Source organism: Schistocerca americana, unplaced genomic scaffold, assembly GCF_021461395.2.
Source record: "Schistocerca americana isolate TAMUIC-IGC-003095 unplaced genomic scaffold, iqSchAmer2.1 HiC_scaffold_23, whole genome shotgun sequence".
Classification (NCBI taxonomy): Eukaryota; Metazoa; Arthropoda; class Insecta; order Orthoptera; family Acrididae; genus Schistocerca; species Schistocerca americana.
In genome coordinates, this window is record NW_025725939.1 from 5,003,461 (window position 1) to 5,075,549 (window position 72,089).

Sequence of the window (72,089 nt, forward strand, 5' to 3'; positions counted from 1 at the left end):
ATGAACCTCTCCTGTGAGTCCAGTTTTAGATTCCGATGCTTCGCTTCAGGTTTACTTAATCCCTTGGACCTTCTTATTGACGATAAAACACAGAGTTTGCATCCGAATTTAATACAAAAGGCACAATGCCGACTGAAGTACAAGAGGGCAGACACTCTAACTTTCTATGATTTGAACCTCTCCTAAGAGTCTAGTTTTAGATTCCGATGCTTCATTTCAGGTTTACTGTATCCCTAGGACCTTCTTATTGACGATGAAACACAGAAATTGCATCCGAATTGAATACAATAGGCACAATGCCGACGTAAGTACATGGGGACTGACACTCACACTTTCTATGATTTGAACCTCTCCTGTGAGGTCGGTTTTAGATTCCGATGCCTCACTTCAGGTTTACTGTATCCATTGGACCTTCTTATTGACGATGAAACACAGTAATTGCATCCGAATTTAGTACAAAAGGCAGAATGCCGACTTAAGTAAAAGAGGACTGACACTCTCACTTTCTATGATTTGAACATCTCCTGTGAGTCCAGGTTTAGATTCCGATGCTCTACTTCTGGTTTACTGTATTCCTTGCTCCTTCTTATTGACGATGAGACACAGAAATTGCATCGTAATTAAATTCAAAAGACAGAATGCCGACTTAAGTACAAGAGGACTGACACTGTCCCTTTCTATGATTTGAACCTCTCCTGTGAGTCCAGTTTTAGATTCCGATTCTTCACTTCAGGTTTACTGTATCCCTTGGACCTTCTTATTGACGATGAAACACAGAAATTGCATCGGAATTAAATACAAAAGACACTATTCCGACTTAAGTACAAGAGGACTGACACTCTAACTAACTATGATTTGAACCTCTGCTGTGAGTCCAGTTTTAGATTCCGATGCTTCACTTCAGGTTTATTGTATCCCTTGGACCTCCTTATTGACGATGAAATACAGAAATTGCATCCGAATTTAATACAAAAGGCACAATGCCGACTTAAGTAAAAGAGGACTGAAACTCTCTCTTTCTATGATTTGAACCTCTCCTGTGACCCCAGTTTTAGATTCCGATGCTTCACTTCAGGTTTACTGTATACCTTGCACCTTCTTATTGGCGATGAAACACAGAAATTGCATCGGAATTAAATTCAAGAGTCACAATGCCGACTTAAGTACATGAAGACTGACACTCTCACTTTCTATGATTTGAACATCTCCTGTGAGTCCAGTTTTAGATTCCGATGCTTCACTTCAGGTTTACTGTATCCCTTGGACCTTCTTATTGACGATGACACACAGAGTTTGCATCCGAATTTAATACAAACGGCACAATGCCGAATGAAGAACAAGAGGGCAGACACTCAAACTTTCTATGATTTGAACCTCTCCTAAGAGTCCAGTTTTACATTCCGATGCTTCATTTCAGGTTTACTGTATCCCTAGGAACTTCTTATTGACGATGAAACACAGAAATTGCATCCGAATTTAATACAATAGGCACAATGCCGACTTAAGTACATGAGGACTGACACTCTCACTCTCTATGATTTGAACCTCTCCTGTGAGTCCAGTTTTAGATTCCGATGCTTCACTTCAGGTTTACTGTATCCATTGGACCTTCTTATTGACGATGAAACACAGAAATTGCATCCGAATTTAGTACAAAAGGCAAAATGCCGACTTATGAAAAAGAGGACTGACACTCTCACTTTCTATGATTTGAACTTCTCCTGTGAGTCCAGTTTTAGATTCCGATGCTCCACCTCAGGATTACTGTATCCCTTGGACCTTCTTATTGACGATAAAATACAGAAATAGCATCCGAATTAAATACAAAAGGCACAATGCCGACTTAAGTAAAAGAGGACTGACACTAACTCTTTCTATGATTTGAACCTCTCCTGTGACCCCAGTTTTAGATTCCGATGCTTCACTTCAGGTTTACTGTATACCTTGCACCTTCTTATTGGCGATGAAACACAGAAATTGCATCGGAATTAAATTCAAGAGTCACAATGCCGACTTAAGTACATGAATACTGACACTCTCACTTTCTATGATTTGAACGTCTCCTGTGAGTCCAGCTTTAGTTTCCGATGCTTCACTTCAGGTTTACTGTATCCCTTGCACCTTCTTATTGACGATGATACACAGAGTTTGCATCCGAATTTAATACAAAAGGCACAATGCCGAATGAAGTACAAGAGGGCAGACACTCAAACTTTCTATGAATTGAACCTCTCCTAAGAGTCCAGTTTTAGATTCCGATGCTTCATTTCAGGTTTAATGTATCCCTAGGAACTTCTTATTGACAATGAAACACAGATATTGCATCCGAATTTAATACAATAGGCACAATGCCGACTTAAGTACATGAGGACTGACACTCTCACTCTCTATGATTTGAACCTCTCTTGTGAGTCCAGTTTTAGATTCCGATGCTTCACTTCAGGTTTACTGTATCCATTGGACCTTCTTATTGACGATGAAACACAGAAATTGCATCCGAATTTAGTACAAAAGGCAAAATGCCGACTTAAGTAAAAGAGGACTGACCCTCTCACTTTCTATGATTTGAACTTCTCCTGTGAGTCCAGTTTTAGATTCCGATGCTCCACCTCAGGATTACTGTATCCCTTGGACCTTCTTATTGACGATAAACTACAGAAATAGCATCCGAATTAAATACAAAAGGCACAATGCCGACTTAAGTAAAAGAGGACTTACACTAACTCTTTCTATGATTTGAACCTCTCCTGTGAGTCCAGTTTTAGATTCCGTTGCTTCACTTCAGGTTTACTGGATACCTTGCACCTTCTTATTGACGATGCAACACAGAAATTGCATCGCAATTAAATTCAAATGACACAATGCAGACTTAAGTACAAGAGGACTGACACTCTAACTCTTTACAATTTGAACATCTCCTACGAGTCCAGGTTTAGATTCCGATGCTTTACTTGTGGTTTACTGTATACCTTGCTCCTTCTTATTGACGATGAGACACAGAAATTGCATCGGAATTAAATTCAAAAGACAGAATGCCGACCTAAGTACAAGAGGACTGACACTCTAACTCTCTACAATTTGAACCTCTCCTGTGAGTCCAGTTTTAGATTCCGATGCTTCACGTCTGGTTTACTGTATACCTTGCACCTTCTTATTGACGTTGAAACACAAAAATTGCATCGGAATGAAATTCTAAAGGCACAATGACGACTTAAGTACAAGAGGACTGACACTCTAACTCTCTACAATTTGAACCTCTCCTGTGAGGTTAGTTTCAGATTCCGATGCTTCACTTCAGCTTTACTGTATACCTTGCACCTTCTTATTGACGATGAAACACAGAAATAGCATCGGAATTAAATTCAAAAGGCACAATGCCGACTTAAGTACAAGATGACTGATACTCTAACTATCTACGATTTGAACCTCTCCTGAGAGTCCAGTTTTAGATTCCGATGCTTCACTTCTGGTTTACTGTATACCTTGCACCTTCTTATTGACGACGAAACACAGAAATGGCATCGGAATTTAATACAAAAGGCACAATGCCGACTTAAGTACAAAAGGACTGAAACTCTAACTATCTATGATATGAACCTCTCCTGGAGTCCAGTTTTAGATTCCGATGCTTCACTTCAGGTTTACTGTATTCCTTGGACCTTCTTATTGACGATGAAACACAGAAATTGCATCCGAATTTAATACAATAGTCACAATGCCGACTTAAGTAAACGAGGATTGACACTCTCACTTCCTATGATTTGAACCTCACCTGTGAGTCCAGGTTTAGATTCCGATGCTTCACTTCAGGTTTACTGTATACCTTGCACCTTCTTATTGACGATGAATCACAGAATTTGCATCCGAATTTAGTACTAAAGGCACAAGGCCGACTTAAGTTCAAGAGGACTGACACTCTCCCTTTCTATGATTTGAACCTCTCCTGTGAGTCCAGTTTTAGATTCCGATTCTTCACTTAAGGTTTACTGTATCCCATGGACCTTCTTATTGACGATGAAACACAGAAATTGCATCGGAATTAAATACAAAAGACACTATGCCGACTTAAGTACACGAGGACTGACACTCTAACTTTCTATGATTTGAACCTCTCCTGTGAGTCCAGTTTTAGATTCCGATGCTTCCCTTCAGGTTTACTGTATCCCTTGGACATTCTTATTGACGATGAAATACAGAAATTGCATCCGAATTTAATACAAAAGGCACAATGCCGACTTAAGTAAAAGAGGACTGACACTCTCTCTTTCTATGATTTGAACCTCTCCTGTGACCCCAGTTTTAGATTCCGATGCTTCACTTCAGGTTTACTGTATCCATTGGACCTTCTTATTGACGATGAAACACAGAAATTGCATCCGAATTTAGTACAAAAGGCAAAATGCCGACTTAAGTAAAAGAGGACTGACATTCTCACTTTCTATGATTTGAACTTCTCCTGTGAGTCCAGTTGTGGATTCCGATGCTCCACCTCAGGATTACTGTATCCCTTGGACCTTCTTATTGACGATAAAATACAGAAATAGCATCCGAATTAAATACAAAAGGCACAATGCCGACTTAAATAAAAGAGGACTGACTCTAACTCTTTCTATGATTTGAACCTCTCCTGTGAGTCCAGTTTTAGATTCCGTTGCTTCACTTCAGGTTTACTGGATACCTTGCACCTTCTTATTGACGATGCAACACAGAAATTGCATCACAATTAAATTCAAAAGACACAATGCAGATTTAAGTACAAGAGGACTGACACTCTAACTCTTTACAATTTGAACATCTCCTATGAGTCCAGGTTTAGATTCCGATGCTCTACTTGTGGTTTACTGTATACCTTGCTCCTTCTTATTGACGATGAGACACAGAAATTGCATCGGAATTAAATTCAAAAGACAGAATGCCGACTTAAGTACAAGTGGACTGACACTCTAACTCTCTACAATTTGAACCTCTCCTGTGAGTCCAGTTTTAGATTCCGATGCTTCACGTCTGGTTAACTGTATACCTTGCACCTTCTTATTGACGTTGAAACACAAAAATTGCATCGGAATGAAATTCTAAAGGTACAATGACGGCTTAAGTACAAGAGGACTGACACTCTAACTCTCTACAATTTGAACCACTCCTGTGAGGTTAGTTTCAGATTCCGATGCTTCACTTCAGCTTTACTGTATACCTTGCACCTTCTTATTGACGATGAAACACAGAAATTGCATCGGAATTAAATTCAAAAGGCACAATGTCGACTTAAGTACAAGAGGACTGACACTCTAACTCTCTACAATTTGAACTTCTCCTGTGAGTCCAGTTTAGATTCCAATGCTTCACTTCAGGTTTACTGTATCGATTGCACCTTCTTATTCACGATGAACCACAGAAATTGCATCGGAGTTAAATTCAAAAGGCACAATGCCGACTTAAGTACAAGATGACTGATACTCTAACTATCTACGATTTTAACCTCTCCTGAGAGTCCAGTTTTAGATACCGATGCTTCACTTCTGGTTTACTGTATACCTTGCACCTTCTTATTGACGACGAAACACAGAAATTGCATCGGAATTTAATACAAAAGGCACAATGCCGACTTAAGTACAAAAGGACTGAAACTCTAACTATCTATGATATGAACCTCTCCTGGAGTCCAGTTTTAGATTCCGATGCTTCACTTCAGGTTTACTGTATTCCTTGGACCTTCTTATTGACGATGAAACACAGAAATTGCATCCGAATTTAATACAATAGTCACAATGCCGACTTAGGTAAACGAGGATTGACACTCTCACTTCCTATGATTTGAACCTCACCTGTGAGTCCAGGTTTAGATTCCGATGCTTCACTTCAGGTTTACTGTATACCTTGCACCTTCTTATTGACGATGAAACACAGAATTTGCATCCGAATTTAGTACTAAAGGCACAAGGCCGACTTAAGTACAAGAGGACTGACACTCTCCCTTTCTATGATTTCAACCTCTCCTGAGAGTCCAGTTTTAGATTCCGATTCTTCACTTCAGGTTTACTGTATCCCATGGACCTTCTTATTGACGATGAAACACAGAAATTGCATCGGAATTACATACAAAAGACACTATGCCGACATAAGTACACGAGGACTGACACTCTAACTTTCTATGATTTGAACCTCTCCTGTGAGTCCAGTTTTAGATTCCGTGTTTCACTTCAGGTTTACTGTAAACCTTGGACCTTCTTATTGACGAAGAAATACAGAAATTGCATCCGAATCTAATACAGAAGGCACAATGCCGACTTAAGTAAAAGAGGACTGACACTCTCTCTTTGTATGATTTGAACCTCTCCTGTGAACCAAGTTTTAGATTCCGATGCATCACTTCAGGTTTACTGTATATCTTGCAGCTTCTTCTTGACGATGAAACACAGATATTGCATCGGAATTAAATTCAAGGGTCACAATGCCGACCTAAGTACATGAGGACTGACACTCTCACTTTCTATGATTTGAACCTCTCCTGTGAGTCCAGTTTTAGATTCCGATGCTTCACTTCGGGTTTACTGTATCCATTGGACCTTCTTATTGACGATGAAACACAGAAATTGCATCCGAATTTAGTACAAAAGGCAGAATGCCGACTTAAGTAAAAGAGGACTGACACTCTCTCTTTCTATGATTTGAACCTATCCTGTGAGTCCAGTTTTCGATTCCGATGCTTCACTTCAGGTTTACTGTATACCTTGCACCTTCTTATTGACGTTGAAACACAGAAATTGCATCGGAATTAAATTCAAAAGGCACAAAGACGACTTAAGTACAAGAGGACTGACACTCTAACTCTCTACAATTTGAACCTCTCCTGTGAGGTTAGTTTCAGATTCCGATGCTTCACTTCTGCTCTACTGTATACCTTGCACCTCCTTATTGACGATAAAACACAGAAATTGCATCGGAATTAAATTCAAAAGGCACAATGCCGACTTAAGTACAAGACTACTGACACTCTAACTCTCTACAATTTGAACCTCTCCTGTTAGTCCAGTTAAGATTCCAATGCTTCACTTCAGGTTTACTGTATCCCTTGCACCTTCTTATTGACGATGAACCACAGAAATTGCATCGGAATTAAATTCAAAAGGCACAATGCCGACTTAAGTACAAGATGACTGACACTCTAACTCTCTACTATTTGAACATCTCCTGTCAGTCCAGGTTTAGATTCCGATGCTCTACTTCTGGTTTACTGTATACCTTGCGCCTTCTTATTGACGATGAGACACAGAAATTGCATCGGAATTAAATTCAAATGACAGAATGCCGACTTAAGTACAAGAGGACTGACACTCCAACTCTCTACAATTTGAACCTCTCCTGTGAGTCTAGTTTTAGATTCCGATGCTTCACTTCTGGTTTACTGTATACCTTGCACCTTCTTATTGACGTTGAAACAGAGAAATTGCATCGGAATTAAATTCAAAAGGCACAAAGACGACTTAAGTACAAGAGGACTGACACTCTAACTCTCTACAGTTTGAACCTCTCCTGTGAGGTTAGTTTCAGATTCCGATGCTTCACTTCTGCTTTACTGTATACCTTGCACCTTCTTATTGACGATAAAACTAGGAAATTGCATCGGAATTAAATTCAAAAGGCACAATGCCGACTTAAGTACAAGACTACTGACACTCTAACTCTCTACAATTTGAAACTCTCCTGTGAGTCCAGTTTAGATTCCAATGCTTCACTTCAGGTTTACTGTATCCCTTGCACCTTCTTATTGACGATGAACCACAGAAATTGCATCGGAATTAAATTCAAAAGGCACAATGCCGACTTGAGTACAATATGACTGACACTCTAACTCTCTACTATTTGAACCTCTCCTGTGAGTCCAGTTTCAGATTCCGATGCTTCACTTCTGGTTTACTGTATACCTTGCACCTTCTTATTGACGACGAAACACAGAAATTGCATCGGAATTTAATACAAAAGGCACAATGTCGACTTAAGTACAAAAGGACTGAGACTCTAACTATCTATGATTTGAACTTCTCCTGAGAGTCCAGTTTTAGACTCCGATGCTTCACGTCTGGTTTACTGTATTCCTTGGACCTTCTTATTGACGATGAAACACAGAAATTGCATCCGAATGTAATACAATAGGCACAATGCCGACTTAAGTAAAAGAGAACTGACACTCTCTTTTTCTATGATTTGAACCTCCCCTGTGATCCCAGTTTTTGATTCCGATGCTTCACTTCAGGTTTACTGTATCCCTTGGACCTTCTTATTGACGATGAAATACAGAAATTGCATCCGAATTTAATACAAAAGGCACAATGCCGACTTAAGTAAAAGAGGACTGACACTCTCTCTTTCTATGATTTGAACCTCCCCTGTGATCCCAGTTTTTGATTCCGATGCTTCACTTCAGGTTTACTGTATACCTTGCACCTTCTAATTGACGATAAAAACACAGAAATTGCATCGGAATTAAATTCAAGAGTCACAATGCCGACTTAAGTACATGAGGACTGACACTCTCACTTTCTATGATTTGAACCTCTCCTGTGAGTCCAGGTTTAGATTCCGATGCTTCACTTCAGGTTTACTGTATACCTTGCACCTTCTTATTGACGATGAACCACAGAATTTGCATCCGAATTTAGTACTAAAGGCACAAGGCCGACTTAAGTTCAAGAGGACTGACACTCTCCCTTTCTATGATTTGAACCTCTCCTGTGAGTCCAGTTTTAGATTCCGATTCTTCACTTAAGGTTTACTGTATCCCATGGACCTTCTTATTGACGATGAAACACAGAAATTGCATCGGAATTAAATACAAAAGACACTATGCCGACTTAAGTACACGAGGACTGACACTCTAACTTTCTATGATTTGAACCTCTCCTGTGAGTCCAGTTTTAGATTCCGATGCTTCCCTTCAGGTTTACTGTATCCCTTGGACATTCTTATTGACGATGAAATACAGAAATTGCATCCGAATTTAATACAAAAGGCACAATGCCGACTTAAGTAAAAGAGGACTGACACTCTCTCTTTCTATGATTTGAACCTCTCCTGTGACCCCAGTTTTAGATTCCGATGCTTCACTTCAGGTTTACTGTATCCATTGGACCTTCTTATTGACGATGAAACACAGAAATTGCATCCGAATTTAGTACAAAAGGCAAAATGCCGACTTAAGTAAAAGAGGACTGACATTCTCACTTTCTATGATTTGAACTTCTCCTGTGAGTCCAGTTGTGGATTCTGATGCTCCACCTCAGGATTACTGTATCCCTTGGACCTTCTTATTGACGATAAAATACAGAAATAGCATCCGAATTAAATACAAAAGGCACAATGCCGACTTAAATAAAAGAGGACTGACTCTAACTCTTTCTATGATTTGAACCTCTCCTGTGAGTCCAGTTTTAGATTCCGTTGCTTCACTTCAGGTTTACTGGATACCTTGCACCTTCTTATTGACGATGCAACACAGAAATTGCATCACAATTAAATTCAAAAGACACAATGCAGATTTAAGTACAAGAGGACTGACACTCTAATTCTTTACAATTTGAACATCTCCTATGAGTCCAGGTTTAGATTCCGATGCTCTACTTGTGGTTTACTGTATACCTTGCTCCTTCTTATTGACGATGAGACACAGAAATTGCATCGGAATTAAATTCAAAAGACAGAATGCCGACTTAAGTACAAGTGGACTGACACTCTAACTCTCTACAATTTGAACCTCTCCTGTGAGTCCAGTTTTAGATTCCGATGCTTCACGTCTGGTTAACTGTATACCTTGCACCTTCTTATTGACGTTGAAACACAAAAATTGCATCGGAATGAAATTCTAAAGGTACAATGACGGCTTAAGTACAAGAGGACTGACACTCTAACTCTCTACAATTTGAACCACTCCTGTGAGGTTAGTTTCAGATTCCGATGCTTCACTTCAGCTTTACTGTATACCTTGCACCTTCTTATTGACGATGAAACACAGAAATTGCATCGGAATTAAATTCAAAAGGCACAATGCCGACTTAAGTACAAGAGGACTGACACTCTAACTCTCTACAATTTGAACTTCTCCTGTGAGTCCAGTTTAGATTCCAATGCTTCACTTCAGGTTTACTGTATCGATTGCACCTTCTTATTCACGATGAACCACAGAAATTGCATCGGAGTTAAATTCAAAAGGCACAATGCCGACTTAAGTACAAGATGACTGATACTCTAACTATCTACGATTTTAACCTCTCCTGAGAGTCCAGTTTTAGATTCCGATGCTTCACTTCTGGTTTACTGTATACCTTGCACCTTCTTATTGACGACGAAACACAGAAATTGCATCGGAATTTAATACAAAAGGCACAATGCCGACTTAAGTACAAAAGGACTGAAACTCTAACTATCTATGATATGAACCTCTCCTGGAGTCCAGTTTTAGATTCCGATGCTTCACTTCAGGTTTACTGTATTCCTTGGACCTTCTTATTGACGATGAAACACAGAAATTGCATCCGAATTTAATACAATAGTCACAATGCCGACTTAGGTAAACGAGGATTGACACTCTCACTTCCTATGATTTGAACCTCACCTGTGAGTCCAGGTTTAGATTCCGATGCTTCACTTCAGGTTTACTGTATACCTTGCACCTTCTTATTGACGATGAAACACAGAATTTGCATCCGAATTTAGTACTAAAGGCACAAGGCCGACTTAAGTACAAGAGGACTGACACTCTCCCTTTCTATGATTTCAACCTCTCCTGTGAGTCCAGTTTTAGATTCCGATTCTTCACTTCAGGTTTACTGTATCCCATGGACCTTCTTATTGACGATGAAACACAGAAATTGCATCGGAATTACATACAAAAGACACTATGCCGACATAAGTACACGAGGACTGACACTCTAACTTTCTATGATTTGAACCTCTCCTGTGAGTCCAGTTTTAGATTCCGATGTTTCACTTCAGGTTTACTGTATCCCTTGGACCTTCTTATTGACGAAGAAATACAGAAATTGCATCCGAATCTAATACAGAAGGCACAATGCCGACTTAAGTAAAAGAGGACTGACACTCTCTCTTTGTATGATTTGAACCTCTCCTGTGAACCAAGTTTTAGATTCCGATGCATCACTTCAGGTTTACTGTATATCTTGCAGCTTCTTCTTGACGATGAAACACAGATATTGCATCGGAATTAAATTCAAGGGTCACAATGCCGACCTAAGTACATGAGGACTGACATTCTCACTTTCTATGATTTGAACCTCTCCTGTGAGTCCAGTTTTAGATTCCGATGCTTCACTTCGGGTTTACTGTATCCATTGGACCTTCTTATTGACGATGAAACACAGAAATTGCATCCGAATTTAGTACAAAAGGCAGAATGCCGACTTAAGTAAAAGAGGACTGACACTCTCTCTTTCTATGATTTGAACCTCTCCTGTGAGTCCAGTTTTCGATTCCGATGCTTCACTTCAGGTTTACTGTATACCTTGCACCTTCTTATTGACGTTGAAACACTGAAATTGCATCGGAATTAAATTCAAAAGGCACAAAGACGACTTAAGTACAAGAGGACTGACACTCTAACTCTCTACAATTTGAACCTCTCCTGTGAGGTTAGTTTCAGATTCCGATGCTTCACTTCTGCTCTACTGTATACCTTGCACCTCCTTATTGACGATAAAACACAGAAATTGCATCGGAATTAAATTCAAAAGGCACAATGCCGACTTAAGTACAAGACTACTGACACTCTAACTCTCTACAATTTGAACCTCTCCTGTTAGTCCAGTTTAGATTCCAATGCTTCACTTCAGGTTTACTGTATCCCTTGCACCTTCTTATTGACGATGAACCACAGAAATTGCATCGGAATTAAATTCAAAAGGCACAATGCCGACTTAAGTACAAGATGACTGACACTCTAACTCTCTACTATTTGAACATCTCCTGTCAGTCCAGGTTTAGATTCCGATGCTCTACTTCTGGTTTACTGTATACCTTGCGCCTTCTTATTGACGATGAGACACAGAAATTGCATCGGAATTAAATTCAAATGACAGAATGCCGACTTAAGTACAAGAGGACTGACACTCCAACTCTCTACAATTTGAACCTCTCCTGTGAGTCTAGTTTTAGATTCCGATGCTTCACTTCTGGTTTACTGTATACCTTGCACCTTCTTATTGACGTTGAAACAGAGAAATTGCATCGGAATTAAATTCAAAAGGCACAAAGACGACTTAAGTACAAGAGGACTGACACTCTAACTCTCTACAGTTTGAACCTCTCCTGTGAGGTTAGTTTCAGATTCCGATGCTTCACTTCTGCTTTACTGTATACCTTGCACCTTCTTATTGACGATAAAACTAGGAAATTGCATCGGAATTAAATTCAAAAGGCACAATGCCGACTTAAGTACAAGACTACTGACACTCTAACTCTCTACAATTTGAAACTCTCCTGTGAGTCCAGTTTAGATTCCAATGCTTCACTTCAGGTTTACTGTATCCCTTGCACCTTCTTATTGACGATGAACCACAGAAATTGCATCGGAATTAAATTCAAAAGGCACAATGCCGACTTAAGTACAATATGACTGACACTCTAACTCTCTACTATTTGAACCTCTCCTGTGAGTCCAGTTTCAGATTCCGATGCTTCACTTCTGGTTTACTGTATACCTTGCACCTTCTTATTGACGACGAAACACAGAAATTGCATCGGAATTTAATACAAAAGGCACAATGTCGACTTAAGTACAAAAGGACTGAGACTCTAACTATCTATGATTTGAACTTCTCCTGAGAGTCCAGTTTTAGACTCCGATGCTTCACGTCTGGTTTACTGTATTCCTTGGACCTTCTTATTGACGATGAAACACAGAAATTGCATCCGAATGTAATACAATAGGCACAATGCCGACTTAAGTAAAAGAGAACTGACACTCTCTTTTTCTATGATTTGAACCTCCCCTGTGATCCCAGTTTTTGATTCCGATGCTTCACTTCAGGTTTACTGTATCCCTTGGACCTTCTTATTGACGATGAAATACAGAAATTGCATCCGAATTTAATACAAAAGGCACAATGCCGACTTAAATAAAAGAGGACTGACTCTAACTCTTTCTATGATTTGAACCTCTCCTGTGAGTCCAGTTTTAGATTCCGTTGCTTCACTTCAGGTTTACTGGATACCTTGCACCTTCTTATTGACGATGCAACACAGAAATTGCATCACAATTAAATTCAAAAGACACAATGCAGATTTAAGTACAAGAGGACTGACACTCTAACTCTTTACAATTTGAACATCTCCTATGAGTCCAGGTTTAGATTCCGATGCTTCACTTCAGGTTTACTGTATCCCTTGGACCTTCTTATTGACGATGACACACATAGAGTTTGTATCCGAATTTAATATAAAAGGCACAATGCCGACTGAAGTACAAGAGGGCAGACACTCAAACTTTCTATGATTTGAACCTCTCCTAAGAGTCAAGTTTCAGATTCCGATGCTTCATTTCAGGTTTACTGTATCCCTAGGAACTTCTTATTGACGATGAAACACAGAAATTGCATCCGAATTTAATACAATAGGCACAATGCCGACTTAAGTACACGAGGACTGACACTCTCACTTTCTATGATTTGAACCTCTCCTGTGAGTCCAGTTTTAGATTCCGATGCTTCACTTCAGGTTTACTGTATCCATTGGACCTTCTTATTGACGATGAAACACAGAAATTGCATCCGAATTTAGTACAAAAGGCAGAATACCGACTTAAGTAAAAGTAGACTGACACTCTCACTTTCTATGATTTGAAACTCTCCTGTAAGTTCAGTTTTAGATTCGAATGCTTCACTTCAGGTTTACTGTATTCCTTGGACCTTCTTATTGACGATGAAACACAGAAATTGCATCGGAAGTGAATACAAAAGACACTATGCCGACTTAAGTACAAGAGGACTGACACTCTAACTATCTATGTTTTGAACCTCTCCTGTGAGTCCAGTTTCAAATTCCGATGCTTCACTTCAGGTTTACTGTACCCCTTGCACCTGCTAATTGACGATGAAATACAGAAATTGCATCGGAAATAAATTCAAAACACACAATGCCGACTTAAGTACAAGAGGACTGACACTCTAACTATCTACGATTTGAACCTCTCCTGTGAGTCCAGGTTTAGATTCCGATGCTTCACGTCAGGTTTACTGTATCCCTTGGACCTTCTTATTGACGATGAAATACAGAAATTGCATCCGAATTTAATACAAAATGCACAATGCCGACTTAAGTAAAAGAGGACTGACACTCTCCCTTTCAATGATTTGAACTTCTCCTGTGAGTCCAGTTTTAGATTCCGATGCTTCACTTCAAGTTTACGGTATACCTTGCACCTTCTTATTGACGACGAAACACAGAAATTGCATCGGTATTAAATTCAAAGGGCACAATGCCGACCTATGTACAAGAGGACTGGCACTGTAACTCTCTATGATTTGAACCTCTCCTGTGAGTCCAGTTTTAGATTCCGATGCTTCACTTCATGTTTACTGTATACCTTGCACCTTCTTATTGACGATGAAACACAGTAATAGCATCGGAATTAAATTCAAAAGACACAATGCCGACTTAAGTATAAGAGGACTGACACTCAAACTATCTATGATTTGAATCACTCCTGTGAGTTCAGTTTTAGATTCCGATGGTTCACTTCAGGTTTACTGTATACCTTGCACCTTCTTATTGACGATGAAACACAGTAATAGCATCGGAATTCAATTCAAAAGCCACAATGCCGACTTCAGTACAAGAGGACTGACACTCTAACTCTCTACAATTTGAACCTCTCCTGTGAGACCAGTTTTAGATTCCGATGCTTCACTTCAGGTTTACTGTATACCTTGTACCTTCTTATTGACGATGAAACACAGAAATTGCATCCGAATTTAATACAAAAGGCTCAATGCCGACTTAAGTAAAAGAGGACTGACACTCTCACTTTCTATAATTTGAACCTCTCTTGTGAGTCCAGTTTTAGATTCCGAAGCTCCACTTCAGGTTTACTGTTTACCTTGCACCTTCTTATTGACGATGAAACACAGAAATTGCATCGGAATTAAATTCAAAAGACACGATGCAGACATAAGTACAAGAGGACTGACACTCTAACTCTCTACAATTTGAACCTCTCCTGTTAGTCCAGGTTTAGATTCCGATGCTTTACTTCTGGTTTACTGTATACCTTGCACCTTCTTATTGACGATGGGACACAGAAATTGCATCGGAATTAAATTCAAGAGACAGAATGCCTACTTAAGTACAAGAGGACTGACACACTAACTCCCTACAATTTGAACCTCTCCTGTGAGTCCTGTTTTAGATTCCGATGCTTCACTTCTGGTTTACTGTATACCTTGCACCTTCTTATTGACGTTGAAACACAGAAATTTTATAGGAATTAATTTCAAAAGGCACAATGACGACTTAAGTACAAGAGGACTGACACTCTAACTCTCTACAATTTGAACCTCTCCTGTGAGGCCAGTTTCAGATTCCGATGCCTCACTTCAGGTTTACTGTATACCTTGCACCTTCTTATTGACGATGAAACACAGAAATTGCATCCGAATTTATTACAAAAGGCACAATGCCGACGTAAGTAAAAGAGGACTGACGCTCTCACTTTCTATGATTTGAACCTCTCCTGTGAGTCCAGTTTTAGATTCCGATGCTACACTTCAGTTTTACTGTATCCCTTGGACCTTATTATTGACGATGAATCACGTAAATTGCATCCGAATTATATACAAAAGGCACATTGCCAACTGAAGTACAAGAGGGCAGACACTCTAACTTTCTATGATTTGAACCTCTCCTGTGAGTCCAGGTTTAGATACCGATGCTTCACTTCAGGTTTACTGTATCCCTGGGACCTTCTTATTGACGAAGAAAAAATACAGAAATTGCATCGGAATTTAATACAAAAGGCACAGTGCCGACTTAAGTAAAGGGGACTGACACTCTCTCTTTCTATGATTTGAACCTCTCCTGTGAGTCCAGCTTTAGATTCCGATGCTTCACTTCAGGTTTACTGTATACCTTGCACCTTCTTATTGACGATGAAACACAGAAATTGCATCGGAATTAAATTCAAAAGACACAATGCAGACTTAAGTACAAGCGGACTGACACACTAACTCCCTACAATTTGAACCTCTCCTGTGAGTCCTGATTTAGATTCCGATGCTTCACTTCGGGTTTACTGTATACCTTGCACCTTCTTATTGTCGTTGAAACACAGAAATTGCACAGGAATGATTTTTAAAGGCACAATGCCGACTTAAGTAAAAGAGGACTGACACTCTCACTTACTATGATTTGAACCTCTACTGTGAGTCCAGTTTTAGATTCCGATGCTTCACTTCAGGTTTACTGTATCCATTGGACATTCTTATTGACGGTGAAACACAGAAATTGCATCCGAATTTAATACAAAAGGCAGAATGCCGACTTAAGTAAAAGAGGACTGACACTCTCACTTTCTATGATTTGAAGCTCTCCTGTGAGTCCAGTTTTAGATTCCGATGCTTCATTTCAGGTTTACTGTATCCCTTGGACCTTCTTATTGACGATGAAATACAGAAATTGAATCCGAATATAATACAAAAGGCACAGTGCCAACTTAAGTAAAGGGGACTGACACTCTCTCTTTCTATGATTTGAACCTCTCCTGTGAGTCCAGTTTTAGATTCCGATGCTTCACTTCAGGTTTACTGTATACCTTGCAGCTTCTTATTGACGATGAAACACAGAAATTGCATCGGAATTAAATTCAAAAGACAGAATGCCGACTTAAGTACAAGAGGACTGACACACTAACTCTCATCGTTTTGAACCTCTCCTGTGAGTCCTGTTTTAGATTCCGAAGCTTCACTTCTGGTTTACTGTTTACCTTGCACCTTCTTATTGACGTTGAAACACAGAAATTGCATAGGAATTAATTTCAAAAGGCACAATGACGACTTAAGTACAAGAGGACTGACACTCTAACTCTCTACAATTTGAACCTCTCCTGTGAGGCCAGTTCTAGATTCCGATGCTTCACTTCTGGTTTACTGTATACCTTGCACCTTCTTATTGACGACGAAACACAGAAATTCCAATCGGAATTTAAGACAAAAGGCACAATGCCGACTTAAGTACAAAAGGACTGACACTCTAACTATCTATGATTTGAACCTCTCCTGAGAGTCCAGTTTTAGATTCCGATGCTTCACTTCAGATTTACTGTATTCCATGGACCTTCGTATTGACGATGAAACACAGAAATTGAATCCGACTTTAATACAAAAGGCACAATGCCGACTGAAGTACAGGAGGGCAGACACTCTAGCTTTCTATGATTTGAACCTCTCCTATGAGTCCAGTTTTAGATTCCGATGCTTCATTTCAGGTTTACTGTATCCCTAGGACCTTCTTATTGACGATGAAACACAGAAATTGCATCTGAATTTAATACAAAAGGCACAATGCCGACTTAAGTACATGAGGACTGACACTCTCACTTTCTATGATTTGAATCCCTCCTGTGAGTCCAGTTTTAGATTCCGATGCTTCACTTCAGGTTTACCGTATACCTTGCACCTTCTTATTGACGATGAAACACAGAAATAGCATCGGAATTAAATTCAAAAGCCACAATGCCGACTTAAGTACAAGAGGACTGACACTCTAACTCTTTACAATTTGAACCTCTCCAGTGGGACCAGTTTTAGATTCCGATGCTTCACTTCAGGTTTACTGTATACCTTGCACCTTCTTACTGACGTTGAAACACAGAAATTGCATCCGAATTTAATACAAAAGGCACAATGCCGACTTAAGTACATGAGGACTGACACTCTCACTTTCTATGATTTGAACCTCTCCTGTGAGTCCAGCTTTAGATTCCGATGCTTCACTTCAGGTTTACTGTATACCTTGCACCTTCTTATTGACGATGAAACACAGAAATTGCATCCGAATTTAATACAAAAGGCACAATGCCGACTTAAGTACATGAGGACTGACACTCTCACTTTCTATGATTTGAACCTCTCCTGTGAGTCCAGTTTTAGATTCCGATGCTTCACTTCAGGTTTACTGTATACCTTGCACCTTCTTATTGACGATGAAACACAGAAATTGCATCCGAATTTAATACAAAAGGCAGAATGCCGACTTAAGTAAAGGAGGACTGACACTCTCACTTTCTATGATTTGAGCCTCTCCTGTGAGTCCAGTTTTAGATTCCGATGCTTCACTTCAGGTTTACTGTATCCCTTGGACCTTCTTATTGACGATGAAATACAGAAATTGCATCCAAATTTAATACAAAAGTCACTATGCCGACTTAAGTACATGAGGAGTGACACTCTCACTTTCTATGATTTGAACCTCTCCTGTGAGTCCAGTTTTAGATTCCAATGCTTCACTTAAGGTTTACTGTATCCATTGGACATTCTTATTGACGATGAAACACAGAAATTGCATCCGAATTTAATACAAAAGGCAGAATGCCGACTTAAGTAAAAGAGGACTGACACTCTCACTTTCTATGATTTGAACCTCTCCTGTGAGTCCAGTTTTAGATTCCGATGTTTCATTTCAGGTTTACTGTATCCCTTGGACCTTCTTATTGACGATGAAATACAAAAATTGCATCCGAATTTAATACAAAAGGCGCAGTGCCGACATAAGTAAAGGGGACTGACACTCTCTCTTTCTATGATTTGAACCTCTCCTGTGAGTCCAGTTTTAGATTCCGATGCTTCACTTCAGGTTTACTGTATACCTTGCACCTACTTATTGACGATGAAACACAGAAATAGCATCGGAATTAAATTCAAAAGCCACAATGCCGACTTAAGTACAAGAGGACTGACACTACAACCCTTTACAATTTGAACCTCTTCAGTGAGACCAGTTTTAGATTCCGATGCTTCACTTCAGGTTTACTGTATACCTTGCACCTTCTTATTGACGATGAAACACAGAAATTGCATCCGAATTTAATACAAAAGGCACAATGCCGACTTAAGTAAAAGAGGACTGACACTCTCACTTTCTATGATTTGAACCTCTCCTGTGAGTCCAGTTTTAGATTCCGATGCTTCACTTCAGTTTTACTGTATCCCTTGGACATTCTTATTGGCGATGAAACACAGAGTTTGCATCCGAATTTAATACAAAAGGCACAATGCCGACAGAAGTACAAGAGATCAGACACTCTAACTTTCTATGATATGAACCTCTCCTGTGAGTCCAGTTTTAGATTCCGATGCTACATTTCAGGTTTACTGTATCCCTAGGACCTTCTGATTGACGATGAAACACAGAAATTGCTTCCGAATTTAATACAAAAGGCACAATGCCAACTTAAGTACATGAGTACTGACACTCTCACTTTCTATGATATGAACCTCTCCTGTGAGTCCAGTTTTAGATTCCGATGCTTCACTTCAGGTTTACTGTATCCATTGGACCTTCTTATTGACGATGACAAACAGAAATTGCATCCGAATTTAATACAAAAGGCACAATGCCGACTTAAGTAAAAGAGGACTGACACTCTCTCTTTCTATGATTTGATACTCTCCTGTGAGTCCAGTTTTAGATTCCGATGCTTCACTTCAGGTTTACTGTATACCTTGCACCTACTTATTGACGATTAAACACAGAAATTGCATCGGAATTAAATTCAAAAGGCACAATGATGACTTAAGTAAAAGAGGACTGTCACTCTCTCTTTCTATGATTTGAACCTCTCATGTGAGTCCAGTTTTAGATTCCGATGCTTCACTTCAAGTTTACGGTATACCTTGACCTTCTTATTGACGATGAAACACAGAAATTGCATCGGTATTAAATTCAAAGGGCACAATGCCGACTTAAGTACAAGAGGACTGACACTGTAGCTCTCTATGATTTGAACCTCTCCTGTGAGTCCAGTTTTAGATTCCGATGCTTCACTTCAGGTTTACTGTATACCTTGCACCTTCTTATTGGCGATGAAACACAGAAATTGCATCGGAATTAAATTCAAACGACACAATGCCGACTTAAGTATGAGAGGACTGACACTCAAACTATCTATGATTTGAACCACTCCTGTGAGTCCAGTTTTAGATTCCGATGCTTCACTTCAGGTTTACTGTATACCTTGAACCTTCTTACTGACGATGAAACACAGAAATAGCATCGGAATTAAATTCAAAAGCCACAATGCCGACTTAAGTACAAGAGGACTGACACTCTAACTCTATACAATTTGAACCTCTCATGTGAGGCCAGTTTCAAATTCCGATGCTTCACTTCAGTTTTACTGTATACCTTGCACCTTCTTATTGACGATGAAACACAGAAATTGCATCCGAATTTAATACAAAAGGCACAATGCCGACTTAAGTAAAAGAGGACTGACACTCTCACTTTCTATGATTTGAACCTCTCCTGTGAGTCCAGTTTTAGATTCCGATGCTTCACTTCAGATTTACTGTATCCCTTGGACCATCTTATTGACGATAAAACACAGAGTTTGCTTCCGAATTTAATACAAAAGGCACAATGCCGATTGAAGTACATGAGGAGTGGCACTCTCACTTTCTATGATTTGAACCTCTCCTGTGAGTCCAGTTTTAGATTCCGATGCTTCACTTCAGGTTTACTGTATCCCTTGGACCTTCTTATTGACGATGAAATACAGAAATTGCATCCGAATCTAATACAAAAAGCACAGTGCCGACTTAAGTAAAGGGGACTGACACTCGCTCTCTGTATAATTTGAACCTCTCCTGTGAGACCAGTTTTAGATTCAGATGCTTCAATTCAGGTTTACTGTATACCTTGCACCTTCTTATTGACGATGAAACACAGAAATTGCATCGGAATTAAATTCTAAAGACGCAATGCAGACTTAAGTACAAGAGGACAGACACTCTAACTCTCTACAATTTGAACCTCTCCTGTGAGTCCTGTTTTAGATTCCGATGCTTCACTTCTGGTTTACTGTATACCTTGCACCTTCTTATTGACGTTGAAACACAGAAAGTGCATAGGAATTAATTTCAAAAGGCACAATGACGACTTAAGTACAAGAGGACTGACACTCTATTTCTCTACAATTTGAACCTCTCCTGTGAGGCCAGTTTCAGATTCCGATGCTTCACTTCGGGTTTGCTGTATACCTTGCACCTTCTTATAGACGATGAAACACAGAAATTGCATCCGAATTTAATACAAAAGGCACAATGCCGACTTAAGTAAAAGAGGACTGACACTCTCACTTTCTATGATTTGAACCTCTCCTGTGAGTCCAGTTTTAGATTCCGATGCTTCACTTCAGGTTTACTGTATCCCTTGGACCTTCTTATTGACGATGAAACACAGAGTTTGCATCCGAATTTAATACAAAAGGCACAATGCCGACTGAAGTACAAGAGGGCAGACACTCTAACTTTCTATGATTTGAAACTCTCCTGTGAGTCCAGTTTCAGATTCCGATGCTTCATTTCAGGTTTACTGTATCCCTAGGACCTTCTTATTGACGATGAAACACAGAAATTGCATCCAAATTTAATACAAAAGGCACTATGCCGACTTAAGTACATGAGGAGTGACACTCTCACTTTCTATGATTTTAACCTCTCCTGTGAGTCCAGTTTTAGATTCCGATGCTTCACTTCAGGTTTACTGTATCCATTGGACATTCTTATTGACGATGAAACACAGAAATTGCATCCGAATTTAATACAAAAGGCAGAATGCCGACTTAAGTAAAAGAGGACTGACACTCTCACTTTCTATGATTTGAACCTCTCCTGTGAGTCCAGTTTTAGATTCCGATGCTTCATTTCAGGTTTACTGTATCCCTTGGACCTTCTTATTGACGATGAAATACAGAAATTGCATCCGAATTTAATACAAAAGGCACAGTGCCGACTTAAGTAAAGGGGACTGACACTCTCTCTTTCTATGATTTGAACCTCTCTTGTGAGTCCAGTTTTAGATTCCGATGCTTCACTTCAGGTTTACTGTATACCTTGCACCTTCTTATTGACGATGAAACACAGAAATAGCATCGGAATTAAATTCAAAAGCCACAATGCCGACTTAAGTGCAAGAGGACTGACACTCTAACTCTTTACAATTTGAACCTCTTCAGTGAGACCAGTTTTAGATTCCGATGCTTCACTTCAGGTTTACTGTATACCTTGCACCTTCTTATTGACGATGAAACACAGAAATTGCATCCGAATTTAATACAAAAGGCACAATGCCGACTTAAGTAAAAGAGGACTGACACTCTCACTTTCTATGATTTGAACCTGTCCTGTGAGTTCAGCTTTAGATTCCGACGCTTCACTTCAGGTTTACTGTATCCCTTGGACCTTCTTATTGGCGATGAAACACAGAGTTTGCATCCGAATTTAATACACAAGGCACAATGCCGACTGAAGTACAAGAGGGCAGACACTCTAACTTTCTATGATTTGAACCTCTCCTGTGAGTCCAGTTTTAGATTCCGATGCTACATTTCAGGTTTACTGTATCCCTAGGACCTTCTGATTGACGATGAAACACAGAAATTGCTTCCGAATTTAATACAAAAGGCACAATGCCGACTTAAGTACATGAGTACTGACACTCTCACTTTCTATGATATGAACCTCTCCTGTGAGTCCAGTTTTAGATTCCGGTGCTTCACTTCAGGTTTACTGTATCCATTGGACCTTCTTATTGACGATGAAACACAGAAATTGCATCCGAATTAATTACAAAAAGGCAGAATGCCGACTTAAGTACAGGAGGACTGACACTCTCACTTTCTATGATTTGAACCTCTCCTGTGAGTCCAGTTTTAGATTCCGATGCTTCACTTCAGGTTTACTGTATCCCTTGGACCTTCTAATTGACGATGAAATACAGAAATTGCATCCGAATTTAATACAAAAGGCACAATGCCGACTTAAATAAAAGAGGAATGACACTCTCTCTTTCTATGATTTGATACTCTCCTGTGAGTCCAGTTTTAGATTCCGATGCTTCACTTCAGGTTTACTGTATACCTTGCACCTACTTATTGACGATGAAACACAGAAATAGCATCGGAATTAAATTCAAAAGGCACAATGATGACTTAAGTAAAAGAGGACTGTCACTCTCTCTTTCTATGATTTGTACCTCTCCTGTGAGTCAAGTTTTAGATTCCGATGCTACACTTCAGGTTTACTGTATAACTTGCACCTTCTTATTGACGATGAAACACAGGCTTTGCATCCGAATTTAATAAAAAACGCACAATGCCGACTTAAGTAAAAGAGGACAGACACTCTCCATTTCTATGATTTGAACCTCTCCTGTGATTCCAGTTTTAGATTCCGATGCTTCACTTCAGGACTTCTGTATACCTTGCACCTTCTTATTGACGATGAAACACAGAAATTGCATCGGAATTAATTTCAAAAGGCATAATGCCGACTTAAGTACAAGAGGCCTGACACTCTGACCCTCTATGATTTGAAACTCTCCTGTGAGTCCAGTCTTGGATTCCGATGCTTTACTTCAGGTTTACTGTATACCTTGCACCTTATTATTGACGATGAAACACAGATATTGCATCGGAATTAAATACAAAAGACACTATGCTGACTTAAGTACAAGAGGACTGACACTCTAATTATCTATGATTTGAACTTCTCCTGTGATTCCAGTATTAGATTCCGATGCTTCACTTCAGGTGTACTGTATCCCTTGGACCTTCTTAGTGACGATGAAATACAGAAATCGCATCCGAATTTAATACAAAAGGCACAATGCCGACATAATTAAAAGAGGACTGACACTCTCTCTTTCTATGATTTGAACCTCTCCTCTGAGTCTAGTTTTAGATTCCGATGCTTCACTTCAAGTTTACGGTATACCTTGCACCTTCATATTGACGATGAAACACAGAAATTGCATCGGAATTAAATTCAAACGACACAATGCCGACTTAAGTATAAGAGGACTGACACTCAAACTATCTATGATTCGAACCACTCCTGTGAGACCAGTTTTAGATTCCGATGCTTCACTTCAGGTTTACTGTATACCTTGCACCTTCTTGTTGACGATGAAATACAGAAATTGCATCGGAATTAAATTCAAAAGGCACAATGCCGACGTAAGTACAAGAGGACTGACACTCTAACCCTCTACAATTTGAACCTCCCCTGTGAGTCCAGTTTTAGATTCCGATGCTTCACTTCAGGCTTACTGTATCCCTTGGACCTTCTTGTTGACGATGCAACACAGAAATTGCATCCGAATTTAATGCAAAAGGCACAATGCCGACTTAAGTACAAGAGGACTGACACTCTCCCTTTCTATGATTTGAACCTCTCCTGAGAGTCCAGTTTTAGATTCCGATGCTTCAATTCAGGTTTACTGTATCCCTTGGACCTTCTTGTTGACGATGCAACACAGAAATTGCATCCGAATTTAATGCAAAAGGCACAATGCCGACTTAAGTACAAGAGGACTGACACTCTCCCTTTCTATGATTTGAACCTCTCCTGTGAGTCCAGTTTTAGATTCCGATGCTTCACTTCAGTTTTACTGTATACCTTGCGCCGTCTTATTGACGATGGAACACAGAAATTGCATTGGAAATAAATTCGAAAGGCACAATGCCGACTTAAGTACAAGAGGACTGACACTCTAGCTCTCTATAATTGGAACCTCTCCTGAGAGTCCAGTTTTAGATTCCGATGCTTCAATTCAGGTTTACTGTATCCCTTGGACCTTCTTGTTGACGATGCAACACAGAAATTGCATCGGAATTAAATTCAAAAGACACAATGCCGACTTAAGTACACGAGGACTGACATTCTAACTATCTACGATTTGAACCTCTCCTATGAGTCCAGTTTAAGATTCCGATACTTCACTTCAGGTTTACTCTATACCTAGGACCTTCTTATTGACGATGAAATACAGAAATTGCATCCGAATGTAATACAAAAGGCACAATGCCGACATAAGTACAAGAGGATTGACACTCTTACTTTCTCTGATTTGAACCTCTCCTGTGAGTCCAGTTTTCGATTCCGATGCTTCATTTCAGGTTTACTGTGTACCTTGCACCTTCTTATTGACGATGAAACACAGATATTGTATCCGAATTTAATACAAAGGGCACAATGCCGACTTAAGTAAAAGAGGACTGTCACGCCCGCTTTCTATGATCTGAACCTCTCCTGTGAGTCTAGTTTTAGATTCCGATGCTTCACTTCCAGTTTACGGTATACCTTGCACCTTCTTATTGACGATAAAACACAGAAATTGCATCGGAATTAATTTCAAAAGGCACAATGCCGACGTAAGTACAAGAGGACTGACACTCTAACACTCTACAATTTGTACCTCTCCTGTGAGTCCAGTTTTAGATTCCGATGCTTCACTTCTTGTTTACTGTATACCTTGCACCTTCTTATTGACGATGAAACACAGAAATTGGATCGGAATTTAATACAAAAGGCACAATGAAAATTTAAGTACAAGAGGACTGACATTCTAACTATCTATGATTTGAACCTCTCCTGTGAGTCCAGTTTTAGATTCCGTTGCTTCACTTCAGGCTTACTGTATTCCTTGCACCTTCTTGTTGACGATGAAACACAGAAATTGCATCCGAATTTAATACAAAAGGCACAATGCCGACTTAAGTACAAGAGGACTGACACTCTCGCTTTCTATGATTTGAACCTCACCTGAGAGTCCAGTTTTAGATTCCGATGCTTCAATTCAGGTTTACTGTATCCGTTGGACCTTCTTGTTGACGATGCAACACAGAAATTGCACCCGAATTTAATGCAAAAGGCACAATGCCGACTTAAGTACAAGAAGACTGACACTCTCCCTTTCTATGATTTGAACCTCTCCTGTGAGTCCAGTTTTAGATTCCGATGCTTCACTTCAGGTTTATTGTATACCTTGCGCCGTCTTATTGACGATGAAATACAGAAATTGCATCCTAATTTAATACAAAAGGCACAATGCCGACTTAAGTAAAAGAGGACTGACACTCACTCTTTCTATGATTTTAACCTCTCCTGTGAGTCCAGTTTATGATTCCGATTCTTCACTTCAGGTTTACTGTATACCTTAGACTTTCTTATTGACAATGAAACACAGAAATTGCATCCGAGTTTAATATAAAAGTCACAATGCCGACATAAGTAAAAGAGGACTGTCACTCCTTCTTTCTATGATTTGAACCTCTCCTGTGAGTCCAGTTTTAGATTTCGATGCTTCACTTCAGGTTTACTGTATACCTTGCAGCTTCTTATTGACGATGAAACACTGAAATTGCATCGGAATTAAATTCAAAAGGCACAATGCCGACTTAAGTACAAGAGCACTGACACTCTAACTCTCTATGATTTGAACCTCTCCTGTGAGTCCAGTTTTAGATTCCGATGCTTCCCTTCAGTTTTACTCTATACCTAGGACCTTCTTATTGACGATGAAATACAGAAATTGCATCCGAATTTAATACAAAAGGCACAATGCCGACTTAAGTAAAAGAGGACTGACACTCTCTCTTTCTATGATTTGTACCTCTTCTGTGAGTCCAGTTTTAGATTCCGATGCTTCACTTCAGGTTTACTGTATACCTTGCACCTTATATTCAAGATGAAAAACAGTAATTTCATCGGAATTTAATACGAAAGGCAAAATGCCGACTTAAGTGAAAGAGGACTGTCACTCTCTCTTTCTATGATTTGAACCTCTCCTGTGAGTCCAGTTTTAGATTCCGATGCTTCACTTCAGGTGTGCTGTATAACCTGCACCTTCTTATTGACGATGAAACACAGGAATTGCATCGGAATTTAATACAAAAAGCACAATGCCGACTTAAGTACAAGAGGACTGACACTCTAACTTTCTATGATTTGAACCTATCCTGTGATTCCAGTTATAGATTCCGATGCTTCACGTCAGGTTTACTGTATACCTTGCACCGTCTTACTGACGATGAAACACAGATATTGCATCGGAAATAAATTCAAAAGGCACAATGCCGACTTAAGTAAAAGAGGACTGTCACTCCTTCTTTCTATGATTTGAACTTTTCCTGTGAGTCCAGTTTTAGATTCCGATGCTTCACTTCAGGTTTACTGTATACCTTGCACCTTTTTATTGACGATGAAACACATAAATTGCATCGGAATTATATTCAAAAGACACAATGCCGACTTAAGTACACGAGGACTGACATTCTAACTATCTACGATTTGAACATCTCCTATGAGTCCAGTTTAAGATTCCGATTCTTCACTTCAGGTTTTCTCTATACCTAGGACCTTTTTATTGACGATCAAATACAGAAATTGCATCCGAATTTAATACAAAAGACACAATGCCGACTTGAGTACAAGATGGCTGACACTCTCGTTTTCTATGATTTGAACCTCTCTTGTGAGTCCAGTTATAGATTCCGATGCTTCACTTCAGGTTTACTGTATACCTTGCACCTTCGTATTGACGATATAACACAGAGATTGCATCCGAATCTAATTCAAGAGGCATAATGCCGACTTAAGTAAAAGAGGACTGTCACGCCCTCTTTCTATGATATGAACCTCTCCTGTGATTCCAGTTTTAGATTCCGATGCTTCACTTCAGGTTTACTGTATCCCTTGGACTTTCGTATTGACGATGAAACACAGAAATTGAATTCGAAAATAATACAAAAGGCACAATGCCGACTTAAGTATAAGAGGATTGACACTCACACTTTCTCAGATTTGAACATCTCCTGTGAGTCCAGTTTTCGATTCCGATGATTCATTTCAGGTTTACTGTGTACCTTGCACCTTCTTATTGACGATGAAACACAGGAATTGCATCGGAATTTAATACAAAATGCACAATGCCGACTTAAGTACAAGAGGACTGACACTCTAACTTTCTATGATTTGAACCTCTCCTGTGTTTCCAGTTTTAGATTCCGATGCTTCACGTCAGGTTTACTGTATACCTTGCACCGTCTTATTGACGATGAAACACAAGAATTGCATCGGACTCAAATTCAAAAGGCTTAGTGCCGACCTAAGTACAAGAGGACTGACACTCTAACTTTAAATGATTTGAACCTCTCCTGTGAGTGCAGTTTTAGATTCCGGAGCTTCACTTCAGGTTTACTGTATACCTTGCACCGTCTTACTGACGATGAAACACAGATATTGCATCGGAAATAAATTCAAAAGGCACAATGCCGACTTAAGTAAAAGAGGACTGTCACTCCTTCTTTCTATGATTTGAACTTTTCCTGTGAGTCCAGTTTTAGATTCCGATGCTTCACTTCAGGTTTACTGTATAACTTGCACCTTCTTATTGACGATGAAACACAGAAATTGCATCGGAATTAAATTCAAAAGGCACAATGCCGACTTAGCTACAAGAGGACTGACACTCTACCTCTCTATGATTTGAACCCCTCCTGTGAGTCCAGTTTTGGATTCCGTTGCTTCACTTAAGGTTTACTGTATACCTTGAACCTCCTTATTGACGATGAAACACAGAAATTGCATCGGAATTAAATTCAAAAGACACAATGCCGACTTATGTACAAATGGAACTGACACTCTAACTCTCTATGAGTTGAACCTCTCCTTTGAGTCCAGTTTTGGATTCCGATGCTTCACATCAGGTTTACTGTATACCTTGTACCTTCTTATTGACGATAAAACACAGAAATTGCATCGGAATTAAATTCAAAAGATACAATGCCGACTTAAGTACAAGAGGACTGACACTCTAACTCTCTATGATTTGAACCTCTCTTGTGAGTCCAGTTTTGGATTCCGATGCTTCACTTCAGGTATACTGTATACCTTGCACCTTGTTATTGACGATGAAACACAGAAATTGCATCCGAATTTAATACAAAAGGCACAATGCCGGCTTAAGTACAAGAGGACTGACACTCTCTCTTTCTATGACTGAAACCTCTTCTGTGAGTCCAGTTTAAGATTCCGATGCATCACTTCAGGTTTACTGTATACCTTGCAGCCTTCTTATCGACGATGAAACAAAGAAACTGCTTCGGAATTAAATTCAAACGACACAATGCCGACTTAAGTATAAGAGGTCTAACACTCTAACTATCTATGATTTGAACCCCTCCTGTGAGTCCAGTTTTAGAGTCCGATGCTTCACTTCATGTTTACTGTATCCCTTGGACCTTCTTATTGACGATGAAACACAGAAATTATATCCGAATTTAATACAAAAAGCACAATGCCGACTTAAGTACAAGAGGGCTGACACTCTCGTTTTCTATGATTTGAACCTCTCCTGTGAGTCCAGTTTTAGATTAATATGCTTCACTTCAGGTTTACTGTATACCTTACACCTTCTTATTGACGATGAAACACAGAAATTGCATCCGAATTTAATACAAAAGGCACAAGGCCGACTTAAGTACAAGAGGACTGACACTCTCGCTTTCAATGATTTTAACCTCTCCTGTGAATCCAGTTTTAGCTTCCGATGCTTCACTTCAGGTCTACTGTATACCTTGCCCCTTCTTATTGACGATGAGACACAGAAATTGCATCCAAATTTAATACAAGGGTACAATGCCGACTGAAGTACAAGAGGACTGACACTCTCCCTTTCTATGATTTGAACCTCTCCTGTGAGTCCAGTTTTGATTCCGATGCTTCACTTTAGGTTTACTGTATCCCTTGGACCTTCTTATTGACGATGAAACACAGAAATTTCGTCGGAATTTAATACAAAAGGCACAATGTCGACTTTAGTAAAAGAGGACTGTCACTCTCTCTTTCTGTGATATGAACCTCTAATGTGAGTCCAGTTTTAGATTCCGATGCTTCACTTCAGGTTTACTGTATAACTTGCGCCTTCTTATTGACGATGAAACACAGGAATTGCATCGGGATTTAATACAAAAGGCACAATGCCGACTTATGTACAAGTGGACTGACTCTCTCGTTTCCTATGATTTGAACTTCCCCTGTGAGTACAGTTTCAGATTCAGATGCTTCACTTCAGGTTTACTGTATACCTTGCACCTTCTTATTGACGATGAAACACAGAAATTGCATCCGAATGTAATGCAAATGACACAATGCCGACTTAAGTACAAGAGGACTGACACTCTCCCTTTCTATGATTTGAACCTCTCCTGTGAATCCAGTTTTAGAATCCGATGCTTCACTTCAGGTTTACTGTATCCCTTGGACCTTCTTGTTGACATTGAAACACAGATATTGCATCCGAATTTCATACAAATGGCACAATGCCGACTTAAGTACAAGAGGATTGACACACTCACTTACTTTGATTTGAACCTCTCCTGTGAGTCCAGTTTTAGATTCCGATGCTTCACTTCAGGTTTACTGTATACCTTGCACCTTCCTATTGACGATGAAACACAGAGATTGTATCCGAATTTAATACAAAAGGCACAATGCACACTCAAGTACAAGAGGACAGACGCTCCCCCTTTCTATGATTTGAACCTCTCCTGTGAGTCCAGTTTTGATTCCGATGCTTCACTTTAGGTTTACTGTATACGTTGCACCGTCTTATTGACGAAAAAACAAAAAATTTGCATCTAAATTAAATTTAAAACGCACAATGCCGACTTAAGTACAAGAGGACTGACACTCTAACTTTAAATGATTTGAACCTCTCCTGTGAGTCCAGTTTTAGATTCCGATGCTTCACTTCAGGTTTACTGTATACCTTGCTCCTTCTTATTGACGATGAAACACAGAAATTGGATCCGAATTTAATACAAAAGGCACAATGCCGACTTAAGTAAAAGAGGACTGTCACTCTCTCTTTCTATGATTTGAACCTCTCCTGTGAGTCCAGTTTTGATTCCGATGCTTCACTTTAGGTTTACTGTATCCCTTGGACCTTCTTATTGACGATGAAGCACAAAAATTTCGTCGGAATTTAATACAAAAGGCACAATGTCGACTTTAGTAAAAGAGGACTGTCACTCTCTCTTTCTGTGATATGAACCTCTAATGTGAGTCCAGTTTTAGATTCCGATGCTTCACTTCAGGTTTACTGTATCCCTTGGACCTTCTTGTTGACATTGAAACACAGATATTGCATCCGAATTTCATACAAATGGCATAATGCCGACTTAAGTACAAGAGGATTGACACTCTCACTTACTATGATTTGAACCTCTCCTGTGAGTCCAGTTTTAGATTCCGATGCTTCACTTCAGGTTTACTGTATACCTTGCACCTTCTTTTTGACGATGAAACACAGAAATTGCATGGCAATTAAATTCAAAAGTCACAATGCCGACATATGTACAAGAGGACTGACACTCTAACTCTCTATGATTTGAACTTCTCCTGTGGGTCCAGTTTATGATTCCGATGCTTCACTTCAGGTTTAAGTTATACCTTACACCTTCTTATTGACGATGAAACACAGAAATTGCATCGGAATTAAATTCAAAACACACAATGATGACTTATTTACAAGAGGACTGACACTCTAACTGTCTACGATTTGAACCTCTCCTGTGAGTCCTGTTTTCGATTCCGATGCTTCACTTAAGGTTTACTGTATCCCTTGGACCTTCTTATTGACGATGAAACACAGAAATTGCATCCTAATGTAATACAAAAGTCACAATGCCGACTTAAGTGAAAGAGGACTGTCACTCCCTCTTTCTATGATTTGAACCTATCATGTGAGTCCAGTTTCAGATTGCGATGCTTCACTTCAGGTTTACAATATCCCTTGGACCTCCTTAATGACGATGAAATACAGAAATTGCATCCGAATCTAATACAAAAGGCACAATGCCGACTTAAGTAAAAGAGGACTGACACTCTCTCTTTCTATGATTTGCACCTCTCCTGTGACCCCAGTTTTAGATTCCGATGCTTCACTTCAGGTTTACTGTATACCTTGCACCTTCTTATTGACGATGAAACACAGAAATTGCATCGGAATTAAATTCAAAAGTCACAATGCCGACTTAAGTACAAGAGGACTGACACTCTAACTCTCTATGATTTGAACCCATCCTGTGAGTCCAGTTTTGGATTACGATGCTTCACTTCAGGTTTACTGTATACCTTGCACCTTCTTGTTGACGATGAAACACAGGAATTTGTTCGGAATTAAATTCAAAACTCACAATGCCGACTTGAGTACAAGAGGACTGAGACTCTAACTATCTACGATTTGAACCTCTCCTGTAAGTCCAGTTTTAGATTCCGATGCTTCACTTCAGGTTTACTGTATCCCTTGGACCTTCATATTGACGATGAAATACAGAAATTGAATCCGAATTTATTACAAAAGCACAATGCCGACTTAAGTAAAAGAGGACTGACACCCTCTCTTTCTATGATTAGAACCTCTCCTTTGAGACCAGTTTTAGATTCCGATGCTTCACTTCAGTTTTACTGTATGCCTTGCATCGTCTTATTGACGATGAAGCACAGAAATTGCATCGGAATTAAATTCAAAAGGCACAAAGCCGACTTAAGTATAAGAGGACTGACACTCTAACTACCTATGATTTTATCCCCTCCTGTGATTCCAGTTTTAGATCCCGATGCTTCACTTCATGTTTACTGTATCCCTTGGACCTTGTTTTTGACGGTGAATTACAGAAATTGCACCTGAATTTAATGCAAAAGGCACAATGCCGACTTAAGTAAAAGAGGACTGACACTCTCTCTTTCTATGATTTGAACCTCTCCTATGAGTCCAGTTTCAGATTCTTATGCTTCACTTCAGGTTTACTTTATACTTTGCACCTTATTAGTGACGATGAAACACAGAAATTGCATCGGAATTAATTCAAAAGGAACAATGCCGACTTAAGTACAAGAGGACTGACACTCTAACTCTCTATGATTTGAACCTCTCCTGTGAGTCCAGTTTTAGATTCCGATGCTTCACTTCAGGTTTACCGTATACCTTGCACCTTCTTATTGACGATGAAACACAGAAATTGCATCCGAATTTAATACAAATGGCACAATGCCGACTTAAGTACAAGACGACTGACACTCTCCCATTTTATGATTTGATCCTCTCCTGTGAGTCCAGTTTTAGATTCCGATGCTTGACTTGAGGTTTACTGTATCCCTTGGACCTTCTTATTGACGATGAAACACAGAAATTTCATCGGAATTTAATACAAAAGTCACAATGCCGACTAAAGTAAAAGAGGACTGTCACTCTCTCTTTCAATGTTTTGAACCTCTCGTGTGAGTCCAGTTTTCGATTCCGATGCTTCACTTCAGGTTTACTGTATCCCTTGGACCTTGTTATCGACGATGAAATACAGAAATTGCATCCGAACCTAATACAAAAGGCACAATGCCGACTTAAGTAAAGGAGGACTGACACTCTCTCTTTCTACGATTTGAACCTCTCCTGTGAGTCCAGTTTTAGATTCCGATGCCTCACTTCAGGTTGACTGTATACTTTGCACCTTCTTATTGACGATGAAACACAGAAATTGCATCAGAATTAAATTCAAGAGGCACAATGCCGACTTAAGTACAAGAGGACTGACACTCTAACTCTCTATGATTTGAACCGCTCCTGAGAGTCCAGTTTTACATTCCGAAGCTGCACTTCAGGTTTGCTGTATACCTTGCACCTTCTTATTGACGATGAAACACAGAAATTGCATCCGAATTTAATACAAAAGGCACAATGCCGACTTAAGTAAAAGAGGACTGACACTCTCTCTTTCTACGATTTGAACCTCTCCTGTGAGTCCAGTTTAAGATTCCGATGCTTCACATCAGGTTCACTGTATACCTTGCACCTTCTTATTGACGATGAAACACAGAAACTGCATCGGAATTAAATTCAAACGACACAATGCCGACTTAAGTATAAGAGGACTGACACTCTAACTATCTATGATTTGAACCCCTCCTGTGATTCCAGTTTTAGATTCCGATGCTTCACTTCAGGTTTACTGTATACCTTGCACCATCTTATTGACGATGAAACACAAAAATTGCTTCGGAATTAAATTCAAAAGGCGCAAAGCCGACTTAAGTACAAGAGGACTGACACTCTCCCTTTCTATGATTAGAACCTCTCCTGTGAGTCCAGTTTTAGATTCCGATGCTTCACTTCAGTTTTACTGTATACCTTGCACCGTCTTATTGACGATGAAACACAGAAATTGCATCGGAGTTAAATTCAAAAGGCACAATGCTGACTTAAGTACAAGAGGGCTGACACTCTCCCTTTCTATGATTAGAACCTCTCCTGTGAGTCCAGTTTTAGATTCCGATGCTTCACTTCAGGTTAACTGTATCCCTTGGACCTTCTTATTGACGATGAAACACAGAAACTGCATCGGAATTAAATTTAAACGACACAATGCCGACTTACGTATAAGAGGACTGTCACTCTAACTATCTATGATTTGAACCCCTCCTGTGATTCCAGTTTTAGATTCCGATGCTTCGCTTCAGGTTTACTGTATACCTTGCACCGTGTTATTGACGATGAAACAAGAAATTTGCATCGGAATTAGATTTAAAAGGCACAATGCCGACATAAGTACAAGAGGACTGACACTCCAACTATCTATGATTTGAACCTCTCCAGTGTGTCCAGTTTTAGATTCCGATGCTTCACTTCAGTTTTACTGTTTCCCTTGGACCTTCTTATTGACGATGAAACACAGAAATTGCATCAGAATGTAATACAAAAGGCACATTGCTGACATATGTACAAGAGGATTGACACTCTCATTTTCTATGATTTGAACCTCACCTGTGAGTCCAGTTTTAGATTCCGATGCCTCACTTCAGGTTGACTGTATACTTTGCACCTTCTTATTGACGATGAAACACAGAAATTGCATCAGAATTAAATTCAAGAGGCACAATGCCGACTTAAGTACAAGAGGACTGACACTCTAACTCTCTATGATTTGAACCGCTCCTGAGAGTCCAGTTTTACATTCCGAAGCTGCACTTCAGGTTTGCTGTATACCTTGCACCTTCTTATTGACGATGAAACACAGAAATTGCATCCGAATTTAATACAAAAGGCACAATGCCGACTTAAGTAAAAGAGGACTGACACTCTCTCTTTCTACGATTTGAACCTCTCCTGTGAGTCCAGTTTAAGATTCCGATGCTTCACATCAGGTTCACTGTGTACCTTGCACCTTCTTATTGACGATGAAACACAGAAACTGCATCGGAATTAAATTCAAACGACACAATGCCGACTTAAGTATAAGAGGACTGACACTATAACTATCTATGATTTGAACCCCTCCTGTGATTCCAGTTTTAGATTCCGATGCTTCACTTCAGGTTTACTGTATACCTTGCACCATCTTATTGACGATGAAACACAAAAATTGCTTCGGAATTAAATTCAAAAGGCGCAAAGCCGACTTAAGTACAAGAGGACTGACACTCTCCCTTTCTATGATTAGAACCTCTCCTGTGAGTCCAGTTTTAGATTCCGATGCTTCACTTCAGTTTTACTGTATACCTTGCACCGTCTTATTGACCATGAAACACAGAAATTGCATCGGAATTAAATTCAAAAGGCACAATGCTGACTTAAGTACAAGAGGGCTGACACTCTCCCTTTCTATGATTAGAACCTCTCCTGTGAGTCCAGTTTTAGATTCCGATGCTTCACTTCAGGTTAACTGTATCCCTTGGACCTTCTTATTGACGATGAAACACAGAAACTGCATCGGAATTAAATTTCAACGACACAATGCCGACTTACGTATAAGAGGACTGTCACTCTAACTATCTATGATTTGAACCCCTCCTGTGATTCCAGTTTTAGATTCCGATGCTTCACTTCAGGTTTACTGTATACCTTGCACCGTGTTATTGACGATGAAACAAGAAATTTGCATCGGAATTAGATTTAAAAGGCACAATGCCGACATAAGTACAAGAGGACTGACACTCCAACTATCTATGATTTGAACCTCTCCTGTGTGTCCAGTTTTAGATTCCGATGCTTCACTTCAGTTTTACTGTTTCCCTTGGACCTTCTTATTGACGATGAAACACAGAAATTGCATCAGAATGTAATACAAAAAGCACATTGCTGACTTATGTACAAGAGGATTGACACTCTCATTTTCTATGATTTGAACCTCACCTGTGAGTCCAGTTTTAGATTCCGATGCTTCACTTCAGGTTTACTGTATACCTTGCACCTTCTTATTGACGATGAAACACAGAAATTGCATCCGAATTTAATACAAAAGGCACAATGCGGACTTAAGTACAAGAAGACTGACACTCTCCCTTTCTTTGATTTGAACCTCTCCTGTGAGTCCAGTTTTAGATTCCGATGCTTCACTTCAGGCTTACTGTATCACTTGGACCTTGTTATTGACGATGAAGCACAGAAATTGCATGCGAATTTAATACAAAAGGCACAATGCCGACTTAAGTACAAGAGGATTGAAACTCCAACTATCTATGATTTGGACCTCTCCTATGAGTCCAGTTTTAGATTCCGATGCTTCACTTCAGTTTTACTGTATCCCTTGGACCTTCTTAATGACGATGAAATACAGAAATTGCATCAGAATTTAATACAAAAGTCACAATGCCGACTCAAGTAAAAGAAGACTGTCACTCTCTCTTTCTATGATCTGAACCTCTCCTGTGAGTCCAGTTTTAGAATCCGATGCTTCACTTCAGTTTTACTGTATCCCTTGGACCCTCTTATTGACGATGAAACACAGAAATTGCATCCGAATTTAATACAAAAGGCACAATGCCGACTTAAGTACAAGAGGACTGACACTCTCGTTTTCTATGATTTGAACCTCTCCTGGGACTCCAGTTTTGGATTCCGATGCTTCTCTTCACGTTTACTGTATACCTTGTACCTTCTTATAGACGATGAAACACAGATATTGCATCCGAATAAAATTCAAAAGACACAATGCCGACCTAAGTACAAGATTACCGGCACTCCAACTATCTATGATTTGAACCTCTCCTATGAGTCCAGGTTTAGATTCCGATGCTTCACTTCAGGTTTTCTGTATCCCTTGGACCTTCTTAATGACGATGAAACACAGAAATTGCATCAGAATTTAATACAAAAGTCACAATGCCGACTCAAGTAAAAGAAGACAGTCACTCTCTCTTTCTATATTCTGAACCTCTCCTGTGACTCCAGTTTTAGAATCCGATGCTTCACTTTAGTTTAACTGTATCCCTTGGATCTTCTTATTGACGATGAAACACAAAAATTGCATCCGAATCTAATACAAAAGTCACAATGCCGACTTAAGTAAAAGAGGACAGTCACTCCCTGTTTCTATGATTTGAACTTCGCCTGTGAGTCCAGTTTTGGATTCCGTTGCTTCACTTGAGGTTTACTGTATCGCTTGGACCTTCTTATTGACGATGAAACACAGAAATTGCATCCGAATTTAATACAAAAGGCACAATGCCGAGTGAAGTACAAGAGGATTGACACTCACACTTTCTATGATTTGAACCTCTCCTGAGAGTCCAGTTTTAGAATCCGATGCTTCACTTCAGGTTTACTGTATACCTTGCACCTTCTTATTGACGATGTAAAACAGAAATTGCATCCGAATTTAATACAAAGGGCACAATGCCGACTTAAGTACAAGAGGACTGTCACTCTCCCTTTCTATGATTTGAACCTCTCGTGTGAGTCCAGTTTTAGATTCCGATGCTTTACTTCAGGTTTACTGTATGCCTTGGACCTTCTTATTGACGATGAAACACAGAAATTTTATCGGAATTTAATACAAAAATCACAATGCCGACTTAAGTAAATGAGGACTGTCACTCTCCCTTTCTATGATTTGAACCTCTCCTGTGAATCCAATTTTACATTCCGATGCTTCACTTCAGGTTTACTGTATAACTTGCACATTCTTATTGACGATGAAACACAGAAATTTCATCGGAATTTCATACAAAAGGCACAATGCCGACTTATGTACAAGAGGACTGTCACTCTCCCTTTCTATGATTTGAACCTCTCCTGTGAGTCCAGTTTTAGATTCCGATGCTTTACTTCAGGTTTACTGTATAACTTGCACCTTCTTATTGTCGATGAAACACAGGAATTGCATCGGAATTTCATACAAAAGGCACAATGCCGACCTAAGTACAAGAGGACTGACACTCTAACTTTCTATGATTTGAATCTCTCCTGTGATTCCTGTTTGAGATTCCGATGCTTCACTTCAGGTTTACTGTATACCTTGCACCGTCGTATTGACAATGAAACACAAAAATTGCATCGGAATTAAATTCAAAAGCACAATGCTGACTTAAGTACAAGGGGGCTGACACTCTAACTCTCTATGATTTGAACCTCTCCTGTGAGTCCAGTTTTACTTTCCGATTCTTCACTTCAGGTTTTCTGTATACCTTGCACCTTCTTATTGACGATGAAACACAGAAATTGCATCGGAATTAAATTCAAAAGACACAATGCCGACATAAGTACAAGAGGGCTGACACGCTAACTATCTATGATTCGAACCTCTCCTGTGAGTCCAGTTTTAGATTCCGATGCTTCACTTCAGGCTTACTGTATCCCTTGGACATTGTTATTGACGATGAAATACAGAAATTGCATCCGAATTTAATACAAAAGGCACAATGCCGACTTAAGTAAAAGAGGACTGACACTCTCTCTTTCTATTGTTTGAACCTCTCCTGTGAGTCCAGTTTTAGATTCCGATGCTTCACTTCAGGTTTACTGTATACTTTGCACCTTCTTATTGACGATGAAACACAGAAATTGCATCGGAATTAAATTCAAAAGGCACAATGCCGACTTAAGTACAAGAGGACTGACACTCTCCATTCTATGATTTGAACCTCTCCTGTGAGTCCAGTTTTAAATTCCGATGCCTCACCACAGTTTTACTGTATACCTTGCACCTTCTTATTGACGGTGAAACACAGAAATTGCATCGGAATTTAATACAAAAGGCACAATGCCGATTTAAGTAAAAGAGGACTGTCACTCTCACTTTCTATGATTTGAACCTCTCCTGTGAGTCCAGTTTTAGATTCCGATGATTCACTTCAGGTTTACTGTATAACTTGCACCTTCTTATTCACGATGAAACACAGGAATTGCATCGGAATTTAATAGAAAAGGCAAAATGCCGACTTAAGTACAAGAGGACTGACACTCGCACTTCCTATGATTTGAACCTCTCCTGTGATTCCAGTTTTAGATTCCGATGCTTCACTTCAGGTTTACTGTATACCTTGCACCGTCTTATTGACAATGAAATACAAAAATTGCATCGGAATTCAATTCAAAAGGTACAATGCCGTCTTAAGTACAAGAGGACTGACACTCTAACTTCCTATGATTTGAACCTCTCCTGTAAGTCCAGTTTTAGATTTCGATGCTTCACTTCAGATTTACTGTATCCCTTGGACCTTGTTATTGACGATGAAATACAGAAATCGCATCCGAATTTAATACAAAAGGCACAATGCCAACTTATGTAAAAGAGGCTGACACTCTCTCTTTCTATGATTTGAACCTCTCCTGTGAGTCTAGTTTTAGATTCCGATGCTTCACTTCAGGTTTACTGTATACCTTGCACCTTCTTATTGACGATGAAACACAGAAATTGCATCCGAATTTAATACCAAAGGCACAATGCCGACATAAGTACAAGAGCACTGACACTCTCACTTTATATGATTTGAACCTCACCTGTGAATCCAGTTTTAGATTCCGATGCTTCACTTCAGGTGTACTGTATCCCTTGGACCTTCTTGTTGACGATAAAACACAGAATTTGAATCCGAATTTAATACAAATGGCACAATGCCGACTTAAGTACAAGAGGACTGATACTCTCGTTTTCTATGATTTGAACCTATCCTGTGAGTCAAGTTTTAGATTCCGATGCTTTACTTCAGGTTTACTGTATAACTTGCACCTTCTTATTGTCGATGAAACACAGGAATTGCATCGGAATTTCATACAAAAGGCACAATGCCGACCTAAGTACAAGAGGACTGACACTCTAACTTTCTATGATTTGAATCTCTCCTGTGATTCCTGTTTGAGATTCCGATGCTTCACTTCAGGTTTACTGTATACCTTGCACCGTCGTATTGACAATGAAACACAAAAATTGCATCGGAATTAAATTCAAAAGCACAATGCTGACTTAAGTACAAGGGGGCTGACACTCTAACTCTCTATGATTTGAACCTCTCCTGTGAGTCCAGTTTTACTTTCCGATTCTTCACTTCAGGTTTTCTGTATACCTTGCACCTTCTTATTGACGATGAAACACAGAAATTGCATCGGAATTAAATTCAAAAGACACAATGCCGACATAAGTACAAGAGGGCTGACACGCTAACTATCTATGATTCGAACCTCTCCTGTGAGTCCAGTTTTAGATTCCGATGCTTCACTTCAGGCTTACTGTATCCCTTGGACATTGTTATTGACGATGAAATACAGAAATTGCATCCGAATTTAATACAAAAGGCACAATGCCGACTTAAGTAAAAGAGGACTGACACTCTCTCTTTCTATTGTTTGAACCTCTCCTGTGAGTCCAGTTTTAGATTCCGATGCTTCACTTCAGGTTTACTGTATACTTTGCACCTTCTTATTGACGATGAAACACAGAAATTGCATCGGAATTAAATTCAAAAGGCACAATGCCGACTTAAGTACAAGAGGACTGACACTCTCCATTCTATGATTTGAACCTCTCCTGTGAGTCCAGTTTTAAATTCCGATGCCTCACCACAGTTTTACTGTAAACCTTGCACCTTCTTATTGACGATGAAACACAGAAATTGCATCGGAATTTAATACAAAAGGCACAATGCCGATTTAAGTAAAAGAGGACTGTCACTCTCACTTTCTATGATTTGAACCTCTCCTGTGAGTCCAGTTTTAGATTCCGATGATTCACTTCAGGTTTACTGTATAACTTGCACCTTCTTATTCACGATGAAACACAGGAATTGCATCGGAATTTAATAGAAAAGGCAAAATGCCGACTTAAGTACAAGAGGACTGACACTCGCACTTCCTATGATTTGAACCTCTCCTGTGATTCCAGTTTTAGATTCCGATGCTTCACTTCAGGTTTACTGTATACCTTGCACCGTCTTATTGACAATGAAATACAAAAATTGCATCGGAATTCAATTCAAAAGGTACAATGCCGTCTTAAGTACAAGAGGACTGACACTCTAACTTCCTATGATTTGAACCTCTCCTGTAAGTCCAGTTTTAGATTTCGATGCTTCACTTCAGATTTACTGTATCCCTTGGACCTTGTTATTGACGATGAAATACAGAAATCGCATCCGAATTTAATACAAAAGGCACAATGCCAACTTATGTAAAAGAGGCTGACACTCTCTCTTTCTATGATTTGAACCTCTCCTGTGAGTCTAGTTTTAGATTCCGATGCTTCACTTCAGGTTTACTGTATACCTTGCACCTTCTTATTGACGATGAAACACAGAAATTGCATCCGAATTTAATACCAAAGGCACAATGCCGACATAAGTACAAGAGCACTGACACTCTCACTTTATATGATTTGAACCTCACCTGTGAATCCAGTTTTAGATTCCGATGCTTCACTTCAGGTGTACTGTATCCCTTGGACCTTCTTGTTGACGATAAAACACAGAATTTGAATCCGAATTTAATACAAATGGCTCAATGCCGACTTAAGTACAAGAGGACTGATACTCTCGTTTTCTATGATTTGAACCTATCCTGTGAGTCAAGTTTTAGATTCCGATGCTTTACTTCAGGTTTACTGTATAACATGCACCTTCTTATTGACGACGAAACACAGGAATTGCATCGGAATATAATACAAAAGGCACAATGCCGACTTAAGTACAAGAGGAATGATCCTCTAAGTTTCTATGATTTGAACCTCACCTATGATTTCAGTTTTAGATTCCGATGCTTCACTTCAGGTTTACTGTATACTTTGCAAAGACTTATTGACGATGAAACACAAAAGTTGCATCGGAATTAAATTCAAAAGGCACAATGCTGACTTAAGTACAAGAGGACTGACACTCTAACTTTAAATGATTTGAACCTCTCCTGTGAGTCCAGTTTTAGATTCCGATGCTTCACTTCAGGTTTACTGTATACCTAGCACCTTCTTATTGACGATGAAACACAGAAATTGCATCCGAATTTAATACAAAAGGCACAATGCAGACTTAAGTACAAGAGGACTCACACTCTCCCTTTCTATGATTTGAACCACTCCTGTGAGTCCAGTTTTAGATTCCGATGCTTCACCTCAGGTTTACTGTGTCCCTTGGACCTTCTTATTGACGATGAGACACAGAAATTGCATCCGAATTTAATACAAAAGGCACAATGCCGACTTAAGTACAAAAGGATTGACACTCTCACTTTCTATGCTTTGAACCTCTCCTGTGAGTCCAATTTTAGATTCCGATTCTTAACTTCAGGTTTGCTGTATACCTTGCACCTTCTTATTGAAGATGAAACACAGAAATTGCATCCGAATTTAATACAAAAGGCACAATGCCGACTGAAGTACAAAAGGATTGACACTCTCACGTTCTATGCTTTGAACCTCTCCTGTGAGTCCTATTTTAGATTCCGATTCTTCACTTCAGGTTTGCTGTATACCTTGCACCTTCTTATTGACGATGAAAAACAGGAATTGCATCGGAATTTAATACAAAAGGCACGATGCCGACTTAAGTACAAGAGGACTGACACTCTAACTTTCTATGATTTGAACCTCTAATGTGATTCCAGTTTTAGATTCCGATGCTTCACTTCAGGTTTACTGTATACCTTGCACCGTCTTATTGACGATGAAACACAAAAATTGCATCGGAATTAAATTCAAAAGGCACAATGCCGACTTAAGTACAAGAGGTCTGACACTCTAACTTTCTACGATTTGAACCTCTCCTGTGAGTCCAGTTTTAGATTCCGATGCTTCACTTCAGGTTTACTGTATACCTTGCACCTTCTTATTGACGATGAAACACAGAAATAGCATCGGAATTAAATTCAAAAGCCACAATGCCGACTTAAGTACAAGAGGACTGACACTCTAACTCTCTATGAATAGAACCTCTCCTGTGAGTCTAGTTTTGGATTCCGATGCCTCGCTTCAGGTTTCCTGTATACCTTGCACCTTCTTATTGACGATAAAACACAGAAATTGCATCGGAATTAAATTCAAAAGACACAATGCCGGCATACGTAGAAGGGGACTGACACTCTCCCCTTCTATGATTTGAACCTCTCCTGTGAGTCAAGTTTTTGATTCCGATGCTTCACTTCAGGTTCACTGAATCCCTCGGACCTTCTTATTGTCGATGAAACACAGAAATTGCATCCGAATATAATACAAAAGTCACAATGCCGACTCATGTAAAAGAGGACTGTCACTCTCTCTCTCTATGAATTGAACCACTCCTGTGAGTCAAGTTTTAGATTCCGATGCTTCACTTCAGTTTTACTGTATCCCTTGGACCTTCTTACTGACGATGAAACACAAAAATTGCATCCGAATTTTGATACAAAAGGCACAATGCCGACTTAAGTACAAGAGGACTGACACTCTCGTTTTCTATGATTTGAACCTCTCCTGGGAGTCCAGTTGTGGATTCCGATGCTTCTCTTCACGTTTACTGTATACCTTGTACCTTCTCGTTGACGATAAAGCACAGAAATTGCATCCGAATTAAATTCAAAAGACACAATACCGACATAAGTACAGGAGGACTGACACTCCAACTATCTATGATTTGAACCTCTCCTATGAGTCCAGGTTTAGATTCCGATGCTTCACTTCAGGTTTACTGTATCCCTTGGAAATTCTCAATGACGATGAAATACAGAAATTGCATCAGAATTTAATACAAAAATCACAATGCCGACTCAAGTAAAAGAAGACTGTCACTCTCTGTTTCTATGATTTGAACCTCTCCTGTGAGTCCAATTTTAGAATCCGATGCTTCACTTGAGTTTTACTGTATCCCTTGGATCTTCTTATTGACGATGAAACACAAAAATTTCATCCGAATCTAATACAAAAGTCACAATGCCGACTTAAGTAAAAGAGGACAGTCACTCCCTCTTTCTATGATTTGAACCTCTCCTGTGAGTCCAGTTTTAGATTCCGTTGCTTCACTTCAGGATTACTGTATCACTTGGACCTTCTTATTGACGATGAAACACAGAAATTGCATCCGAATTTAATACAAAAGGCACAATGCCGAGTGAAGTAGAAGAGGATTGACACTCACACTTTCCATGATTTGAACCTCTCCTGTGAGTCCAGTTTTAGAATCCGATGCTTCACTTCAGGTTTACTGTATACCTTGCACCTTCATATTGACGTTGAAACACAGAAATTGCATCCAAATTTAATACAAAGGGCACAATGCCGACTCAAGAACAAGAGGACTGACACTCTCCCTATCCATGATTTGAACCTCTCGTGTGAGTCCAGTTTTAGATTCCGATGCTTCACTTCAGGTTTACTGTATCCCTTGGGCATTCTTATTGACGATGAAACACAGAAATTTTATCGGAATTTAATGCAAATATCACAATGCCGACTTAAGTAAATGAGCACGGTCACTCTCCCGTTCTATGATTTGAACCTCTCCTGTGAGCCCAATTTTACATTCCGATGCTTCACTTCAGGTATACTGTATAACTGGCACCTTCTTATTGACGATGAAACACAAAAATTTCATCGGAATTTAATACAAAAGGCACAATGCCGTCTTATGTAAAAGAGGACTGTCAGTCTCCCTTTCTATGATTTGAACCTCTCCTGTGAGTCCAGTTTTAGATTCCGATGCTTCACTTCAATTTTACTGTATAACTTGCACCTTCTTATTGTCGATGAGACACAGGAATTGCATCGGATTTAAATTCAAAAGGCACAATGCCGACTTAAGTACAAGAGGACTGACACTCTAACTCTCTACGATTTGAACCTCTCCTGTGAGTCCAGTTTTAGATTCCGATGCTTCACCTCAGGTTTACTGTATACCTTGCAACTTCTTATTGACGATGAAACACAGAAATTGCATCCGAATATAGTACAAAAGGCAAAATGCCGACTTAAGTACAAGAGGACTGATACTCTCGTTTTCTATGATTTGAACCTCTCCTGTGAGTCCAGTTTTAGATTCCGATGCTTCACTTCAGGTTTACTGTATAACATGCACCATCTTATTGACGATGAAACACAGAAACTGCATCGGAATTAAATTCAAACGACACAATGCCGACTTAAGTATAAGAGGACTGACACTCTAACTATCTATGATTTGAACTACTCCCGTGATTCCAGTTTTAGATTCCCATGCTTCACTTCAGGATTACTGTCTACCTTGCACCGTCTTATTGACGCTGAAACACAAAAATTGCATCGGAATTAAATTCAAAAGGCACAATGCAGACTTAAGTACAAGAGGACTGACACACTCCCTTGCTATGATTTGAACCTCTCCTTTGAGTCCAGTTTTAGATTCCGATGCTTCACTTCAGGTTTACTGTATCCCTTGGACCTCCTTATTGCCGATGAAACACAGAAATTGCATCCCAATTGAATGCAAAAGTCACAATGCCGACTTATGTAAAAGAGGACTGTCACTCCCGCTTTCTATGATTTGAACCTCTCCTGTGAGTCCAGTTTTAGATTCCGATGCTTCACTTCTGGTTTACTGTATCCCATGGACCTTCTTATTGACGATGAAACACAGAAATTGCATCCGAATTTAATACAAAAGGCACAATGCCGACTTAAGTACAAGGGGATTGACACTCTCACTTCCTATGATTTGAACCTCTCCTGTGAGTCCAGTTTTAGATTCCGATGCTTCACTTCAAGTTTACAGTATACCTTGCACCTTCTTATTGACGATGAAATACAGATATTGCATCCGAATTTAATACAAATTGCACAATGCCGACTTAAGTAAAAGAGGACTGTCACTCACCCTTTCTATGATTTGAACCTCTCCTGTGAGTCCAGTTTTAGATTCCGTTGCTTCATTTCAGGTTTACTGTATAACTTGCACCATCTTATTGACGATGAAACACAGAAATTGCATACGAATTAAATTCAAAAGGCACAATGCCGACTTAAGTACAAGAGGACTGACACTTTAACTTTCTATGATTTGAACCTCTCCTGTGAGTCCAGCTTTAGATTCCGATGCTTCACTTCAGGTTTACTGTATACCTTGCGCCTTCTTATTGACGATGAAACACAAATATAGCATCGGAATTAAATTCAATAGCTACAATGCCGACTTAAGTACAAGACGACTGACACTCAAACTCTCTACGATTTGAACCTCTCCTGTGAGTCCAGTTTTGGATTCCGATGCTTCACTTCAGGATTCCTGTATACCGTGCTCCTTCTCATTGACGAAGAAACACAGAAGTTGCATCGGAATTAAATTCAAAAGACACAATGCCGACACAAGTACAAGAGGACTGACACGCTAACTATCTGTGATTTGAACCTCTCCTGTGAGTCCAGTTTTAGATTCCGATGCTTCACTTCAGGTTTACTGTATCCCTTGGACCTTGTTATTGACGATGAATTACAGAAATTGCATCCGAATTTAATACAAAAGGCACATTGCCGACTTAAGTAAAAGAGGACTGACACTCTCTCTTTCTATGATTTGAACCTCTCCTGTGAGTCCAGTTTCAGATTCCGATGCTTCACTTCAGGTTTACTGTGTACTTTGCACCTTCTAATTGACGATGAAACACAGAAATTGCATCGGAATTAAATTCAAAAGGCACAATGCCGACTTAAGTACAAGAGGACTGACACTCTAACTTTCTATGATTTGAACCTCTCCTGTGAGTCCAGCTTTAGATTCCGATGCTTCACTTCAGGTTTACTGTATACGTTGCACATTCTTATTGACGATGAAACACAGAAATTGCATCCGAATATAATGCAAAAGGCACAATGCCGACTTAAATACAAGAGAATTGACACTCTCCCTTTCTGTGATTTGAACCTCTCCTGTGAGTCCAGATTTAGATTCCGATTTTTCACTTCAGGTTTACTGTATCCCTTGGACCTTCTTATAGACGATGAGACGCAGAAATTGCATCCGAATTTAATACAAAAGTAACAATGCCGACTCACGTAAAAGAGGACTGTCACTCTCTCTTTCTATGATTTGAACCTCTCCTGTGTGTCCAGTTTTAGATTCCGATGCTTCACTTCAGTTTTACTGTATCCCTTGGACCTTCTTATTGACGATAAAACACGTAAATTGCATCCGAATTAAATACAAAAGGCACATTGCCAACTGAAGTACAAGAGGATTAACACTCTCACTTTCTATGATTTGAACCTCTCCTGTGAGTCCAGTTTTAGATTCCGATGCTTCACTTCAGGTTTACTGTATACCTTGGACCTTCTTATTGACGATGAAATACAGAAATTGCATCCGAATTTAATACAAAAGTCACAATGCCGACTTAAGTACAAGAGGACTGACACTCTCGTTTACTATGATTTGAACCTCTCCTGTGAGTCCAGTTTTAGATTCCGATGCTTCACTTCAGGTTTACTGTATACCTTGCACCTTCTTATTGACTATGAAACACAGAAGTTGCATCTGAATTTAATACAAAAGGCAAAATGCCGACTTAAGTACAAGAGGACTGACACTCTAACTCTCTACAATTTGAACCTCTCCTGTGAGTCCAGTTATAGATTCCGATGCTTCACTTCTGGTTTACTGTATACCTTGCACCTTCTTATTGACGATGAAACACAGAAATTGAATCGGAATTAAATTCAAAAGACACAATGCCGACTTAAGTACAAGAGGTCTGACGCTCTAACTATCTATGATTTGAACCTCTCCTGTGAGTCCAGTTTTAGATTCCGATGCTTCACTTCAGGCTTACTGTATCCCTTGGACCTTCTTATTGACGATGAAACACAGAAATTGCATCCGAATTTAATACAAAAGGCACAATGCCGACTTAAGTACAAGGGGATTGACACTCTCACTTTCTATGATTTGAACCTCTCCTGTGAGTCCAGTTTTAGATTCCGATGCTTCACTTCAGGTTTACTGTATACCATGAACATTCTTATTGACGAGGAAACACAGAAATTGCATCGGAATTAAATTCAAACGACACAATGCCGACTTAAGTATTAGAGGACTGACACTCTAACTATCTATGATTTGAACCCCTCCTGTGAATTCAGTTCTGGATTCGGATGCTTCACTTCAGGTTTACTGTATCCCTTGGACCTTCTTATTGACGATGAAACACAGAAATTGCATCCGAAATTAATACAAAAGGCACAATGCCGACATAAGTTTATGATTATTACTCGTTTTCTATGATTTGAACCTCTCCTGTGAGTCCAGATTTAGATCCCGATGCTTCACTTCAGGTTTACTGTGTACCTTGCACCTTCTTATAGACGATGAAACACAGAAATGGCATTCGAATTTAAAACAAAAGGCACAATTCCGACTTAAGTACAAGAGGACTGACACTCTCCTTTCTATGATTTGAACCTATCCTGTGAGTCCGGTTTTAGATTCCGATGTTTCACTTCAGGTTTGCTGTATACCTTACACCTTCTTATTGACGTTGAAACACAGAAATAGCATCGGAATTAAATTCAAAACCCACAATGCCGACTTAAGTACAAGAGGACAGACACTCTAACTCCTTATGATTTGAGCCTCTCCTGTGAGCCCAGTTTTAGATTCCAAAGCTTCACTTCAGGTTTCCTGTATACCTTGCACCTTCTTATTGACGATGAAACACAGAAATTGCATCGGAATTAAATTCAAAAGACACAATGCCGACTTAAGTACAAGAGGACTGACACGCTAACTATCTATGATTTGAACCTCTCCTGTGAGTAAAGTTTTAGATTCCGATGCTTCACTTCAGGTTTACTGTATCCCTTGGAACTTGTTATTGTCGATGAAATACAGAAATTGGAACCGAATTTAATACAATAGACACAATGCCGACTTAAGTAAAACAGGACTGACACTCTCTCTTTCTATGATTTGAACCTCTCCTGTGAGTCCAGTTTTAGATTCCGATGCTTCACTTCAGGTTTACTGTATACTTTGCACCTTCTTATTGACGATGAAACACAGAAATTGCATCGGAATTAAATTTAAAAGGCACAATGCCGACTTAAATACAAGAGGACTGACACTCTAACTCTCTATGATTTGAACCTCTCCTGTGAGTCCAGTTTTAGATTCCGATGCTTCACTTCAGGTTTACTGTACACCTTGCACCTTCTTATTGACGATGAAACACAGAAAATGCATCCAAATTTAATACAAAAGGCACAATGCCGACTTAAGTACAAGAGGACTGACACTCTCCCCTTCTATGATTTGAACCTCTCCTGTGATTCCAGTTTTAGATTCCGATGCTTCACTTCAGGTTTACTGTATCCCTTGGACCTTCTTATTGACGATGAAACACAGAAATTGCATCCGAATGTAATACAAAAGTCACAATGCCGACTCAAGTAAAAGAGGACTGTCACTCTCTCTTTCTATGATTTGAACCTCCCAGTGAGTCCAGTTTTAGATTCCAATGCTTCACTTCAGGTTTACTGTATACCTTGCACCTTCTTATTGACGATGAAAAACAGAAAATGCATCGGAATTAAATTCAAAAGACACAATGCCGACATAAGTACAAGAGGACTGACACTCTAACTATCTATGATTTGAACCTCTCCTGTGAGTCCAGTTTTGGATTCCAAAGCTTCACTTCAGGTTTCCTGTATACCTTGCACCTTCTTATTGACGATGAATCACAGAAATTGCATCGGAATTAAATTCAATAGACACAAGCCGACATAAGTACAAGAGGACTGACACGCTAACTATCTATGATTTGAACCTCTCCTGTGGGTAAAGTTTTAGATTCCGATGCTTCACTTCAGGTTTACTGTATCCCTTGGAACTTGTCATTGACGATGAAATACAGAAATTGCAACCGAATTTAATACAAAAGACTCAATGCCGACTTAAGTAAAGGAGGACTGACACTCTCTCTTTCTATGATTTGAACCTCTTCTGTGATTCCAGTTTTGGATTCCGATGCTTCACTTCAGGTTTACTGCATACTTTGCACCTTCTTATTAACGATGAAACACTGAAATTGCATCGGATTTAAATTTAAAAGGCACAATGCCGACTTAAATACAAGAGGACTGACACTCAAACTGTCTATGATATGAACCTCTCCTGTGAGTCCAGTTTTTGATTCCGATGCTTCTCTTCAGGTTTACTGTACACCTTGCACGTTCTTATTGACGATGAAACACAGAAATTGCATCCGAATTTAATACAAGAGGCACAATGCCGAATTAAGTACAAGAGGACTGACACTCTCCGTTTCTATGATTTGAACCTCTCCTGTGAGTCCAGTTTTAGATTCCGATGCTTCACTTCAGGATTACTGTATCACTTGGACCTTCTTATTGACGATGAAACACAGAAATTGCATCCGAATTTAATACAAAAGGCACAATGCCGCCTTAAGTACAAAAGGACTGACACTCGCGTTTTCTATGATTTTAACCTCTCCTGTGAGTCCAGTTTATGATTCCGATGCTTCACTTCAGGATTACTGTATTCCTTGGACCTTCTTATTGACGTTGAAACACAGAAATTGCATCCGAATTTTATACAAAAGGCACAATGCCGACTTAAGTACTAGAGGACTGACACTTTCGTTTTCTATGATTTGAACCTCTCCTGTGAGTCCAGTTTTAGTTTCCGATGCTTCACTTCAGGTTTACTGTATACCTTGCACCTTCTTTTTGACGATGAAACACAGTAATTGCATCTGAATGTAATACAAAAGGCACAATGCCGACTTAAGTAAAAGAGGACTGACACTCTCTCTCTCTTTGATTTGAACCTCTCCTGTGAGTCCAGTTATAGATTCCGATGCTTCACTTCAGGTTTACTGTATACTTTGCACCTTCTTATTGACGATGAAACACAGAAATTGCATCGGAATTAAATTTAAAAGGCACAATGCCGACTTAAATACAAGAGGACTGACACTGTAACTCTCTATGATTTGAACCTCTCCTGTGAGTCCAGTTTTAGATTCCGATGCTTCACTTCAGGTTTACTGTACACCTTGCACCTTCTTATTGACGATGAAACACAGAAATTGCATCCGAATTTAATACAAAAGGCACAATGCCGACTTAAGTACAAGAGGACTGACACTCGCGTTTTCTATGATTTGAACCTCTCCTGTGAGTCCAGTTTTAGATTCCGATGCTTCACTTCGGGTTTACTGTATACCTTGCACCTTCTTATAGACGATGAAACACAGAAATAGCATCCGAATTTAAAACAAAAGGCACAATGCCGACTTAAGTACAAGAGGACTGACACTCTCCATTCTATGATTTGAACCTCTCCTGTGAGTTCAGTTTTAGATTCCGATGCTTCACTTCACGTTTACTGTATCCCTGGGACCATCTTATTGACGATGAAACACAGAAATTGCATCCTAATTTAATACAAAAGTCACAATATTGACTTAGGTGAAAGAGGACTGTCACTCTCTCTTTCTATGATTTGAACCCCTCCTGTGAGTCCAGTTTTAGATTCCGATTCTTCACTTCAGGTATACTGTATACCTTCCCCCTTCTTATTGACGTTGAAACACAGAAATAGCATCGGAATTAAATTCAAAAGCCACAATGCCGACTTAAGTACAAGAGGACTGACACTCTAACTCTCTATGATTTGAACCTCTCCTGTGAGTCCAGTTTTGGATTCCGATGCATCACTTCAGGTTTCCTGTATACCTTGTAACTTCTTATTGACGATGAAACACAGAAATTGCATCGCAATTAAATTCAAAAGACACAATGCCGACATAAGTACAAGATGACTGACACGCTAACTATCTATGATTTGAACCTCTCCTGTGAGTCCAGTTTTATATTCCGATGCTTCACTTCAGGTTTACTGTATACCTTGGACCTTGTTATTGACGATGAAATACAGAAATTGCATCCGAATTTAATACAAAAGGCACTATGCCGACTTATGTAAAAGAGGTCTGACACTCTCTCTTTCTATGATTTGAACCTCTCCTGTGTGTCCAGTTTAAGATTCCGATGCTTCACTTCAGGTTCACTGTATCCCTTGTACCTTCCTATTGACGATGAAACACGGAAATTGCATTTGAATTTAATACAAAAGGCACATTAGCGACTAATGTACAAGAGGATTGACACTCTCACTTTCTATGATTTGAACCTCTCCTGTGAGTGCAGTTTTAGATTCCGATGCTTCACTTCAGGTTTACTGTATACCTTGCACCTTCTTATTGACGATGAAACACAGAAATTGCATCCGAATTTAATTCAAGAGGCACAATGCCGAATTAAGTACACGAGGACTGACACTCTCCGTTTCTATGATTTGAACCTCTCCTGTGAGTCCAGTTTTAGTTTCCGATGCTTCACTTCAGGTTTACTGTATCCCTTGGACTATCTTATTGACGATGAAACACAGAAATTGCATCCGAATTTAATACAAAAGGCACAATGCCGACGTAAGTACAAGAGGACTGACACTCTCTTTTTCTATGATTTGAACCTCTAATGTGAGTCCAGTTTTAGATTCCGATGCTTCACTTCAGGTTTACTGTATACCTTGCACCTTCTTATTGACGATGAAACACAGAAATTGCATCTGAATTTAATACAAAAGGCACAATGCCGACTTAAGAATAAGTGGACTGACACTCTAGCTCTCTACAATTTGAACCTCTCCTGTGGGTCCAGTTTTAGATTCCGATGCTTCACTTCTGGTTTTCTGTATACCTTGCACCTTCTTATTGACAATGATACTCAGGAAATGCATCGGAATTAAATTCAAAAGACACAATGCCGACTTAAGTACAAGAGGACTGACACTCTAACTATCTATGATTTGAACCTCTCCTGTGAGTCCAGTTTTAGATTCCGATGCTTCACTTCAGGGTTACTGTATCGCTTGGGCCTTCTTATTGACGATGAAACACAGAAATTGCATCCGAATTTAATACAATAGGCACAATGCCGACTCAAGTACAAGAGGATTGACACTCTCACTTTCTATGATTTGAACCTCTCCTGTGAGTCCAGTTTTAGATTCCAATGCTTCACTTCTGGTTTACTGTATACCATGCACATTCTTATTGACGATGAAACACAGAAATTGCATCGGAATTAAATTCAAACGACAGACTGCCGACTTAAGTATAAGCGGACTGACACATAACTATCAATGATTTGAACCCCTCCTGTGAGTCCAGTTTTGGTTTCCGATGCTTCACTTCAGGATAACTGTATTCCTTGGACCTTCTTATTGACGATGAAACACAGAAATTGCATCCGAATTATATACAAAGGGCACAATGCCGACTTAAGTACAAGAGGACTGACACTCACGTTTTCTATGATTTGAACCTCTCCTGTGAGTCCAGTTTTAGATTCCGATGCTTCACTTCAGGTTTACTGTATACCTTGCACCTTCTTATTGATGATGAAACACAGAAATGTCATCTGAATTTAATACAAAAGGCACAATGCCTACTTAAGAACAAGGGGACTGACACTCTAGCTCTCTACAATTTGAACATCTCCTGTGGGTCCAGTTTTAGATTCCGATGCTTCACTTCTGGTTTTCTGTATACCTTGCACCTTTTTATTGACGATGAAACACAGAAAATGCATCGGAATTAAATTCAAAAGACACAATGCCGACTTAAGTACAAGAGGACTGACACTCTAACTATCTATGATTTGAACCTCTCCTGTGAGTCCAGTTTTAGATTTCGATGCTTCACTTCAGGATTACTGTATCCCTTGGACATTCTTATTGACGATGAAACACAGAAATTGCATCCGAATTTAATACAAATGGCACAATGCCGACTCAAGTACAAGAGCATTGACACTCTCACTTTCTATGATTTGAACCTCTCCTGTGAGTCCAGTTTTAGGTTCCGATGCTTCACTTCTGATTTACTGTATACCATGCACATTCTTATTGACGATGAAACACAGAAAGTGCATCGGAATTAAATTTAAACGACAGACTGCCGACTTAAGTATAAGCGGACTGACCCTCTAACTATCAATGATTTGAACCTCTCCTGTGAGTCAAGTTTCAGATTCCGATGCTTCACTTCAGGTTTACTGTATACCTTGCACCTTCTTATTGACGATGAAACACAGAAATTGCATCTGAATTTAATACAAAAGGCACAATGCCGACTTCAGTAAAGGAGGACTGACACTCTCTCTTTCTATGATTTGAACCTCTCCTGTGAGTCCAGTTTTAGATTCCGATGCTTCACTTCAGGTTTACTGTATACTTTGCACCTTCGTATTGACGATGAAACTCAGAAATGGCATCGGAATTAAATTTAAAAGGCACAATGCCGACTTAAATACAAGAGGACTGACACTCTAACTCTCTATGATTTGAACCTCTCCTGTGAGTCCAGTTTTAGATTCCGTTGCTTCATTTCAGGTTTACTGTATAACTTGCACCATCTTATTGACGATGAAACACAGAAATTGCATACGAATTAAATTCAAAAGGCACAATGCCGACTTAAGTACAAGAGGACTGACACTCAAATGTTATAAGATATGAACCTCTCCTGTGATTCCAGTTTTAGATTCCGATTCTTCACTTCAGGTTTACTGTATACCTTGCACCGTCTTATTGACGATGAAACACAAATATAGCATCGGAATTAAATTCAATAGCTACAATGCCGACTTAAGTACAAGAGGACTGACACTCAAACTCTCTACGATTTGAACCTCTCCTGTGAGTCCAGTTTTGGATTCCGATGCTTCACTTCAGGATTCCTGTATACCGTGCTCCTTCTCATTGACGAAGAAACACAGAAATTGCATCGGAATTAAATTCAAAAGACACAATGCCGACACAAGCATAAGAGGACTGACACGCTAACTATCTGTGATTTGAACCTCTCCTGTGAGTCCAGTTTTAGATTCCGATGCTTCACTTCAGGTTTACTGTATCCCTTGGACCTTGTTATTGACGATGAATTACAAAAATTGCATCCGAATTTAATACAAAAGGCACAATGCCGACTTAAGTAAAAGAGGACTGACACACTCTCTTTCTATGATTTGAACCTCTCCTGTGAGTCCAGTTTTAGATTCCGATGCTTCACTTCAGGTTTACTGTGTACTTTGCACCTTCTAATTGACGATGAAACACAGAAATTGCATCGGAATTAAATTCAAAATGCACAATGCCGACTTAAGTACAAGAGGACTGACACTCTAACTTTCTATGATTTGAACCTCTCCTGTGAGTCCAGCTTTAGATTCCGATGCTTCACTTCAGGTTTACTGTATACGTTGCACATTCTTATTGACGATGGAACACAGAAATTGCATCCGAATGTATTACAAAAGTCTCAATGCCGACTCAAGTCAAAGAGGACTGTCACTCTCTCTTTCTATGATTTGAACCTCTCCTGTGAGTCCAGTTTAAGATTCCGATGCTTCACTTCAGGTTCACTGTATCCCTTGTACCTTCCTATTGACGATGAAACACAGAAATTGCATCCGAATTTTATTCAAGAGGCACAATGCCGAATTAAGTACACGAGGACTGACACTCTCCGTTTCTATGATTTGAACCTCTCCTGTGAGTCCAGTTTTAGTTTCCGATGCTTCACTTCAGGTTTACTGTATCCCTTGGACTATCTTATTGACGATGAAACACAGAAATTGCATCCGAATTTAATACAAAATGCACAATGCCGACGTAAGTACAAGAGGACTGACACTCTCTTTTTCTATGATTTGAACCTCTCCTGTGAGTCCAGTTTTAGATTCCGATGCTTCACTTCAGGTTTACTGTATACCTTGCACCTTCTTATTGACGATGAAACACAGAAATTGCATCTGAATTTAATACAAAAGGCACAATGCCGACTTAAGAATAAGTGGACTGACACTCTAGCTCTCTACAATTTGAACCTCTCCTGTGGGTCCAGTTTTAGATTCCGATGCTTCACTTCTGGTTTTCTGTATACCTTGCACCTTCTTATTGACAATGAAACTCAGGAAATGCATCGGAATTAAATTCAAAAGACACAATGCCGACTTAAGTACAAGAGGACTGACACTCTAACTATCTATGATTTGAACCTCTCCTGTGAGTCCAGTTTTAGATTCCGATACTTCACTTCAGGATTACTGTATCCCTTGGGCCTTCTTATTGACGATGAAACACAGAAATTGCATCCGAATTTAATACAAATGGCACAATGCCGACTCAAGTACAAGAGGATTGACACTCTCACTTTCTATGATTTGAACCTCTCCTGTGAGTCCAGTTTTAGGTTCCGATGCTTCACTTCTGATTTACTGTATACCATGCACATTCTTATTGACGATGAAACACAGAAAGTGCATCGGAATTAAATTTAAACGACAGACTGCCGACTTAAGTATAAGCGGACTGACCCTCTAACTATCAATGATTTGAACCCCTCCTGTGAGTCCAGTTTTGGATTCCGAGCTCAATTCAGGATTACTGTATTCCTTGGACCTTCTTATTGACGATGATACACAGAAATTGCATCCGAATTTTATACAAAAGGCACAATGCCGACTCAAGTACAAGAGGACTGACACTCTCGTTTTCTATGATTTGAACCTCTCCTGTGAGTCCAGTTTCAGATTCCGATGCTTCACTTCAGGTTTACTGTATACCTTGCACCTTCTTATTGACGATGAAACACAGAAATTGCATCTGAATTTAATACAAAAGGCACAATGCCGACTTAAGTAAAGGAGGACTGACACTCTCTCTTTCTATGATTTGAACCTCTCCTGTGAGTCCAGTTTTAGATTCCGATGCTTCACTTCAGGTTTACTGTATACTTTGCACCTTCGTATTGACGATGAAACACAGAAATGGCATCGGAATTAAATTTAAAAGGCACAATGCCGACTTAAATACAAGAGGACTGACACTCTAACTCTCTATGATTTGAACCTCTCCTGTGAGTCCAGTTTTAGATTCCGTTGCTTCATTTCAGGTTTACTGTATAACTTGCACCATCTTATTGACGATGAAACACAGAAATTGCATACGAATTAAATTCAAAAGGCACAATGCCGACTTAAGTACAAGAGGACTGACACTCTAATGTTATAAGATATGAACCTCTCCTGTGATTGCAGTTTTAGATTCCGATGCTTCACTTCAGGTTTACTGTATACCTTGCACCGTCTTATTGACGATGAAACACAAAAATTGCATCGGAATTAAATTCATTAGGCACAATGCCGACTTAAGTACAAGAGGACTGACACTTTAACTTTCTATGATTTGAACCTCTCCTGTGAGTCCAGCTTTAGATTCCGATGCTTCACTTCAGGTTTACTGTATACCTTGCGCCTTCTTATTGACGATGAAACACAAATATAGCATCGGAATTAAATTCAATAGCTACAATGCCGACTTAAGTACAAGAGGACTGACACTCAAACTCTCTACGATTTGAACCTCTCCTGTGAGTCCAGTTTTGGATTCCGATGCTTCACTTCAGGATTCCTGTATACCGTGCTCCTTCTCATTGACGAAGAAACACAGAAATTGCATCGGAATTAAATTCAAAAGACACAATGCCGACACAAGTACAAGAGGACTGACACGCTAACTATCTGTGATTTGAACATCTCCTGTGAGTCCAGTTTTAGATTCCGATGCTTCACTTCAGGTTTACTGTATCCCTTGGACCTTGTTATTGACGATGAATTACAGAAATTGCATCCGAATTTAATACAAAAGGCACAATGCCGACTTAAGTAAAAGAGGACTGACACTCTCTCTTTCTATGATTTGAACCTCTCCTGTGAGTCCAGTTTTAGATTCCGATGCTTCACTTCAGGTTTACTGTGTACTTTGCACCTTCTAATTGACGATGAAACACAGAAATTGCATCGGAATTAAATTCAAAAGGCACAATGCCGACTTAAGTACAAGAGGACTGACACTCTAACTTTCTATGATTTGAACCTCTCCTGTGAGTCCAGCTTTAGATTCCGATGCTTCACTTCAGGTTTACTGTATACGTTGCACATTCTTATTGACGATGAAACACAGAAATTGCATCCGAATATAATGCAAAAGGCACAATGCCGACTTAAATACAAGAGAATTGACACTCTCCCTTTCTGTGATTTGAACCTCTCCTGTGAGTCCAGATTTAGATTCCGATTTTTCACTTCAGGTTTACTGTATCCCTTGGACCTTCTTATAGACGATGAGACGCAGAAATTGCATCCGAATTTAATACAAAAGTAACAATGCCGACTCACGTAAAAGAGGACTGTCACTCTCTCTTTCTATGATTTGAACCTCTCCTGTGTGTCCAGTTTTAGATTCCGATGCTTCACTTCAGTTTTACTGTATCCCTTGGACCTTCTTATTGACGATGAAACACGTAAATTGCATCCGAATTAAATACAAAAGGCACATTGCCAACTGAAGTACAAGAGGATTAACACTCTCACTTTCTATGATTTGAACCTCTCCTGTGAGTCCAGTTTTAGATTCCGATGCTTCACTTCAGGTTTACTGTATACCTTGCACCTTCTTATTGACTATGAAACACAGAAGTTGCATCTGAATTTAATACAAAAGGCAAAATGCCGACTTAAGTACAAGAGGACTGACACTCTAACTCTCTACAATTTGAACCTCTCCTGTGAGTCCAGTTATAGATTCCGATGCTTCACTTCTGGTTTACTGTATACCTTGCACCTTCTTATTGACGATGAAACACAGAAATTGAATCGGAATTAAATTCAAAAGACACAATGCCGACTTAAGTACAAGAGGTCTGACGCTCTAACTATCTATGATTTGAACCTCTCCTGTGAGTCCAGTTTTAGATTCCGATGCTTCACTTCAGGCTTACTGTATCCCTTGGACCTTCTTATTGACGATGAAACACAGAAATTGCATCCGAATTTAATACAAAAGGCACAATGTCGACTTAAGTACAAGGGGATTGACACTCTCACTTTCTATGATTTGAACCTCTCCTGTGAGTCCAGTTTTAGATTCCGATGCTTCACTTCAGGTTTACTGTATACCATGAACATTCTTATTGACGAGGAAACACAGAAATTGCATCGGAATTAAATTCAAACGACACAATGCCGACTTAAGTATTAGAATACTGACACTCTAACTATCTATGATTTGAGCCCCTCCTGTGAATTCAGTTCTGGATTCGGATGCTTCACTTCAGGTTTACTGTATCCCTTGGACCTTCTTATTGACGATGAAACACATAAATTGCATCCGAAATTAATACAAAAGGCACAATGCCGACATAAGTTTATGATTATTGACACTCGTTTTCTATGATTTGAACCTCTCCTGTGAGTCCAGTTTTAGATCCCGATGCTTCACTTCAGGTTTACTGTGTACCTTGCACCTTCTTATAGACGATGAAACACAGAAATGGCATTCGAATTTAAAACAAAAGGCACAATTCCGACTTAAGTACAAGAGGACTGACACTCTCCTTTCTATGATTTGAACCTATCCTGTGAGTCCGGTTTTAGATTCCGATGTTTCACTTCAGGTTTGCTGTATACCTTACACCTTCTTATTGACGTTGAAACACAGAAATAGCATCGGAATTAAATTCAAAACCCACAATGCCGACTTAAGTACAAGAGGACAGACACTCTAACTCCTTATGATTTGAGCCTCTCCTGTGAGTCCAGTTTTAGATTCCAAAGCTTCACTTCAGGTTTCCTGTATACCTTGCACCTTCTTATTGACGATGAAACACAGAAATTGCATCGGAATTAAATTCAAAAGACACAATGCCGACTTAAGTACAAGAGGACTGACACGCTAACTATCTATGATTTGAACCTCTCCTGTGAGTAAAGTTTTAGATTCCGATGCTTCACTTCAGGTTTACTGTATCCCTTGGAACTTGTTATTGTCGATGAAATACAGAAATTGCAACCGAATTTAATACAATAGACACAATGCCGACTTAAGTAAAACAGGACTGACACTCTCTCTTTCTATGATTTGAACCTCTCCTGTGAGTCCAGTTTTAGATTCCGATGCTTCACTTCAGGTTTACTGTATACTTTGCACCTTCTTATTGACGATGAAACACAGAAATTGCATCGGAATTAAATTTAAAAGGCACAATGCCGTCTTAAATACAAGAGGACTGACACTCTAACTCTCTATGATTTGAACCTCTCCTGTGAGTCCAGTTTTAGATTCCGATGCTTCACTTCAGGTTTACTGTACACCTTGCACCTTCTTATTGACGATGAAACACAGAAAATGCATCCAAATTTAATACAAAAGGCACAATGCCGACTTAAGTACAAGAGGACTGACACTCTCCCCTACTATGATTTGAACCTCTCCTGTGATTCCAGTTTTAGATTCCGATGCTTCACTTCAGGTTTACTGTATCCCTTGCACCTTCTTATTGACGATGAAAAACAGAAAATGCATCGGAATTAAATTCAAAAGACACAATGCCGACATAAGTACAAGAGGACTGACACTCTAACTATCTATGATTTGAACCTCTCCTGTGAGTCCAGTTTTGGGTTCCAAAGCTTCACTTCAGGTTTCCTGTATACCTTGCACCTTCTTATTGACGATGAATCACAGAAATTGCATCGGAATTAAATTCAAAAGACACAAGCCGACATAAGTACAAGAGGACTGACACGCTAACTATCTATGATTTGAACCTCTCCTGTGAGTAAAGTTTTAGATTCCGATGCTTCACTTCAGGTTTACTGTATCCCTTGGAACTTGTCATTGACGATGAAATACAGAAATTTCAACCGAATTTAATACAAAAGACACAATGCCGACTTAAGTAAAGGAACACTGACACTCTCTCTTTCTATGATTTGAACCTCTTCTGTGATTCCAGTTTTAGATTCCGATGCTTCACTTCAGGTTTACTGTATACTTTGCACCTTCTTATTAACGATGAAACACTGAAATTGCATCGGATTTAAATTTAAAATGCACAATGCCGACTTAAATACAAGAGGACTGACACTCAAACTGTCTATGATAAGAACCTCTCCTGTGAGTCCAGTTTTTGATACCGATGCTTCACTTCAGGTTTACTGTACACCTTGCACGTTCTTATTGACGATGAAACACAGAAATTGCATCCGAATGTAATACAAGAGGCACAATGCCGAATTAAGTACAAGAGGACTGACACTCTCCGTTTCTATGATTTGAACCTCTCCTGTGAGTCCAGTTTTAGATTCCGATGCTTCACTTAAGGATTACTGTATCACTTGGACCTTGTTATTGACGATGAAACACAGAAATTGCATCCGAATTTAATACAAAAGGCACAATGCCGCCTTAAGTACAAGAGGACTGACACTCGCGTTTTCTATGATTTTAACCTCTCCTGTGAGTCCAGTTTATGATTCCGATGCTTCACTTCAGGATTACTGTATTCCTTGGACCTTCTTATTGACGTTGAAACACAGAAATTGCATCCGAATTTTATACAAATGCACAATGCCGACTTAAGTACAAGAGGACTGACACTTTCGTTTTCTATGATTTGAACCTCTCCTGTGAGTTTAGTTTTAGTTTCCGATGCTTCACTTCAGGTTTACTGTATACCTTGCACCTTCTTATTGACGATGAAACAGAGTAATTGCATCTGAATGTAATACAAAAGGCACAATGCCGACTTGAGTAAAAGAGGACTGACACTCTCTCTCTCTTTGATTTGAACCTCTCCTGTGAGTCCAGTTTTAGATTCCGATGCTTCACTTCAGGTTTACTGTATACTTTGCACCTTCTTATTGACGATGAAACACAGAAATTGCATCGGAATTAAATTTAAAAGGCACAATGCCGACTTAAATACAAGAGGACTGACACTGTAACTCTCTATGATTTGAACCTCTCCTGTGAGTCCAGTTTTAGATTCCGATGCTTCACTTCAGGTTTACTGTACACCTTGCACCTTCTTATTGACGATGAAACACAGAAATTGCATCCGAATTTAATACAAAAGGCACAATGCCGACTTAAGTACAAGAGGAGTGACACTCGCGTTTTCTATGATTTGAACCTCTCCTGTGAGTCCAGTTTTAGATTCCGATGCTTCACTTCGGGTTTACTGTATACCTTGCACCTTCTTATAGACGATGAAACACAGAAATAGCATCCGAATTTAAAACAAAAGGCACAATGCCGACTTAAGTACAAGAGGACTGACACTCTCCATTCTATGATTTGAACCTCTCCTGTGAGTTCAGTTTTAGATTCCGATGCTTCACTTCACGTTTACTGTATCCCTGGGACCATCTTATTGACGATGAAACACAGAAATTGCATCCGAATTTAATACAAAAGTCACAATATCGACTTAGGTGAAAGAGGACTGTCACTCTCTCTTTCTATGATTTGAACCCCTCCTGTGAGTCCAGTTTTAGATTCCGATGCTTCACTTCAGGTATACTGTATACCTTCCCCCTTCTTATTGACGTTGAAACACAGAAATAGCATCGGAATTAAATTCAAAAGCCACAATGCCGACTTAAGTACAAGAGGACTGACACTCTAACTCTCTATGGTTTGAACCTCTAATGTGAGTCCAGTTTTGGATTCCGATGCTTCACTTCAGGTTTCCTGTATACCTTGTAACTTCTTATTGACGATGAAACACAGAAATTGCATCGCAATTAAATTCAAAAGACACAATGCCGACATAAGTACAAGATGACTGACACGCTAACTATCTATGATTTGAACCTCTCCTGTGAGTCCAGTTTTATATTCCGATGCTTCACTTCAGGTTTACTGTATACCTTGGACCTTGTTATTGACGATGAAATACAGAAATTGCATCCGAATTTAATACAAAAGGCACTATGCCGACTTAAGTAAAAGAGGTCTGACACTCGCTCTTTCTATGATTTGAACCTCTCCTGTGAGTCCAGTTTTAGATTCCGATGCTTCACTTCAGGTTTTCTGTATACTTTGCACTTTCTTATTGCCGATGAAACACAGAAATTGCATCCGAATTTAATACAAAAGGCACAATGCCGACTTAAGTAAAAGAGGACTGACACTCTCTCTTTCTATGATTTGAACCTCTCCTGTGAGTCCAGTTTTAGATTCCGATGCTTCACTTCAGGTTTACTGTGTACTTTGCACCTTCTAATTGACGATGAAACACAGAAATTGCATCGGAATTAAATTCAAAAGGCACAATGCCGACTTAAGTACAAGAGGACTGACACTCTAACTTTCTATGATTTGAACCTCTCCTGTGAGTCCAGCTTTAGCTTCCGATGCTTCACTTCAGATTTACTGTATACGTTGCACATTCTTATTGACGATGAAACACAGAAATTGCATCCGAATATAATGCAAAAGGCACAATGCCGACTTAAATACAAGAGAATTGACACTCTCCCTTTCTGTGATTTGAACCTCTCCTGTGAGTCCAGATTTAGATTCCGATTTTTCACTTCAGGTTTACTGTATCCCTTGGACCTTCTTATAGACGATGAGACGCAGAAATTGCATCCGAATTTAATACAAAAGTAACAATGCCGACTCACGTAAAAGAGGACTGTCACTCTCTCTTTCTATGATTTGAACCTCTCCTGTGTGTCCAGTTTTAGATTCCGATGCTTCACTTCAGTTTTACTGTATCCCTTGGACCTTCTTATTGACGATGAAACACGTAAATTGCATCCGAATTAAATACAAAAGGCACATTGCCAACTGAAGTACAAGAGGATTAACACTCTCACTTTCTATGATTTGAACCTCTCCTGTGAGTCCAGTTTTAGATTCCGATGCTTCACTTCAGGTTTACTGTATACCTTGCACCTTCTTATTGACTATGAAACACAGAAGTTGCATCTAAATTTAATACAAAAGGCAAAATGCCGACTTAAGTACAAGAGGACTGACACTCTAACTCTCTACAATTTGAACCTCTCCTGTGAGTCCAGTTATAGATTCCGATGCTTCACTTCTGGTTTACTGTATACCTTGCACCTTCTTATTGACGATGAAACACAGAAATTGAATCGGAATTAAATTCAAAAGACACAATGCCGACTTAAGTACAAGAGGTCTGACGCTCTAACTATCTATGATTTGAACCTCTCCTGTGAGTCCAGTTTTAGATTCCGATGCTTCACTTCAGGCTTACTGTATCCCTTGGACCTTCTTATTGACGATGAAACACAGAAATTGCATCCGAATTTAATACAAAAGGCACAATGCCGACTTAAGTACAAGGGGATTGACACTCTCACTTTCTATGATTTGAACCTCTCCTGGGAGTCCAGTTTTAGATTCCGATGCTTCACTTCAGGTTTACTGTATACCATGAACATTCTTATTGACGAGGAAACACAGAAATTGCATCGGAATTAAATTGAAACGACACAATGCCGACTTAAGTATTAGAGGACTGACACTCTAACTATCTATGATTTGAGCCCCTCCTGTGAATTCAGTTCTGGATTCGGATGCTTCACTTCAGGTTTACTGTATCCCTTGGACCTTCTTATTGACGATGAAACACATAAATTGCATCCGAAATTAATACAAAAGGCACAATGCCGACATAAGTTTATGATTATTGACACTCGTTTTCTATGATTTGAACCTCTCCTGTGAGTCCAGTTTTAGATCCCGATGCTTCACTTCAGGTTTACGGTGTACCTTGCACCTTCTTATAGATGATGAAACACAGAAATGGCATTCGAATTTAAAACAAAAGGCACAATTCCGACTTAAGTACAAGAGGACTGACACTCTCCTTTCTATGATTTGAACCTATCCTGTGAGTCCGGTTTTAGATTCCGATGTTTCACTTCAGGTTTGCTGTATACCTTACACCTTCTTATTGACGTTGAAACACAGAAATAGCATCGGAATTAAATTCAAAACCCACAATGCCGACTTAAGTACAAGAGGACAGACAGTCTAACTCCTTATGATTTGAGCCTCTCCTGTGAGTCCAGTTTTAGATTCCAAAGCTTCACTTCAGGTTTCCTGTATACCTTGCACCTTCTTATTGACGATGAAACACAGAAATTGCATCGGAATTAAATTCAAAAGACACAATGCCGACTTAAGTACAAGAGGACTGACACGCTAACTATCTATGATTTGAACCTCTCCTGTGAGTAAAGTTTTAGATTCCGATGCTTCACTTCAAGTTTACTGTATCCCTTGGAACTTGTTATTGTCGATGAAATACAGAAATTGCAACCGAATTTAATACAATAGACACAATGCCGACTTAAGTAAAACAGGACTGACACTCTCTCTTTCTATGATTTGAACCTCTCCTGTGAGTCCAGTTTTAGATTCCGATGCTTCACTTCAGGTTTACTGTATACTTTGCACCTTCTTATTGACGATGAAACACAGAAATTGCATCGGAATTAAATTTAAAAGGCACAATGCCGACTTAAATACAAGAGGACTGACACTCTAACTCTCTATGATTTGAACCTCTCCTGTGAGTCCAGTTTTAGATTCCGATGCTTCACTTCAGGTTTACTTTACACCTTGCACCTTCTTATTGACGATGAAACACAGAAAATGCATCCAAATTTAATACAAAAGGCACAATGCCGACTTAAGTACAAGAGGACTGACACTCTCCCCTACTATGATTTGAACCTCTCCTGTGATTCCAGTTTCAGATTCCGATGCTTCACTTCACGTTTACTGTATCCCTTGGACCTTCTTATTGACGATGAAACACAGAAATTGCATCCGAATGTAATACAAAAGTCACAATGCCGACTCAAGTAAAAGAGGACTGTCACTCTCTCTTTCTATGATTTGAACCTCCCAGTGAGTCCAGTTTTAGATTCCGATGCTTCACTTCAGGTTTACTGTATACCTTGCACCTTCTTATTGACGATGAAAAACAGAAAATGCATCGGAATTAAATTCAAAAGACACAATGCCGACATAAGTACAAGAGGACTGACACTCTAACTATCTATGATTTGAACCTCTCCTGTGAGTCCAGTTTTGGATTCCAAAGCTTCACTTCAGGTTTCCTGTATACCTTGCACCTTCTTATTGACGATGAATCACAGAAATTGCATCGGAATTAAATTCAAAAGACACAAGCCGACATAAGTACAAGAGGACTGACACGCTAACTATCTATGATTTGAACCTCTCCTGTGAGTAAAGTTTTAGATTCCGATGCTTCACTTCAGGTTTACTGTATCCCTTGGAACTTGTCATTGACGATGAAATACAGAAATTTCAACCGAATTTAATACAAAAGACACAATGTCGACTTAAGTAAAGGAGGACTGACACTCTCTCTTTCTATGATTTGAACCTCTTCTGTGATTCCAGTTTTAGATTCCGATGCTTCACTTCAGGTTTACTGTATACTTTGCACCTTCTTATTAACGATGAAACACTGAAATTGCATCGGATTTAAATTTAAAAGGCACAATGCCGACTTAAATACAAGAGGACTGACACTCAAACTGTCTATGATATGAACCTCTCCTGTGAGTCCAGTTTTTGATTCCGATGCTTCACTTCAGGTTTACTGTACACCATGCACGTTCTTATTGACGATGAAACACAGAAATTGCATCCGAATTTAATACAAGAGGCACAATGCCGAATTAAGTACAAGAGGAATGACACTCTCCGTTTCTATGATTTGAACCTCTCCTGTGAGTCCAGTATTAGATTCCGATGCTTCACTTCAGGATTACTGTATCACTTGGACCTTCTTATTGACGATGAAACACAGAAATTGCATCCGAATTTAATACAAAAGGCACAATGCCGCCTTAAGTACAAGAGGACTGACACTCGCGTTTTCTATGATTTTAACCTCTCCTGTGAGTCCAGTTTATGATTCCGATGCTTCACTTCAGGATTACTGTATTCCTTGGACCTTCTTATTGACGTTGAAACACAGAAATTGCATCCGAATTTTATACAAAAGGCACAATGCCGACTTAAGTACAAGAGGACTGACACTTTCGTTTTCTATGATTTGAACCTCTCCTGTGAGTCCAGTTTTAGTTTCCGATGCTTCACTTCAGGTTTACTGTATACCTTGCACCTTCTTATTGACGATGAAACAGAGTAATTGCATCTGAATGTAATACAAAAGGCACAATGCCGACTTAAGTAAAAGAGGACTGACACTCTCTCTCTCTTTGATTTGAACCTCTCCTGTGAGTCCAGTTTTAGATTCCGATGCTTCACTTCAGGTTTACTGTATACTTTGCACCTTCTTATTGACGATGAAACACAGAAATTGCATCGAAATTAAATTTAAAAGGCACAATGCCGACTTAAATACAAGAGGACTGACACTGTAACTCTCTATGATTTGAACCTCTCCTGTGAGTCCAGTTTTAGATTCCGATGCTTCACTTCAGGTTTACTGTACACCTTGCACCTTCGTATTGACGATGAAACACAGAAATTGCATCCGAATTTAATACAAAAGGCACAATGCCGACTTAAGTACACGAGGAGTGACACTCGCGTTTTCTATGATTTGAACCTCTCCTGTGAGTCCAGTTTTAGATTCCGATGCTTCACTTCGGGTTTACTGTATACCTTGCACCTTCTTATAGACAATGAAACACAGAAATAGCATCCGAATTTAAAACAAAAGGCACAATGCCGACTTAAGTACAAGAGGACTGACACTCTCCATTCTATGATTTGAACCTCTCCTGTGAGTTCAGTTTTAGATTCCGATGCTTCACTTCACGTTTACTGTATCCCTGGGACCATCTTATTGACGATGAAGCACAGAAATTGCATCCGAATTTAATACAAAAGTCACAATATCGACTTAGGTGAAAGAGGACTGTCACTCTCTCTTTCTATGATTTGAACCCCTCCTGTGAGTCCAGTTTTAGATTCCGATGCTTCACTTCAGGTATACTGTATACCTTCCCCCTTCTTATTGACGTTGAAACACAGAAATAGCATCGGAATTAAATTCAAAAGCCACAATGCCGACTTAAGTACAAGAGGACTGACACTCTAACTCTCTATGATTTGAACCTCTCCTGTGAGTCCAGTTTTGGATTCCGATGCTTCACTTCAGGTTTCCTGTATACCTTGTAACTTCTTATTGACGATGAAACACAGAAATTGCATCGCAATTAAATTCAAAAGACACAATGCCGACATAAGTGCAAGATGACTGACACGCTAACTATCTATGATTTGAACCTCTCCTGTGAGTCCAGTTTTATATTCCGATGCTTCACTTCAGGTTTACTGTATACCTTGGACCTTGTTATTGACGATGAAATACAGAAATTGCATCCGAATTTAATACAAAAGGCACTATGCCGACTTAAGTAAAAGAGGTCTGACACTCGCTCTTTCTATGATTTGAACCTCTCCTGTGAGTCCAGTTTTAGATTCCGATGCTTCACTTCAGGTTTTCTGTATACTTTGCACCTTCCTATTGCCGATGAAACACAGAAATTGCATCCGAATTTAATACAAAAGGCACAATGCCGACTTAAGTACAAGAGGACTGACACTCTCCCCTTCTATGATTTGAACCTCTCCTGTGAGTCCAGTTTTAGATTCCGATGCTTCACTTCAGGTTTACTGTATCCCTTGGACCTTCTTATTGACGATGTAACACAGAAATTGCATCCGAATGTATTACAAAAGTCTCAATGCCGACTCAAGTCAAAGAGGACTGTCACTCTCTCTTTCTATGATTTGAACCTCTCCTGTGAGTCCAGTTTAAGATTCCGATGCTTCACTTCAGGTTCACTGTATCCCTTGTACCTTCCTATTGACGATGAAACACGGAAATTGCATCCGAATTTAATACAAAAGGCACATTAGCGACTAATGTACAAGAGGATTGACACTCTTACTTTCTATGATTTGAACCTCTCCTGTGAGTGCAGTTTTAGATTCCGATGCTTCACTTCAGGTTTACTGTATACCTTGCACCTTCTTATTGACTATGAAACACAGATATTGCATCCGAATTTAATTCAAGAGGCACAATGCCGAATTAAGTACACGAGGACTGACACTCTCCGTTTCTATGATTTGAACCTCTCCTGTGAGTCCAGATTTAGTTTCCGATGCTTCACTTCAGGTTTACTGTATCCCTTGGACTATCTTATTGACGATGAAACACAGAAATTGCATCCGAATTTAATACAAAAGGCACAATGCCGACGTAAGTACAAGAGGACTGACACTCTCTTTTTCTATGATTTGAACCTCTCCTGTGAGTCCAGTTTTAGATTCCGATGCTTCACTTCAGGTTTACTGTATACCTTGCACTTTCTTATTGACGATGAAACACAGAAATTGCATCTGAATTTAATACAAAAGGCACAATGCCGACTTAAGAATAAGTGGACTGACAGTCTAACTCTCTACAATTTGAACCTCTCCTGTGGGTCCAGTTTTAGATTCCGATGCTTCACTTCTGGTTTTCTGTATACCTTGCACCTTCTTATTGACAATGAAACTCAGGAAATGCATCGGAATTAAATTCAAAAGACACAATGCCGACTTAAGTACAAGAGGACTGACACTCTAACTATCTATGATTTGAACCTCTCCTGTGAGTCCAGTTTTAGATTCCGATGCTTCACTTCAGGATTACTGTATCCCTTGGGCCTTCTTATTGACGATGAAACACAGAAATTGCATCCGAATTTAATACAAAAGGCACAATGCCGACTCAAGTACAAGAGGATTGACACTCTCACTTTCTATGATTTGAACCTCTCCTGTGAGTCCAGTTTTAGATTCCAATGCTTCACTTCTGGTTTACTGTATACCATGCACATTCTTATTGACGATGAAACACAGAAATTGCATCGGAATTAAATTCAAACGACAGACTGCCGACTTAAGTATAAGCGGACTGACACTTAAGTATCAATGATTTGAACCCCTCCTGTGAGTCCAGTTTTGGTTTCCGATGCTTCACTTCAGGATAACTGTATTCCTTGGACCTTCTTATTGACGATGAAACACAGAAATTGCATCCGAATTATATACAAAGGGCACAATGCCGACTTAAGTACAAGAGGACTGACACTCTCGTTTTCTATGATTTGAACCTCTCCTGTGAGTCCAGTTTTAGATTCCGATGCTTCACTTCAGGTTTACTGTATACCTTGCACCTTCTTATTGACGATGAAACACAGAAATTGCATCTGAATTTAATACAAAAGGCACAATGCCTACTTAAGAACAAGGGGACTGTCACTCTAGCTCTCTACAATTTGAACCTCTCCTGTGGGTCCAGTTTTAGATTCCGATGCTTCACTTCTGGTTTTCTGTATACCTTGCACCTTTTTATTGACGATGAAACACAGAAAATGCATCGGAATTAAATTCAAAAGACACAATGCCGACTTAAGTACAAGAGGACTGACACTCTAACTATCTATGATTTGAACCTCTCCTGTGAGTCCAGTTTTAGATTTCGATGCTTCACTTCAGGATTACTGTATCCCTTGGACATTCTTATTGACGATGAAACACAGAAATTGCATCCGAATTTAATACAAATGGCACAATGCCGACTCAAGTACAAGAGGATTGACACTCTCACTTTCTATGATTTGAACCTTTCCTGTGAGTCCAGTTTTAGGTTCCGATGCTTCACTTCTGATTTACTGTATACCATGCACATTCTTATTGACAATGAAGCACAGAAAGTGCATCGGAATTAAATTTAAACGACAGACTCCCGACTTAAGTATAAGCGGACTGACCCTCTAACTATCAATGATTTGAACCCCTCCTGTGAGTCCAGTTTTGTATTCCGAGCTCAATTCAGGATTACTGTATTCCTTGGACCTTCTTATTGACGATGAAACACAGAAATTGCATCGCAATTAAATTCAAAACACACAATGCCGACATAAGTACAAGATGACTGACACGCTAACTATCTATGATTTGAACCTCTCCTGTGAGTCCAGTTTTATATTCCGATGCTTCACTTCAGGTTTACTGTATACCTTGGACCTTGTTATTGACGATGAAATACAGAAATTGCATCCGAATTTAATACAAAAGGCACTATGCCGACTTAAGTAAAAGAGGTCTGACACTCGCTCTTTCTATGATTAGAACCTCTCCTGTGAGTCCAGTTTTAGATTCCGATGCTTCACTTCAGGTTTTCTGTATACTTTGCACCTTCCTATTGCCGATGAAACACAGAAATTGCATCCGAATTTAATACAAAAGGCACAATGCCGACTTAAGTACAAGAGGACTGACACTCTCCCCTTCTATGATTTGAACCTCTCCTGTGAGTCCAGTTTTAGATTCCGATGCTTCACTTCAGGTTTACTGTATCCCTTGGACCTTCTTATTGACGATGTAACACAGAAATTGCATCCGAATGAATTACAAAAGTCTCAATGCCGACTCAAGTCAAAGAGGACTGTCACTCTCTCTTTCTATGATTTGAACCTCTCCTGTGAGTCCAGTTTAAGATTCCGATGCTTCACTTCAGGTTCACTGTATCCCTTGTACCTTCCTATTGACGATGAAACACGGAAATTGCATCCGAATTTAATACAAAAGGCACATTAGCGACTAATGTACAAGAGGATTGACACTCTCACTTTCTATGATTTGAACCTCTCCTGTGAGTGCAGTTTTAGATTCCGATGCTTCACTTCAGGTTTACTGTATACCTTGCACCTTCTTATTGACTATGAAACACAGAAATTGCATCCGAATTTAATTCAAGAGGCACAATGCCGAATTAAGTACACG